The sequence below is a fragment of the Cololabis saira genome, unplaced genomic scaffold (assembly GCF_033807715.1).
Source record: "Cololabis saira isolate AMF1-May2022 unplaced genomic scaffold, fColSai1.1 scf072, whole genome shotgun sequence".
NCBI classification, from domain to species: Eukaryota; Metazoa; Chordata; class Actinopteri; order Beloniformes; family Belonidae; genus Cololabis; species Cololabis saira.
Window position 1 is genome coordinate 4,140 of NW_026906236.1, and position 72,089 is coordinate 76,228.

Sequence of the window (72,089 nt, forward strand, 5' to 3'; positions counted from 1 at the left end):
TAATATACATATATATCCCATGAACCTGTCCCCAGCAGGACTGGGGATCATGTAAGGTCAGGGTTCAGATTCCTCCATTATCCAAGGTAAAGTATTATGAAGTCTGCATTGAGTGGGTCATGTGACTAGTTCTGGGTCACATGACCCGGAAGTATGGTAGTGTATATTGTATTGGAATGACTCAGCTAGTTCTTCGGATTTGACAAGCCTCAAATAACTTCACCTTGTAATCAAACTGTAGCTCCTAGCAGAAAAACAAAGACATCGTGAGAGAGACAGAACCCGGAAGATTCTGACAATCTTAATTTTATTCAGATATTCCTTAAAATGTGTTAGTAACGGCAATTCGAAAACAAAAATGAGATTTTTTTGAAGAAAACGTTATTTATTATGGGAGTCAATGGAGAGAAAGACAGGATTTGGCATGGCTGTTAGTCTCCCCGTTCAAATTTTGTGCACACCACGCCTGTCAAAGTCACATTTTATGAATCACAAAACCTATGTCTATATTCTGACCAAAAATGATCTGTCTACCTTTTACGGTTTGGCCGTGAGGTCGAGTTACAAATAAAAATTATGATCATTTTTTTAAAGTCTCTCGCACTCTGATCAATTAGAACCGCACTGAAGATTTGACAAAAAAGTGATTTCCAGTCCTCGCTTGAGCGCTCATATCTTGAAAAGTGTACATTTTAGGAAAAAACAGTCCGGGGTTTAGAGAGAGAAGAGAAGTTTTCCTCCGTTTTGAAGTTTGAATGACCTTTCTACGTGCAAGTATGAGAAAGATAGGTGACTCAGAAAAAAGGTGATTTTTTTTTTTTAACCTCATCCCACACACAGTGTGAAATGCTGCCCCATACAAATACATGGTCCCCATTAGTTTGGAAATTTGGAAATGTTTTTGCACTTCGTGCAAAAACTATTCGTGCCATCGTTCTGAAAATCCACAGGAATGTAGTTAAATTCAGGGCCTACAACTTTCTAAATCGGTTCAGAATTTTTCGAGTAACGGTATGCGAGTGGTGAGGCCCCAAAGTTCACGCAATGCGTTCCGGATGGGGCAAAAAGCGCACGTTTGTGCACGTTGCGCAAAAACGTGCACGCCAATCGCTTATAAAAGTCATACCAATTGATTCCCGATTAAGGCGCACGTTTCTACGTTTTTACTTTTTGAGTTTTCTCAAAGCTGCGCAACTAGTTACGCGCCGAAGTTTATACGGAAGAATATGGAATAATAATAAATAAACTAGACCAAAATTCCCGGGAAATTTTGAAGTGCCACGGACTACTGCCGGATGATCGCGGGATGCACCCATGAAGGTCAAGGACTCGATACTTTGTCATTTGACACCACCCATGACTCTCTATGTCAAACCATTCAAAAGATATTGGACTATAACGTATCGGCCAATCAGAAGAAGGGGCGTGGCTAATTTGCACCAATGAGGGTCAGGGACTCGATACTTAGTCATTTGACACCACCCATGTCTCTGTATGTCAAACCATTCAAAAGATATTGGACTTTAACGTATCAGCCAATCAGAAGAAGGGGCGTGGCTAATTTGCACCAATGAGGGTCAGGGACTCGATACTTAGTCATTTGACACCACCCATGTCTCTGTATGTTAAACCATTCAAAAGATATTGGACTATAACGTATCGGCCAATCAGAAGAAGGGGCGTGGCTAATTTGCACCAATGAGGGTCAGGGACTCGATACTTAGTCATTTGACACCACCCATGTCTCTGTATGTCAAACCATTCAAAAGATATTGGACTTTAACGTATCAGCCAATCAGAAGAAGGGGCGGGGCTAATTTGCACCAATGAGGGTCAGGGACTCGATACTTAGTCATTTGACACCACCCATGTCTCTGTATGTCAAACCATTCAAAAGATATTGGACTTTAACGTATCAGCCAATCAGAAGAAGGGGCGTGGCTAATTTGCACCAATGAGGGTCAGGGACTCGATACTTAGTCATTTGACACCACCCATGTCTCTGTATGTCAAACCATTCAAAAGATATTGGACTATAACGTATCGGCCAATCAGAAGAAGGGGCGTGGCTAATTTGCACCAATGAGGGTCAGGGACTCGATACTTAGTCATTTGACACCACCCATGTCTCTGTATGTCAAACCATTCAAAAGATATTGGACTTTAACGTATCAGCCAATCAGAAGAAGGGGCGGGGCTAATTTGCACCAATGAGGGTCAGGGGCTCGATACTTAGTCATTTGATACCACCCGTGAGTCTCTATGTCAAACCATTCAAAAGATATTGGACTATAACGTATCGGCCAATCAGAAGAAGGGGCGGGGCTAATATGTATATATAATATACAAATGTAAATATTTATATGTATAATAATAATAATATACATATATATCCCATGAACCTGTCCCCAGCAGGACTGGGGATCATGTAAGGTCAAAAGGTCAGGGTTCAGATTCCTCCATTATCCAAGGTAAAGTATTATGAAGTCTGCATTGAGTGGGTCATGTGACTAGTTCTGGGTCACATGACCCGGAAGTATGGTAGTGTATATTGTATTGGAATGACTCAGCTAGTTCTTCGGATTTGACAAGCCTCAAATAACTTCACCTTGTAATCAAACTGTAGCTCCTAGCAGAAAAACAAAGACATCGTGAGAGAGACAGAACCCGGAAGATTCTGACAATCTTAATTTTATTCAGATATTCCTTAAAATGTGTTAGTAACGGCAATTCGAAAACAAAAATGAGATTTTTTTGAAGAAATTTTTTTTTAACATTGCAGTGAATGAAGAGAGAGACAGGAATTGGCATGGCTCTTAGTCTCCCCGTTTAAATTTTGTGCACACCACGCCTGTCAAAGTCACATTTTAAGAATACCAAAATGTATGTCTACATTCTGACCAAAAATTATCTGTCCAGCTTTTACGGTTCGGCCGTGAGGTCGAGTTACAAATAAAAATTATGGTCATTTTTTCAGGGTTCTGCTCACTCTGATCAATTAAAACCTCCACTCTAGATTTGAAAAAGGGGTTTTTTTAGTCCTCGCTTGAAGGCTCATATCTTGAAAAGTGTACATTTTAGGAAAAAACAGTCCGGGGTTTGGAGAGAGAAGAGAAGTTTTCCTCCGTTTTGAAGTTTGAATGACGTTTCTACGTCCAAGTATGAGAAAGATACGTGACTCGGAAAAAAGGTGAATTTTGTCTTTTTTTTCTCAACATTTTCCCATCCGCTTTGAATGGCGCCATTGAAATGCATGGGAAAACCGTTCCCCATTAGTTTGGAAATTTGGAAATGTTTTTGCACTTCGTGCAAAAACTATTCGTGCCATCGTTCTGAAAATCCAGAGGACTGTAGTTAAATTCAGGGCCTACAACTTTCTAAATCGGTTCAGAATTTTTCGAGTAACGGTATGCGAGTGGTGAGGCCCCAAAGTTCACGCAATGCGTTCCGGATGGGGCAAAAAGCGCACGTTTGTGCACGTTGCGCAAAAACGTGCACGCCAATCGCTTATAAAAGTCATACCAATTGATTCCCGATTAAGTCGCACGTTTCTACGTTTTTACTTTTTGAGTTTTCTCAAAGCTGTGCGACTAGTTACGCGCCAAAGTTTATACGGAAGAATATGGAATAAATAATAATAAATAATAAGCCTGAGCAATAGTATTAGTGCCTCGTGCTGCGCACGAGGCACTCCTCCTCCATTGAGCTTGCGCATCTCAATGGAGGAGGCGTGCCACGTGGCGCAGCCGTGGCACTAACTAGACCAAAATTCCCGGGAAATTTTGAAGTGCCACGGACTACTGCCGGATGATCGCGGGATGCACCCATGAAGGTCAAGGACTCGATACTTGGTCATTTGACACCACCCATGACTCTGTATGTCAAACCATTCAAAAGATATTGGACTATAACGTATCGGCCAATCAGAAGAAGGGGCGGGGCTAATTTGCACCAATGAGGGTCAGGGACTCGATACTTGGTCATTTGACACCACCCATGTCTCTGTATGTCAAACCATTCAAAAGATATTGGACTATAACGTATCGGCCAATCAGAAGAAGGGGCGTGGCTAATTTGCACCAATGAGGGTCAGGGACTCCATACTTAGTCATTTGACACCACCCATGTCTCTGTATGTCAAACCATTCAAAAGATATTGGACTTTAACGTATCAGCCAATCAGAAGAAGGGGCGGGGCTAATTTGCACCAATGAGGGTCAGGGACTCGATACTTAGTCATTTGACACCACCCATGTCTCTGTATGTCAAACCATTCAAAAGATATTGGACTATAACGTATCGGCCAATCAGAAGAAGGGGCGTGGCTAATTTGCACCAATGAGGGTCAGGGACTCGATACTTAGTCATTTGACACCACCCATGTCTCTGTATGTCAAACCATTCAAAAGATATTGGACTATAACGTATCAGCCAATCAGAAGAAGGGGCGGGGCTAATTTGCACCAATGAGGGTCAGGGACTCGATACTTAGTCATTTGATACCACCCGTGAGTCTCTTTGTCAAACCATTCAAAAGATATTGGACTATAACGTATCGGCCAATCAGAAGAAGGGGCGGGGCTAATTTGCACCAATGAGGGTCAGGAGCTTGATACTTAGTCATTTGATACCACCCGTGAGTCTCTATGTCAAACCATTCAAAAGATATTGGACTATAACGTATCGGCCAATCAGAAGAAGGGGCGGGGCTAATATGTATATATAATATACAAATGTAAATATTTATATGTATAATAATAATAATAATATACATATATATCCCATGAACCTGTCCCCAGCAGGACTGGGGATCATGTAAGGTCAAAAGGTCAGGGTTCAGATTCCTCCATTATCCAAGGTAAAGTATTATGAAGTCTGCATTGAGTGGGTCATGTGACTAGTTCTGGGTCACATGACCCGGAAGTATGGTAGTGTATATTGTATTGGAATGACTCAGCTAGTTCTTCGGATTTGACAAGCCTCAAATAACTTCACCTTGTAAACAAACTGTAGCTCCTAGCAGAAAAACAAAGACATTGTGAGAGAGACAGAACCCGGAAGATTCTGACAATCTTAATTTTATTCAGATATTCCTTAAAATGTGTTAGTAACGGCAATTCGAAAACAAAAATGAGATTTTTTTGAAGAAATTTTTATTTAACATTGCAGTGAATGGAGAGAGAGACAGGAATTGGCATGGCTCTTAGTCTCCCCGTTTAAATTTTGTGCACACCACGCCTGTCAAAGTCACATTTTAAGAATACCAAAATGTATGTCTACATTCTGACCAAAAATTATCTGTCCAGCTTTTACGGTTCGGCCGTGAGGTCGAGTTACAAATAAAAATTATGGTCATTTTTTCAGGGTTCTGCTCACTCTGATCAATTAAAACCTCCACTCTAGATTTGAAAAAGGGGGTTTTTTAGTCCTCGCTTGAAGGCTCATATCTTGAAAAGTGTACATTTTAGGAAAAAACAGTCCGGGGTTTGGAGAGAGAAGAGAAGTTTTCCTCCGTTTTGAAGTTTGAATGACGTTTCTACGTCCAAGTATGAGAAAGATACGTGACTCGGAAAAAAGGTGAATTTTGTCTTTTTTTTCTCAACATTTTCCCATCCGCTTATAATGGCGCCATTGAAATGCATGGGAAAATCTTCCCCATTAGTTTGGAAATTTGGAAATGTTTTTGCACTTCGTGCAAAAACTATTCTTGCCATCGTTCTGAAAATCCACAGGACTGTAGTTAAATTCAGGGCCTACAACTTTCTAAATCGGTTCAGAATTTTTCGAGTAACGGTGTGCGAGTGGTGAGGCCCCAAAGTTCACGCAATACGTTCCGGATGGGGCAAAAAGCGCACGTTTGTGCACGTTGCGCAAAAACGTGCACGCCAATCGCTAATAAAAGTCATACCAATCGATTCCCGATTAAGTCGCACGTTTCTACGTTTTTACTTTTCGCGTTTTCTCAAAGCTGTTGGACTAGTTACGCGCCGAAGTTTATACGGAAGAATATGGAATAATAAATAAATAACTAGACCAAAATTCCCTGGAAATTTTGAAGTGCCACGGACTACTGCCGGATGATCGCGGGATGCACCCATGAAGGTCAAGGACTCGATACTTGGTCATTTGACACCACCCATGACTCTCTATGTCAAACCATTCAAAAGATATTGGACTTTAACGTATCAGCCAATCAGAAGAAGGGGCGTGGCTAATTTGCACCAATGAGGGTCAGGGACTCGATACTTAGTCATTTGACACCACCCATGTCTCTGTATGTCAAACCATTCAAAAGATATTGGACTTTAACGTATCGGCCAATCAGAAGAAGGGGCGTGGCTAATTTGCACCAATGAGGGTCGGGGACTCGATACTTAGTCATTTGACACCACCCATGTCTCTGTATGTCAAACCATTCTAAAGATATTGGACTATAACGTATCGGCCAATCAGAAGAAGGGGCGTGGCTAATTTGCACCAATGAGGGTCAGGGACTCGATACTTAGTCATTTGACACCACCCATGTCTCTGTATGTCAAACCATTCAAAAGATATTGGACTATAACGTATCGGCCAATCAGAAGAAGGGGCGTGGCTAATTTGCACCAATGAGGGTCAGGGGCTCGATACTTAGTCATTTGACACCACCCATGTCTCTGTATGTCAAACCATTCAAAAGATATTGGACTTTAACGTATCAGCCAATCAGAAGAAGGGGCGTGGCTAATTTGCACCAATGAGGGTCAGGGACTCGATACTTAGTCATTTGACACCACCCATGTCTCTGTATGTCAAACCATTCAAAAGATATTGGACTATAACGTATCGGCCAATCAGAAGAAGGGGCGTGGCTAATTTGCACCAATGAGGGTCAGGGACTCGATACTTAGTCATTTGACACCACCCATGTCTCTGTATGTCAAACCATTCAAAAGATATTGGACTTTAACGTATCAGCCAATCAGAAGAAGGGGCGGGGCTAATTTGCACCAATGAGGGTCAGGGGCTCGATACTTAGTCATTTGATACCACCCGTGAGTCTCTATGTCAAACCATTCAAAAGATATTGGACTATAACGTATCGGCCAATCAGAAGAAGGGGCGGGGCTAATATGTATATATAATATACAAATGTAAATATTTATATGTATAATAATAATAATATACATATATATCCCATGAACCTGTCCCCAGCAGGACTGGGGATCATGTAAGGTCAAAAGGTCAGGGTTCAGATTCCTCCATTATCCAAGGTAAAGTATTATGAAGTCTGCATTGAGTGGGTCATGTGACTAGTTCTGGGTCACATGACCCGGAAGTATGGTAGTGTATATTGTATTGGAATGACTCAGCTAGTTCTTCGGATTTGACAAGCCTCAAATAACTTCACCTTGTAATCAAACTGTAGCTCCTAGCAGAAAAACAAAGACATCGTGAGAGAGACAGAACCCGGAAGATTCTGACAATCTTAATTTTATTCAGATATTCCTTAAAATGTGTTAGTAACGGCAATTCGAAAACAAAAATGAGATTTTTTTGAAGAAAACTTATTTTAACATTAGACTTAATGGAGACAGAGGCAGGATTTGGCGTGACTCTTGGCTCCCCCGTTCAAATTTTGTGCACACCACGCCTGTCAAAGTCACATTATTTGAATCTCAACATCTATGTCTACATTCTGACCAAAGATTATCTTTCTAGCTTTTACGGTTCGGCCGTGAGCTCAAGTTACAAATAAAAATTATGGTCATTTTTTCAAAGTCTCTCGCACTCTGATCAATTAGAACCGCACTGAAGATTTGACAAAAAAGTGATTTCCAGTCCTCGCTTGAGGGCTCATATCTTGAAAAGTGTACATTTTAGGAAAAAACAGTCTGGGGTTTAGAGAGAGAAGAGAAGTTTTCCTCCGTTTTGAAGTTTGAATGACGTTTCTACGTGCAAGTATGGGAAAGATAGGTGACTCAGAAAAAAGGTGATTTTTTTTTTTTTTAACCTTCACCGGACATTTTACACCCACAGTGTGAAATGCTGCCCCATACAAATACATGGGAAAATCTTCCCCATTAGTTTGGAAATTTGGAAATGTTTTTGCACTTCATGCAAAAACTATTCGTGCCATCGTTCTGAAAATCCAGAGGACTGTAGTTAAATTCAGGGCCTACAACTTTCTAAATCGGTTCAGAATTTTTCGAGTAACGGTATGCGAGTGGTGAGGCCCCAAAGTTCACGCAATGCGTTCCGGATGGGGCAAAAAGTGCACGTTTGTGCACGTTGCGCAAAAACGTGCACGCCAATCGCTTATAAAAGTCATACCAATTGATTCCCGATTAAGTCGCACGTTTCTACGTTTTTACTTTTTGAGTTTTCTCAAAGCTGCGCAACTAGTTACGCGCCGAAGTTTATACGGAAGAATATGGAATAATAATAAATAAATACTAGACCAAAATTCCCGGGAAATTTTGAAGTGCCACGGACTACTGCCGGATGATCGCGGGATGCACCCATGAAGGTCAAGGACTCGATACTTAGTCATTTGACACCACCCATGACTCTCTATGTCAAACCATTCAAAAGATATTGGACTATAACGTATCGGCCAATCAGAAGAAGGGGCGTGGCTAATTTGCACCAATGAGGGTCAGGGACTCCATACTTAGTCATTTGACACCACCCATGTCTCTGTATGTCAAACCATTCAAAAGATATTGGACTTTAACGTATCAGCCAATCAGAAGAAGGGGCGGGGCTAATTTGCACCAATGAGGGTCAGGGACTCGATACTTAGTCATTTGACACCACCCATGTCTCTGTATGTCAAACCATTCAAAAGATATTGGACTTTAACGTATCAGCCAATCAGAAGAAGGGGCGTGGCTAATTTGCACCAATGAGGGTCAGGGACTCGATACTTAGTCATTTGACACCACCCATGTCTCTGTATGTCAAACCATTCAAAAGATATTGGACTTTAACGTATCAGCCAATCAGAAGAAGGGGCGTGGCTAATTTGCACCAATGAGGGTCAGGGACTCGATACTTAGTCATTTGACACCACCCATGTCCCTGTACGTCAAACCATTAAAAAGATATTGGACTTTAACGTATCAGCCAATCAGAAGAAGGGGCGGGGCTAATTCGCACCAATGAGGGTCAGGGGCTCGATACTTAGTCATTTGATACCACCCGTGAGTCTCTATGTCAAACCATTCAAAAGATATTGGACTATAACGTATCGGCCAATCAGAAGAAGGGGCGGGGCTAATATGTATATATAATATACAAATGTAAATATTTATATGTATAATAATAATAATATACATATATATCCCATGAACCTGTCCCCAGCAGGACTGGGGATCATGTAAGGTCAGGGTTCAGATTCCTCCATTATCCAAGGTAAAGTATTATGAAGTCTGCATTGAGTGGGTCATGTGACTAGTTCTGGGTCACATGACCCGGAAGTATGGTAGTGTATATTGTATTGGAATGACTCAGCTAGTTCTTCGGATTTGACAAGCCTCAAATAACTTCACCTTGTAATCAAACTGTAGCTCCTAGCAGAAAAACAAAGACATCGTGAGAGAGACAGAACCCGGAAGATTCTGACAATCTTAATTTTATTCAGATATTCCTTAAAATGTGTTAGTAACGGCAATTCGAAAACAAAAATGAGATTTTTTTTAAGAAAACTTCATTTAACATGGGAGTCAATGGAGACAGAGGCAGGATTTGGCGTGACTCTTGGCTCCCCCGTTAAAATTTTGTGCACACCACGCCTGTCAAAGTCACATTTTAAGAATACCAAAATGTATGTCTACATTCTGACCAAAAATTATCTTTCTAGCTTTTACGGTTTGCCCGTGAGCTCGAGTTACAAATAAAAATTATGTTCATTTTTTGAAAGTCTCTCGCACTCTGATCAATTAGAACCGCACTGAAGATTTGACAAAAAAGTGATTTCCAGTCCTCGCTTGAGGGCTCATATCTTGAAAAGTGTACATTTTAGGAAAAAACAGTCCGGGGTTTGGAGAGAGAAGAGAAGTTTTCCTCCGTTTTGAAGTTTGAATGACGTTTCTACGTCCAAGTATGAGAAAGATACGTGACTCGGAAAAAAGGTGAATTTTGTCTTTTTTTTCTCAACATTTTCCCATCCGCTTATAATGGCGCCATTGAAATGCATGGGAAAATCTTCCCCATTAGTTTGGAAATTTGGAAATGTTTTTGCACTTCGTGCAAAAACTATTCTTGCCATCGTTCTGAAAATCCACAGAACTGTAGTTAAATTCAGGGCCTACAACTTTCTAAATCGGTTCAGAATTTTTCGAGTAACGGTATGCGAGTGGTGAGGCCCCAAAGTTCACGCAATGCGTTCCGGATGGGGCAAAAAGCGCACGTTTGTGCACGTTGCGCAAAAACGTGCACGCCAATCGCTTATAAAAGTCATACCAATTGATTCCCGATTAAGTCGCACGTTTCTACGTTTTTACTTTTTGAGTTTTCTCAAAGCTGTGCGACTAGTTACGCGCCGAAGTTTATACGGAAGAATATGGAATAAATAATAAATAATAACTAGACCAAAATTCCCGGGAAATTTTGAAGTGCCACGGACTACTGCCGGATGATCGCGGGATGCACCCATGAAGGTCAAGGACTCGATACTTTGTCATTTGACACCACCCATGACTCTCTATGTCAAACCATTCAAAAGATATTGGACTATAACGTATCGGCCAATCAGAAGAAGGGGCGGGGCTAATTTGCACCAATGAGGGTCAGGGACTCGATACTTAGTCATTTGACACCACCCATGTGTCTGTATGTCAAACCATTCAAAAGATATTGGACTTTAACGTATCGGCCAATCAGAAGAAGGGGCGGGGCTAATTTGCACCAATGAGGGTCAGGGACTCGATACTTAGTCATTTGACACCACCCATGTCTCTGTATGTCAAACCATTCAAAAGATATTGGACTATAACGTATCGGCCAATCAGAAGAAGGGGCGGGGCTAATTTGCACCAATGAGGGTCAGGGACTCGATACTTAGTCATTTGACACCACCCATGTCTCTGTATGTCAAACCATTCAAAAGATATTGGACTTTAACGTATCAGCCAATCAGAAGAAGGGGCGGGGCTAATTTGCACCAATGAGGGTCAGGGGCTCGATACTTAGTCATTTGACACCACCCATGTCTCTGTATGTCAAACCATTCAAAAGATATTGGACTTTAACGTATCAGCCAATCAGAAGAAGGGGCGGGGCTAATTTGCACCAATGAGGGTCAGGGGCTCGATACTTAGTCATTTGATACCACCCGTGACACTCTATGTCAAACCATTCAAAAGATATTGGACTATAACGTATCGGCCAATCAGAAGAAGGGGCGGGGCTAATTTGCACCAATGAGGGTCAGGGGCTCGATACTTAGTCATTTGACACCACCCATGTCTCTGTATGTCAAACCATTCAAAAGATATTGGACTTTAACGTATCAGCCAATCAGAAGAAGGGGCGGGGCTAATTTGCACCAATGAGGGTCAGGGGCTCGATACTTAGTCATTTGATACCACCCGTGACACTCTATGTCAAACCATTCAAAAGATATTGGACTATAACGTATCGGCCAATCAGAAGAAGGGGCGGGGCTAATTTGCACCAATGAGGGTCAGGGGCTCGATACTTAGTCATTTGATACCACCCGTGAGTCTCTATGTCAAACCATTCAAAAGATATTGGACTATAACGTATCGGCCAATCAGAAGAAGGGGCGGGGCTAATTTGCACCAATGAGGGTCAGGGGCTCGATACTTAGTCATTTGATACCACCCGTGAGTCTCTATGTCAAACCATTCAAAAGATATTGGACTATAACGTATCGGCCAATCAGAAGAAGGGGCGGGGCTAATATGTATATATAATATACAAATGTAAATATTTATATGTATAATAATAATAATATACATATATATCCCATGAACCTGTCCCCAGCAGGACTGGGGATCATGTAAGGTCAAAAGGTCAGGGTTCAGATTCCTCCATTATCCAAGGTAAAGTATTATGAAGTCTGCATTGAGTGGGTCATGTGACTAGTTCTGGGTCACATGACCCGGAAGTATGGTAGTGTATATTGTATTGGAATGACTCAGCTAGTTCTTCGGATTTGACAAGCCTCAAATAACTTCACCTTGTAATCAAACTGTAGCTCCTAGCAGAAAAACAAAGACATCGTGAGAGAGACAGAACCCGGAAGATTCTGACAATCTTAATTTTATTCAGATATTCCTTAAAATGTGTTAGTAACGGCAATTCGAAAACAAAAATGAGATTTTTTTGAAGAAAACTTATTTTAACATTAGACTTAATGGAGACAGAGGCAGGATTTGGCGTGACTCTTGGCTCCCCCGTTCAAATTTTGTGCACACCACGCCTGTCAAAGTCACATTATTTGAATCTCAACATCTATGTCTACATTCTGACCAAAGATTATCTTTCTAGCTTTTACGGTTCGGCCGTGAGCTCAAGTTACAAATAAAAATTATGGTCATTTTTTCAAAGTCTCTCGCACTCTGATCAATTAGAACCGCACTGAAGATTTGACAAAAAAGTGATTTCCAGTCCTCGCTTGAGGGCTCATATCTTGAAAAGTGTACATTTTAGGAAAAAACAGTCCGGGGTTTAGAGAGAGAAGAGAAGTTTTCCTCCGTTTTGAAGTTTGAATGACGTTTCTACGTGCAAGTATGAGAAAGATACGTGACTTGGAAAAAAGGTGAATTTTGTCTTTTTTTTCTCAACATTTTCCCATCCGCTTTGAATGGCGCCATTGAAATGCATGGGAAAACAGTTCCCCATTAGTTTGGAAATTTGGAAATGTTTTTGCACTTCGTGCAAAAACTATTCGTGCCATCGTTCTGAAAATCCAGAGGACTGTAGTTAAATTCAGGGCCTACAACTTTCTAAATCGGTTCAGAATTTTTCGAGTAACGGTATGCGAGTGGTGAGGCCCCAAAGTTCACGCAATGCGTTCCGGATGGGGCAAAAAGCGCACGTTTGTGCACGTTGCGCAAAAACGTGCACGCCAATCGCTTATAAAAGTCATACCAATTGATTCCCGATTAAGTCGCACGTTTCTACGTTTTTACTTTTTGAGTTTTCTCAAAGCTGTGCGACTAGTTACGCGCCGAAGTTTATACGGAAGAATATGGAATAAATAATAATAAATAATAAGCCTGAGCAATAGTATTAGTGCCTCGTGCTGCGCACGAGGCACTCCTCCTCCATTGAGCTTGCGCATCTCAATGGAGGAGGCGTGCCACGTGGCGCAGCCGTGGCACTAATAAGCCTGAGCAATAGTATTAGTGCCTCGTGCTGCGCACGAGGCACTCCTCCTCCATTGAGCTTGCGCATCTCAATGGAGGAGGAGTGCCACGTGGCGCAGCCGTGGCACTAAATAAGCCTGAGCAATAGTATTAGTGCCTCGTGCTGCGCACGAGGCACTCCTCCTCCATTGAGCTTGCGCATCTCAATGGAGGAGGAGTGCCACGTGGCGCAGCCGTGGCACTAATAATAATAAGCCTGAGCAATAGTATGAGTGCCTCGTGCTGCGCACGAGGCACTCCTCCTCCATTGAGCTTGCGCATCTCAATGGAGGAGGAGTGCCACGTGGCGCAGCCGTGGCACTAATAAGCCTGAGCAATAGTAAGAGTGCCTCGTGCTGCGCACGAGGCACTCCTCCTCCATTGCGAAGCTCAATGGAGGAGGAGTGCCACGTGGCGCAGCCGTGGCACTAACTAGACCAAAATTCCCGGGAAATTTTGAAGTGCCACGGACTACTGCCGGATGATCGCGGGATGCACCCATGAAGGTCAAGGACTCGATACTTAGTCATTTGACACCACCCATGACTCTCTATGTCAAACCATTCAAAAGATATTGGACTATAACGTATCGGCCAATCAGAAGAAGGGGCGTGGCTAATTTGCACCAATGAGGGTCAGGGACTCGATACTTGGTCATTTGACACCACCCATGTCTCTGTATGTCAAACCATTCAAAAGATATTGGACTATAACGTATCGGCCAATCAGAAGAAGGGGCGTGGCTAATTTGCACCAATGAGGGTCAGGGACTCCATACTTAGTCATTTGACACCACCCATGTCTCTGTATGTCAAACCATTCAAAAGATATTGGACTTTAACGTATCAGCCAATCAGAAGAAGGGGCGTGGCTAATTTGCACCAATGAGGGTGAGGGACTCCATACTTAGTCATTTGACACCACCCATGTCTCTGTATGTCAAACCATTCAAAAGATATTGGACTTTAACGTATCAGCCAATCAGAAGAAGGGGCGGGGCTAATTTGCACCAATGAGGGTCAGGGACTCGATAATTAGTCATTTGACACCACCCATGTCTCTGTATGTCAAACCATTCAAAAGATATTGGACTTTAACGTATCAGCCAATCAGAAGAAGGGGCGTGGCTAATTTGCACCAATGAGGGTCAGGGACTCGATACTTAGTCATTTGACACCACCCATGTCTCTGTATGTCAAACCATTCAAAAGATATTGGACTATAACGTATCGGCCAATCAGAAGAAGGGGCGTGGCTAATTTGCACCAATGAGGGTCAGGGACTCGATACTTAGTCATTTGACACCACCCATGTCTCTGTATGTCAAACCATTCAAAAGATATTGGACTTTAACGTATCAGCCAATCAGAAGAAGGGGCGGGGCTAATTTGCACCAATGAGTGTCAGGGGCTCGATACTTAGTCATTTGATACCACCCGTGAGTCTCTATGTCAAACCATTCAAAAGATATTGGACTATAACGTATCGGCCAATCAGAAGAAGGGGCGGGGCTAATATGTATATATAATATACAAATGTAAATATTTATATGTATAATAATAATAATATACATATATATCCCATGAACCTGTCCCCAGCAGGACTGGGGATCATGTAAGGTCAAAAGGTCAGGGTTCAGATTCCTCCATTATCCAAGGTAAAGTATTATGAAGTCTGCATTGAGTGGGTCATGTGACTAGTTCTGGGTCACATGACCCGGAAGTATGGTAGTGTATATTGTATTGGAATGACTCAGCTAGTTCTTCGGATTTGACAAGCCTCAAATAACTTCACCTTGTAATCAAACTGTAGCTCCTAGCAGAAAAACAAAGACATCGTGAGAGAGACAGAACCCGGAAGATTCTGACAATCTTAATTTTATTCAGATATTCCTTAAAATGTGTTAGTAACGGCAATTCGAAAACAAAAATGAGATTTTTTTGAAGAAATTTTTTTTTAACATTGCAGTGAATGGAGAGAGAGACAGGAATTGGCATGGCTCTTAGTCTCCCCGTTTAAATTTTGTGCACACCACGCCTGTCAAAGTCACATTTTAAGAATACCAAAATGTATGTCTACATTCTGACCAAAAATTATCTGTCCAGCTTTTACGGTTCGGCCGTGAGGTCGAGTTACAAATAAAAATTATGGTCATTTTTTCAGGGTTCTGCTCACTCTGATCAATTAAAACCTCCACTCTAGATTTGAAAAAGGGGGTTTTTTAGTCCTCGCTTGAAGGCTCATATCTTGAAAAGTGTACATTTTAGGAAAAAACAGTCCGGGGTTTAGAGAGAGAAGAGAAGTTTTCCTCCGTTTTGAAGTTTGAATGACGTTTCTACGTGCAAGTATGAGAAAGATAGGTGACTCAGAAAAAAGGTGATTTTTTTTTTTTTTTAACCTTCACCGGACATTTCACACCCACAGTGTGAAATGCTGCCCCATACAAATACATGGGAAAATCTTCCCCATTAGTTTGGAAATTTGGAAATGTTTTTGCACTTTGTGCAAAAACTATTTGTGCCATCGTTCTGAAAATCCACAGGACTGTAGTTAAATTCAGGGCCTACAACTTTCTAAATCGGTTCATAATTTTTCGAGTAACGGTGTGCGAGTGTTGAGGCCCCAAAGTTCACGCAATGCGTTCACGATGGGGCAAAAAGCGCACGTTTGTGCACGTTGCGCAAAAACGTGCACGCCAATCGCTAATAAAAGTCATTCCCATGAATTCCCGATTAAGTCGCACGTTTCTACGTTTTTACTTTTTGAGTTTTCTCAAAGCTGCGCAACTAGTTACGCGCCGAAGTTTATACGGAAGAATATGGAATAAATAATAATAATAAACTAGACCAAAATTCCCGGGAAATTTTGAAGTGCCACGGACTACTGCCGGATGATCGCGGGATGCACCCATGAAGGTCAAGGACTCGATACTTAGTCATTTGACACCACCCATGACTCTCTATGTCAAACCATTCAAAAGATATTGGACTATAACGTATCGGCCAATCAGAAGAAGGGGCGGGGCTAATTTGCACAAATGAGGGTCAGGGACTCGATACTTAGTCATTTGACACCACCCATGTCTCTGTATGTCAAACCATTCAAAAGATATTGGACTTTAACGTATCAGCCAATCAGAAGAAGGGGCGGGGCTAATTTGCACCAATGAGGGTCAGGGACTCGATACTTGGTCATTTGACACCACCCATGTCTCTGTATGTCAAACCATTCAAAAGATATTGGACTATAACGTATCGGCCAATCAGAAGAAGGGGCGTGGCTAATTTGCACCAATGAGGGTCAGGGACTCCATACTTAGTCATTTGACACCACCCATGTCTCTGTATGTCAAACCATTCAAAAGATATTGGACTTTAACGTATCAGCCAATCAGAAGAAGGGGCGGGGCTAATTTGCACCAATGAGGGTCAGGGACTCGATGCTTAGTCATTTGACACCACCCATGTCTCTGTATGTCAAACCATTCAAAAGATATTGGACTTTAACGTATCAGCCAATCAGAAGAAGGGGCGTGGCTAATTTGCACCAATGAGGGTCAGGGACTCGATACTTAGTCATTTGACACCACCCATGTCTCTGTATGTCAAACCATTCAAAAGATATTGGACTATAACGTATCGGCCAATCAGAAGAAAGGGCGTGGCTAATTTGCACCAATGAGGGTCAGGGACTCGATACTTAGTCATTTGACACCACCCATGTCTCTGTATGTCAAACCATTCAAAAGATATTGGACTTTAACGTATCAGCCAATCAGAAGAAGGGGCGGGGCTAATTTGCACCAATGAGGGTCAGGGGCTCGATACTTAGTCATTTGATACCACCCGTGAGTCTCTATGTCAAACCATTCAAAAGATATTGGACTATAACGTATCGGCCAATCAGAAGAAGGGGCGGGGCTAATTTGTACCAATGAGGGTCAGGGGCTCGATACTTAGTCATTTGATACCACCCGTGAGTCTCTATGTCAAACCATTCAAAAGATATTGGACTATAACGTATCGGCCAATCAGAAGAAGGGGCGGGGCTAATATGTATATATAATATACAAATGTAAATATTTATATGTATAATAATAATAATATACATATATATCCCATGAACCTGTCCCCAGCAGGACTGGGGATCATGTAAGGTCAAAAGGTCAGGGTTCAGATTCCTCCATTATCCAAGGTAAAGTATTATGAAGTCTGCATTGAGTGGGTCATGTGACTAGTTCTGGGTCACATGACCCGGAAGTATGGTACTGTATATTGTATTGGAATGACTCAGCTAGTTCTTCGGATTTGACAAGCCTCAAATAACTTCACCTTGTAAACAAACTGTAGCTCCTAGCAGAAAAACAAAGACATCGTGAGTGAGACAGAACCCGGAAGATTCTGACAATCTTAATTTTATTCAGATATTCCTTAAAATGTGTTAGTAACGGCAATTCGAAAACAAAAATGAGATTTTTTTGAAGAAATTTTTATTTAACATTGCAGTGAATGGAGAGAAAGACAGGAATTGGCATGGCTCTTAGTCTCCCCGTTTAAATTTTGTGCACACCACGCCTGTCAAAGTCACATTTTAAGAATACCAAAATGTATGTCTACATTCTGACCAAAAATTATCTGTCCAGCTTTTACGGTTCGGCCGTGAGGTCGAGTTACAAATAAAAATTATGGTCATTTTTTCAGGGTTCTGCTCACTCTGATCAATTAAAACCTCCACTCTAGATTTGAAAAAGGGGGTTTTTTAGTCCTCGCTTGAAGGCTCATATCTTGAAAAGTGTACATTTTAGGAAAAAACAGTCCGGGGTTTAGAGAGAGAAGAGAAGTTTTCCTCCGTTTTGAAGTTTGAATGACGTTTCTACGTGCAAGTATGAGAAAGATAGGTGACTCAGAAAAAAGGTGATTTTTTTTTTTTTTTAACCTTCACCGGACATTTTACACCCACAGTGTGAAATGCTGCCCCATACAAATACATGGGAAAATCTTCCCCATTAGTTTGGAAATTTGGAAATGTTTTTGCACTTCGTGCAAAAACTATTCGTGCCATCGTTCTGAAAATCCAGAGGACTGTAGTTAAATTCAGGGCCTACAACTTTCTAAATCGGTTCAGAATTTTTCGAGTAACGGTATGCGAGTGGTGAGGCCCCAAAGTTCACGCAATGCGTTCCGGATGGGGCAAAAAGTGCACGTTTGTGCACGTTGCGCAAAAACGTGCACGCCAATCGCTTATAAAAGTCATACCAATTGATTCCCGATTAAGTCGCACGTTTCTACGTTTTTACTTTTTGAGTTTTCTCAAAGCTGCGCAACTAGTTACGCGCCGAAGTTTATACGGAAGAATATGGAATAATAATAAATAAACTAGACCAAAATTCCCGGGAAATTTTGAAGTGCCACGGACTACTGCCGGATGATCGCGGGATGCACCCATGAAGGTCAAGGACTCGATACTTAGTCATTTGACACCACCCATGACTCTCTATGTCAAACCATTCAAAAGATATTGGACTATAACGTATCGGCCAATCAGAAGAAAGGGCGTGGCTAATTTGCACCAATGAGGGTCAGGGACTCGATACTTAGTCATTTGACACCACCCATGTCTCTGTATGTCAAACCATTCAAAAGATATTGGACTTTAACGTATCAGCCAATCAGAAGAAGGGGCGTGGCTAATTTGCATCAATGAGGGTCAGGGACTCGATACTTGGTCATTTGACACCACCCATGTCTCTGTATGTCAAACCATTCAAAAGATATTGGACTATAACGTATCGGCCAATCAGAAGAAGGGGCGTGGCTAATTTGCACCAATGAGGGTCAGGGACTCCATACTTAGTCATTTGACACCACCCATGTCTCTGTATGTCAAACCATTCAAAAGATATTGGACTTTAACGTATCAGCCAATCAGAAGAAGGGGCGGGGCTAATTTGCACCAATGAGGGTCAGGGACTCGATACTTAGTCATTTGACACCACCCATGTCTCTGTATGTCAAACCATTCAAAAGATATTGGACATTAACGTATCAGCCAATCAGAAGAAGGGGCGTGGCTAATTTGCACCAATGAGGGTCAGGGACTCGATACTTAGTCATTTGACACCACCCATGTCTCTGTATGTCAAACCATTCAAAAGATATTGGACTATAACGTATCGGCCAATCAGAAGAAGGGGCGTGGCTAATTTGCACCAATGAGGGTCAGGGACTCGATACTTAGTCATTTGACACCACCCATGTCTCTGTATGTCAAACCATTCAAAAGATATTGGACTTTAACGTATCAGCCAATCAGAAGAAGGGGCGGGGCTAATTTGCACCAATGAGGGTCAGGGGCTCAATACTTAGTCATTTGATACCACCCGTGAGTCTCTATGTCAAACCATTCAAAAGATATTGGACTATAACGTATCGGCCAATCAGAAGAAGGGGCGGGGCTAATATGTATATATAATATGCAAATGTAAATATTTATATGTATAATAATAATAATATACATATATATCCCATGAACCTGTCCCCAGCAGGACTGGGGATCATGTAAGGTCAAAAGGTCAGGGTTCAGATTCCTCCATTATCCAGGTTATATTACATGAAGTCTGTAATGACTGTGTCATGTGACAAGGTCTGGGTCAGTCTAATCAGCACAGCTGTTCTCTGGTTGTTAGGGGCAACAAGAACCTGATACAGAGGGAGCGGGAATGACAGCTAGATTTTCGGTTGTGACAAACCTCAAATCACTCCACTTTGCGGTCAAACCGTAGCTCTTAGCAGAAAAATGAAAACATCGTGAGAGACGGAGAACCCAGAACATTCTGTCAATCTTATTTTCATTCAGATATTCCTTAAAATGTGTTAGTAACGGCAATTCGAAAACAAAAATGAGATTTTTTTGAAGAAAACGTTATTTATTATGGGAGTCAATGGAGAGAAAGACAGGATTTGGCATGGCTGTTAGTCTCCCCGTTCAAATTTTGTGCACACCACGCCTGTCAAAGTCACATTTTATGAATCACAAAACCTATGTCTATATTCTGACCAAAAATGATCTGTCTACCTTTTACGGTTTGGCCGTGAGGTCGAGTTACAAATAAAAATTATGATCATTTTTTTAAAGTCTCTCGCACTCTGATCAATTAGAACCGCACTGAAGATTTGACAAAAAAGTGATTTCCAGTCCTCGCTTGAGCGCTCATATCTTGAAAAGTGTACATTTTAGGAAAAAACAGTCCGGGGTTTAGAGAGAGAAGAGAAGTTTTCCTCCGTTTTGAAGTTTGAATGACCTTTCTACGTGCAAGTATGAGAAAGATAGGTGACTCAGAAAAAAGGTGATTTTTTTTTTTTTAACCTCATCCCACACACAGTGTGAAATGCTGCCCCATACAAATACATGGTCCCCATTAGTTTGGAAATTTGGAAATGTTTTTGCACTTCGTGCAAAAACTATTCGTGCCATCGTTCTGAAAATCCACAGGAATGTAGTTAAATTCAGGGCCTACAACTTTCTAAATCGGTTCAGAATTTTTCGAGTAACGGTATGCGAGTGGTGAGGCCCCAAAGTTCACGCAATGCGTTCCGGATGGGGCAAAAAGCGCACGTTTGTGCACGTTGCGCAAAAACGTGCACGCCAATCGCTTATAAAAGTCATACCAATTGATTCCCGATTAAGGCGCACGTTTCTACGTTTTTACTTTTTGAGTTTTCTCAAAGCTGCGCAACTAGTTACGCGCCGAAGTTTATACGGAAGAATATGGAATAATAATAAATAAATAAATAAGCCTGAGCAATAGTATTAGTGCCTCGTGCTGCGCACGAGGCACTCCTCCTCCATTGAGCTTGCGCATCTCAATGGAGGAGGCGTGCCACGTGGCGCAGCCGTGGCACTAACTAGACCAAAATTCCCAGGAAATTTTGAAGTGCCACGGACTACTGCCGGATGATCGCGGGATGCACCCATGAAGGTCAAGGACTTGATACTTAGTCATTTGACACCACCCATGTCTCTGTATGTCAAACCATTCAAAAGATATTGGACTTTAACGTATCAGCCAATCAGAAGAAGGGGCGTGGCTAATTTGCACCAATGAGGGTCAGGGACTCGATACTTGGTCATTTGACACCACCCATGTCTCTGTATGTCAAACCATTCAAAAGATATTGGACTATAACGTATCGGCCAATCAGAAGAAGGGGCGTGGCTAATTTGCACCAATGAGGGTCAGGGACTCCATACTTAGTCATTTGACACCACCCATGTCTCTGTATGTCAAACCATTCAAAAGATATTGGACTTTAACGTATCGGCCAATCAGAAGAAGGGGCGTGGCTAATTTGCACCAATGAGGGTCGGGGACTCGATACTTAGTCATTTGACACCACCCATGTCTCTGTATGTCAAACCATTCAAAAGATATTGGACTATAACGTATCGGCCAATCAGAAGAAGGGGCGTGGCTAATTTGCACCAATGAGGGTCAGGGACTCGATACTTAGTCATTTGACACCACCCATGTCTCTGTATGTCAAACCATTCAAAAGATATTGGATTATAACGTATCGGCCAATCAGAAGAAGGGGCGGGGCTAATTTGCACCAATGAGGGTCAGGGGCTCGATACTTAGTCATTTGATACCACCCGTGAGTCTCTATGTCAAACCATTCAAAAGATATTGGACTATAACGTATCGGCCAATCAGAAGAAGGGGCGGGGCTAATATGTATATATAATATACAAATGTAAATATTTATATGTATAATAATAATAATATACATATATATCCCATGAACCTGTCCCCAGCAGGACTGGGGATCATGTAAGGTCAAAAGGTCAGGGTTCAGATTCCTCCATTATCCAAGGTAAAGTATTATGAAGTCTGCATTTAGTGGGTCATGTGACCAGTTCTGGGTCACATGACCCGGAAGTATGGTAGTGTATATTGTATTGGAATGACTCAGCTAGTTCTTCGGATTTGACAAGCCTCAAATTACTTCACCTTGTAATCAAACTGTAGCTCCTAGCAGAAAGACAAAGACATCGTGAGAGAGACAGAACCCGGAAGATTCTGACAATCTTAATTTTATTCAGATATTCCTTAAAATGTGTTAGTAACGGCAATTCGAAAACAAAAATGAGATTTTTTTGAAGAAAACTTCATTTAACATTAGAGTCAATGGAGACAGAGGCAGGATTTGGCGTGACTCTTGGCTCCCCCGTTAAAATTTTGTGCACACCACGCCTGTCAAAGTCACATTTTAAGAATACCAAAATGTATGTCTACATTCTGACCAAAAATGATCTTTCTAGCTTTTACGGTTTGCCCGTGAGCTCGAGTTACAAATAAAAATTATGTTCATTTTTTGAAAGTCTCTCGCACTCTGATCAATTAGAACCGCACTGAAGATTTGACAAAAAAGTGATTTCCAGTCCTCGCTTGAGGGCTCATATCTTGAAAAGTGTACATTTTAGGAAAAAACAGTCTGGGGTTTGGAGAGAGAAGAGAAGTTTTCCTCCGTTTTGAAGTTTGAATGACGTTTCTACGTCCAAGTATGAGAAAGATACGTGACTCGGAAAAAAGGTGAATTTTGTCTTTTTTTTCTCAACATTTTCCCATCCGCTTTGAATGGCGCCATTGAAATGCATGGGAAAACAGTTCCCCATTAGTTTGGAAATTTGGAAATGTTTTTGCACTTCGTGCAAAAACTATTCGTGCCATCGTTCTGAAAATCCAGAGGACTGTAGTTAAATTCAGGGCCTACAACTTTCTAAATCGGTTCAGAATTTTTCGAGTAACGGTATGCGAGTGGTGAGGCCCCAAAGTTCACGCAATGCGTTCCGGATGGGGCAAAAAGCGCACGTTTGTGCACGTTGCGCAAAAACGTGCACGCCAATCGCTTATAAAAGTCATACCAATTGATTCCCGATTAAGTCGCACGTTTCTACGTTTTTACTTTTTGAGTTTTCTCAAAGCTGCGCAACTAGTTACGCGCCGAAGTTTATACGGAAGAATATGGAATAATAATAAATAACTAGACAAAATTCCCGGGAAATTTTGAAGTGCCACGGACTACTGCCGGATGATCGCGGGATGCACCCATGAAGGTCAAGGACTCGATACTTGGTCATTTGACACCACCCATGACTCTCTATGTCAAACCATTCAAAAGATATTGGACTATAACGTATCGGCCAATCAGAAGAAGGGGCGTGGCTAATTTGCACCAATGAGGGTCAGGGACTCGATACTTAGTCATTTGACACCACCCATGTCTCTGTATGTCAAACCATTCAAAAGATATTGGACTATAACGTATCGGCCAATCAGAAGAAGGGGCGTGGCTAATTTGCACCAATGAGGGTGAGGGACTCCATACTTAGTCATTTGACACCACCCATGTCTCTGTATGTCTAACCATTCAAAAGATATTGGACTTTAACGTATCAGCCAATCAGAAGAAGGGGCGTGGCTAATTTGCACCAATGAGGGTCAGGGACTCGATACTTAGTCACTTGACACCACCCATGTCTCTGTATGTCAAACCATTCAAAAGATATTGGACTATAACGTATCGGCCAATCAGAAGAAGGGGCGGGGCTAATTTGCACCAATGAAGGTCAGGGACTCGATACTTAGTCATTTGACACCACCCATGTCTCTGTATGTCAAACCATTCAAAAGATATTGGACTTTAACGTATCGGCCAATCAGAAGAAGGGGCGGGGCTAATTTGCACCAATGAGGGTCAGGGGCTCGATACTTAGTCATTTGACACCACCCGTGAGTCTCTATGTCAAACCATTCAAAAGATATTGGACTATAACGTATCGGCCAATCAGAAGAAGGGGCGGGGCTAATTTGCACCAATGAGGGTCAGGGACTCGATACTTAGTCATTTGACACCACCCATGTCTCTGTATGTCAAACCATTCAAAAGATATTGGACTATAACGTATCGGCCAATCAGAAGAAGGGGCGGGGCTAATTTGCACCAATGAGGGTCAGGGACTCGATACTTAGTCATTTGACACCACCCATGTCTCTGTATGTCAAACCATTCAAAAGATATTGGACTTTAACGTATCAGCCAATCAGAAGAAGGGGCGTGGCTAATTTGCACCAATGAGGGTCAGGGGCTCGATACTTAGTCATTTGATACCACCCGTGACTCTCTATGTCAAACCATTCAAAAGATATTGGACTATAACGTATCGGCCAATCAGAAGAAGGGGCGGGGCTAATATGTATATATAATATACAAATGTAAATATTTATATGTATAATAATAATAATATACATATATATCCCATGAACCTGTCCCCAGCAGGACTGGGGATCATGTAAGGTCAGGGTTCAGATTCCTCCATTATCCAAGGTAAAGTATTATGAAGTCTGCATTGAGTGGGTCATGTGACTAGTTCTGGGTCACATGACCCGGAAGTATGGTAGTGTATATTGTATTGGAATGACTCAGCTAGTTCTTCGGATTTGACAAGCCTCAAATAACTTCACCTTGTAATCAAACTGTAGCTCCTAGCAGAAAAACAAAGACATCGTGAGAGAGACAGAACCCGGAAGATTCTGACAATCTTAATTTTATTCAGATATTCCTTAAAATGTGTTAGTAACGGCAATTCGAAAACAAAAATGAGATTTTTTTGAAGAAATTTTTTTTTAACATTGCAGTGAATGGAGAAGGAGACAGGAATTGGCATGGCTCTTAGTCTCCCCGTTTAAATTTTGTGCACACCACGCATGTCAAAGTCACATTTTAAGAATACCAAAATGTATGTCTACATTCTGACCAAAAATTATCTGTCCAGCTTTTACGGTTCGGCCGTGAGGTCGAGTTACAAATAAAAATTATGGTCATTTTTTCAGGGTTCTGCTCACTCTGATCAATTAAAACCTCCACTCTAGATTTGAAAAAGGGGGTTTTTTAGTCCTCGCTTGAAGGCTCATATCTTGAAAAGTGTACATTTTAGGAAAAAACAGTCCGGGGTTTAGAGAGAGAAGAGAAGTTTTCCTCCGTTTTGAAGTTTGAATGACGTTTCTACGTGCAAGTATGAGAAAGATAGGTGACTCAGAAAAAAGGTGATTTTTTTTTTTTTTTTAACCTTCACCGGACATTTCACACCCACAGTGTGAAATGCTGCCCCATACAAATACATGGGAAAATCTTCCCCATTAGTTTGGAAATTTGGAAATGTTTTTGCACTTCGTGCAAAAACTATTCGTGCCATCGTTCTGAAAATCCAGAGGACTGTAGTTAAATTCAGGGCCTACAACTTTCTAAATCGGTTCAGAATTTTTCGAGTAACGGTATGCGAGTGGTGAGGCCCCAAAGTTCACACAATGCGTTCCGGATGGGGCAAAAAGCGCACGTTTGTGCACGTTGCGCAAAAACGTGCACGCCAATCGCTAATAAAAGTCATACCAATTGATTCCCGATTAAGTCGCACGTTTCTACGTTTTTACTTTTTGAGTTTTCTCAAAGCTGCGCAACTAGTTACGCGCCGAAGTTTATACGGAAGAATATGGAATAATAATAATAAACTAGACAAAATTCCCGGGAAATTTTGAAGTGCCACGGACTACTGCCGGATGATCGCGGGATGCACCCATGAAGGTCAAGGACTCGATACTTGGTCATTTGACACCACCCATGTCTCTGTATGTCAAACCATTCAAAAGATATTGGACTTTAACGTATCAGCCAATCAGAAGAAGGGGTGGGGATAATTTGCACCAATGAGGGTCAGGGACTCCATACTTAGTCATTTGACACCACCCATGTCTCTGTATGTCAAACCATTCAAAAGATATTGGACTTTAACGTATCAGCCAATCAGAAGAAGGGGCGGGGCTAATTTGCACCAATGAGGGTCAGGGACTCCATACTTAGTCATTTGACACCACCCATGTCTCTGTATGTCAAACCGTTCAAAAGATATTGGACTTTAACGTATCAGCCAATCAGAAGAAGGGGCGTGGCTAATTTGCACCAATGAGGGTCAGGGACTCCATACTTAGTCATTTGACACCACCCATGTCTCTGTATGTCAAACCATTCAAAAGATATTGGACTTTAACGTATCAGCCAATCAGAAGAAGGGGCGGGGCTAATTTGCACCAATGAGGGTCAGGGACTCGATACTTAGTCATTTGACACCACCCATGTCTCTGTATGTCAAACCATTCAAAAGATATTGGACTTTAACGTATCAGCCAATCAGAAGAAGGGGCGTGGCTAATTTGCACCAATGAGGGTCAGGGACTTCATACTTAGTCATTTGACACCACCCATAAATCTGTATGTCAAACCATTCAAAAGATATTGGACTTTAACGTATCAGCCAATCAGAAGAAGGGGTGGGGCTAATGTGCATTCCCTGGGTCATGTGACCAGTTCTGGGTCACATGACCCGGAAGTGTATACTGTATTATGCTGTATATACTGTGGATGGATGGATGGATGATGGATGGATGATGGATGGATGATGGATGGATGATGGATGGATGGATGATGGATGGATGATGGATGGATGGATGGATGATGGATGGATGATTGATGGATGGAGGGATGGATGGATGATGGATGGATGGATGGATGGATGATGGATGGATGATGGATGGATGGATGATGGATGGATGATGGATGGATGGATGGAGGGATGGATGGATGATGGATGGATGATGGATGGATGGATGATGGAGGGATGATGGATGGATGGATGATGGATGGATGATGGATGGATGGAGGGATGGATGGATGATGGATGGATGATGGATGGATGATGGATGGATGGATGGATGATTGATGGATGATGGATGGATGGATGATGGATGGATGGATGATGGATGGATGGATGATGGATGGATGGATGGATGATGGATGGATGATGGATGGATGATGGATGGATGGATGGATGATGGATGGATGGATGGATGGATGGATGGATGGATGGATGGATGGATGATGGATGGATGATGGATGGATGATGGATGGATGGATGGATGATGGATGGATGATGGATGGATGGAGGATGGATGGATGGATGATAGATGGATGATGGATGGATGGATGATGGATGGATGGATGATGGATGGATGGATGATGGATGGATGGATGGATGATGGATGGATGATGGATGGATGATGGATGGATGGATGGATGATGGATGGATGGATGGATGGATGATGGATGGATGATGGATGGATGATGGATGGATGGATGGATGATGGATGGATGATGGATGGATGGAGGATGGATGGATGGATGATAGATGGATGATGGATGGATGGATGATGGATGGATGGATGATGGATGGATGGATGATGGATGGATGGATGGATGATGGATGGATGATGGATGGATGGATGATGGATGGATGGATGATGGATGGATGATGGATGGATGGATGGATGATTGATGGATGATGGATGGATGGATGATGGATGGATGATGGATGGATGGATGGATGATGGATGGATGGATGATGGATGAATGGATGATGGATGGATGATGGATGGATGGATGGATGATTGATGGATGGATGGATGATGGAGGGATGGATGGAGGGATGATGGATGGATGGATGGATGGATGATTGATGGATGGATGGATGATGGATGGATGATGGATGGATGGATGATGGATGGATGGATGATTGATGGATGGATGGATGATGGATGGATGATGGATGGATGGATGATGGATGGATGGATGATGGATGGATGATGGATGGATGGATGGATGGATGATTGATGGATGTATGGATGATGTATGGATGATGGATGGATGATGGATGGATGGATGGTGGATGGATGATGGATGGATGGAGGGATGGATGGAGGGATGGATGGATGATGGATGGATGATGGATGGATGGAGGGATGGATGGATGATGGATGGATGATGGATGGATGGATGGTGGATGGATGATGGATGGATGGAGGGATGGATGGAGGGATGGATGGATGATGGATGGATGATGGATGGATGGAGGGATGGATGGATGATGGATGGATGATGGATGGATGATGGATGATGGATGGATGGATGGAGGGATGATGGATGGATGGAGGGATGATGGATGGATGGATGGATGGATGGATGGATGGATGGATGGATGGATGGATGGATGAAGGTAGAGGATGATGAAGGTAGAGGATGATGAAGGTAGAGGAGGATGATGAAGGTAGAGGATGATGAAGGTATAGGATGATGAAGGTCAGGGTCCAGATTTCTCCATTTTCCAGCTTATACTATTTGAAGTCTGTACTGAATGGGTCATGTGACCAGTTCTGGGTCAGCCTAATCAGTCAACAGCTGAGCTCCGGTTGCCGGGCAACAAAACCTTAAAAAAAAAAGGTTCAGAACCTTACTACTGTATACAGAGAATGAGTCAGCAAGATTTTCGGTTTTGACAAGCCTCAAATAACTTCACCTTGTAATCAAACTGTAGCTCCTAGCAGAAAAACAAAGACATCGTGAGAGAGACAGAACCCGGAAGATTCTGACAATCTTAATTTTATTCAGATATTCCTTAAAATGTGTTAGTAACGGCAATTCGAAAACAAAAATGAGATTTTTTTGAAGAAAACGTTATTTATTATGGGAGTCAATGGAGAGAAAGACAGGATTTGGCATGGCTGTTAGTCTCCCCGTTCAAATTTTGTGCACACCACGCCTGTCAAAGTCACATTTTATGAATCACAAAACCTATGTCTATATTCTGACCAAAAATGATCTGTCTACCTTTTACGGTTTGGCCGTGAGGTCGAGTTACAAATAAAAATTATGATCATTTTTTTAAAGTCTCTCGCACTCTGATCAATTAGAACCGCACTGAAGATTTGACAAAAAAGTGATTTCCAGTCCTCGCTTGAGCGCTCATATCTTGAAAAGTGTACATTTTAGGAAAAAACAGTCCGGGGTTTAGAGAGAGAAGAGAAGTTTTCCTCCGTTTTGAAGTTTGAATGACGTTTCTACGTGCAAGTATGAGAAAGATAGGTGACTCAGAAAAAAGGTGATTTTTTTTTTTCTTTTAACCTTCACCGGACATTTCACACCCACAGTGTGAAATGCTGCCCCATACAAATACATGGGAAAATCTTCCCCATTAGTTTGGAAATTTGGAAATGTTTTTGCACTTCGTGCAAAAACTATTCGTGCCATCGTTCTGAAAATCCAGAGGACTGTAGTTAAATTCAGGGCCTACAACTTTCTAAATCGGTTCAGAATTTTTCGAGTAACGGTATGCGAGTGGTGAGGCCCCAAAGTTCACACAATGCGTTCCGGATGGGGCAAAAAGCGCACGTTTGTGCACGTTGCGCAAAAACGTGCACGCCAATCGCTAATAAAAGTCATACCAATTGATTCCCGATTAAGTCGCACGTTTCTACGTTTTTACTTTTTGAGTTTTCTCAAAGCTGCGCAACTAGTTACGCGCCGAAGTTTATACGGAAGAATATGGAATAATAATAATAAATAATAATAAGCCTGAGCAATAGTATGAGTGCCTCGTGCTGCGCACGAGGCACTCCTCCTCCATTGAGCTTGCGCATCTCAATGGAGGAGGCGTGCCACGTGGCGCAGCCGTGGCACTAATAATAATAAGCCTGAGCAATAGTATGAGTGCCTCGTGCTGCGCACGAGGCACTCCTCCTCCATTGAGCTTGCGCATCTCAATGGAGGAGGCGTGCCACGTGGCGCAGCCGTGGCACTAACTAGACCAAAATTCCCGGGAAATTTTGAAGTGCCACGGACTACTGCCGGATGATCGCGGGATGCACCCATGAAGGTCAAGGACTCGATACTTAGTCATTTGACACCACCCATGACTCTCTATGTCAAACCATTCAAAAGATATTGGACTATAACGTATCGGCCAATCAGAAGAAGGGGCGTGGCTAATTTGCACCAATGAGGGTCAGGGACTCGATACTTGGTCATTTGACACCACCCATGTCTCTGTATGTCAAACCATTCAAAAGATATTGGACTATAACGTATCGGCCAATCAGAAGAAGGGGCGTGGCTAATTTGCACCAATGAGGGTCAGGGACTCCATACTTAGTCATTTGACACCACCCATGGCTCTGTATGTCAAACCATTCAAAAGATATTGGACTTTAACGTATCAGCCAATCAGAAGAAGGGGCGGGGCTAATTTGCACCAATGAGGGTCAGGGACTCGATACTTAGTCATTTGACACCACCCATGTCTCTGTATGTCAAACCATTCAAAAGATATTGGACTTTAACGTATCAGCCAATCAGAAGAAGGGGCGTGGCTAATTTGCACCAATGAGGGTCAGGGACTCGATACTTAGTCATTTGACACCACCCATGTCTCTGTATGTCAAACCATTCAAAAGATATTGGACTATAACGTATCGGCCAATCAGAAGAAGGGGCGTGGCTAATTTGCACCAATGAGGGTCAGGGACTCGATACTTAGTCATTTGACACCACCCATGTCTCTGTATGTCAAACCATTCAAAAGATATTGGACTATAACGTATCAGCCAATCAGAAGAAGGGGCGTGGCTAATTTGCACCAATGAGGGTCAGGGACTCGATACTTAGTCATTTGATACCACCCGTGAGTCTCTATGTCAAACCATTCAAAAGATATTGGACTATAACGTATCGGCCAATCAGAAGAAGGGGCGGGGCTAATTTGCACCAATGAGGGTCAGGGGCTCGATACTTAGTCATTTGATACCACCCGTGAGTCTCTATGTCAAACCATTCAAAAGATATTGGACTATAACGTATCGGCCAATCAGAAGAAGGGGCGGGGCTAATATGTATATATAATATACAAATGTAAATATTTATATGTATAATAATAATAATATACATATATATCCCATGAACCTGTCCCCAGCAGGACTGGGGATCATGTAAGGTCAAAAGGTCAGGGTTCAGATTCCTCCATTATCCAAGGTAAAGTATTATGAAGTCTGCATTGAGTGGGTCATGTGACTAGTTCTGGGTCACATGACCCGGAAGTATGGTAGTGTATATTGTATTGGAATGACTCAGCTAGTTCTTCGGATTTGACAAGCCTCAAATAACTTCACCTTGTAAACAAACTGTAGCTCCTAGCAGAAAAACAAAGACATCGTGAGAGAGACAGAACCCGGAAGATTCTGACAATCTTAATTTTATTCAGATATTCCTTAAAATGTGTTAGTAACGGCAATTCGAAAACAAAAATGAGATTTTTTTGAAGAAATTTTTATTTAACATTGCAGTGAATGGAGAGAGAGACAGGAATTGGCATGGCTCTTAGTCTCCCCGTTTAAATTTTGTGCACACCACGCCTGTCAAAGTCACATTTTAAGAATACCAAAATGTATGTCTACATTCTGACCAAAAATTATCTGTCCAGCTTTTACGGTTCGGCCGTGAGGTCGAGTTACAAATAAAAATTATGGTCATTTTTTCAGGGTTCTGCTCACTCTGATCAATTAAAACCTCCACTCTAGATTTGAAAAAGGGGGTTTTTTAGTCCTCGCTTGAAGGCTCATATCTTGAAAAGTGTACATTTTAGGAAAAAACAGTCCGGGGTTTGGAGAGAGAAGAGAAGTTTTCCTCCGTTTTGAAGTTTGAATGACGTTTCTACGTGCAAGTATGAGAAAGATACGTGACTTGGAAAAAAGGTGAATTTTGTCTTTTTTTTCTCAACATTTTCCCATCCGCTTTGAATGGCGCCATTGAAATGCATGGGAAAACAGTTCCCCATTAGTTTGGAAATTTGGAAATGTTTTTGCACTTCGTGCAAAAACTATTCGTGCCATCGTTCTGAAAATCCACAGGACTGTAGTTAAATTCAGGGCCTACAACTTTCTAAATCGGTTCAGAATTTTTCGAGTAACGGTATGCGAGTGGTGAGGCCCCAAAGTTCACGCAATGCGTTCCGGATGGGGCAAAAAGCGCACGTTTGTGCACGTTGCGCAAAAACGTGCACGCCAATCGCTGATAAAAGTCATACCAATTGATTCCCGATTAAGTCGCACGTTTCTACGTTTTTACTTTTTGAGTTTTCTCAAAGCTGTGCGACTAGTTACGCGCCGAAGTTTATACGGAAGAATATGGAATAAATAATAATAAATAATAAGCCTGAGCAATAGTATTAGTGCCTCGTGCTGCGCACGAGGCACTCCTCCTCCATTGAGCTTGCGCATCTCAATGGAGGAGGCGTGCCACGTGGCGCAGCCGTGGCACTAACTAGACCAAAATTCCCGGGAAATTTTGAAGTGCCACGGACTACTGCCGGATGATCGCGGGATGCACCCATGAAGGTCAAGGACTCGATACTTAGTCATTTGACACCACCCATGACTCTCTATGTCAAACCATTCAAAAGATATTGGACTATAACGTATCGGCCAATCAGAAGAAGGGGCGGGGCTAATTTGCACCAATGAGGGTCAGGGACTCGATACTTTGTCATTTGACACCACCCATGTCTCTGTATGTCAAACCATTCAAAAGATATTGGACTATAACGTATCGGCCAATCAGAAGAAGGGGCGGGGCTAATTTGCACCAATGAGGGTCAGGGACTCGATACTTTGTCATTTGACACCACCCATGTCTCTGTATGTCAAACCATTCAAAAGATATTGGACTATAACGTATCGGCCAATCAGAAGAAGGGGCGGGGCTAATTTGCACCAATGAGGGTCAGGGACTCGATACTTAGTCATTTGACACCACCCATGTCTCTGTATGTCAAACCATTCAAAAGATATTGGACTATAACGTATCGGCCAATCAGAAGAAGGGGCGTGGCTAATTTGCACCAATGAGGGTCAGGGACTCGATACTTAGTCATTTGACACCACCCATGTCTCTGTATGTCAAACCATTCAAAAGATATTGGACTTTAACGTATCAGCCAATCAGAAGAAGGGGCGTGGCTAATTTGCACCAATGAGGGTCAGGGACTCGATACTTAGTCATTTGACACCACCCATGTCTCTCTATGTCAAACCATTCAAAAGATATTGGACTATAAGGTATCGGCCAATCAGAAGAAGGGGCGGGGCTAATTTGCACCAATGAGGGTCAGGGGCTCGATACTTAGTCATTTGACACCACCCGTGACTCTTTATGTCAAACCATTCAAAAGATATTGGACTATAACGTATCGGCCAATCAGAAGAAGGGGCGGGGCTAATTTGCACCAATGAGGGTCAGGGGCTCGATACTTAGTCATTTGACACCACCCGTGACTCTTTATGTCAAACCATTCAAAAGATATTGGACTATAACGTATCGGCCAATCAGAAGAAGGGGCGGGGCTAATATGTATATATAATATACAAATGTAAATATTTATATGTATAATAATAATAATATACATATATATCCCATGAACCTGTCCCCAGCAGGACTGGGGATCATGTAAGGTCAGGGTTCAGATTCCTCCATTATCCAAGGTAAAGTATTATGAAGTCTGCATTGAGTGGGTCATGTGACTAGTTCTGGGTCACATGACCCGGAAGTATGGTAGTGTATATTGTATTGGAATGACTCAGCTAGTTCTTCGGATTTGACAAGCCTCAAATAACTTCACCTTGTAATCAAACTGTAGCTCCTAGCAGAAAAACAAAGACATCGTGAGAGAGACAGAACCCGGAAGATTCTGACAATCTTAATTTTATTCAGATATTCCTTAAAATGTGTTAGTAACGGCAATTCGAAAACAAAAATGAGATTTTTTTGAAGAAAACGTTATTTATTATGGGAGTCAATGGAGAGAAAGACAGGATTTGGCATGGCTGTTAGTCTCCCCGTTCAAATTTTGTGCACACCACGCCTGTCAAAGTCACATTTTATGAATCACAAAACCTATGTCTATATTCTGACCAAAAATGATCTGTCTACCTTTTACGGTTTGGCCGTGAGGTCGAGTTACAAATAAAAATTATGATCATTTTTTTAAAGTCTCTCGCACTCTGATCAATTAGAACCGCACTGAAGATTTGACAAAAAAGTGATTTCCAGTCCTCGCTTGAGCGCTCATATCTTGAAAAGTGTACATTTTAGGAAAAAACAGTCCGGGGTTTAGAGAGAGAAGAGAAGTTTTCCTCCGTTTTGAAGTTTGAATGACCTTTCTACGTGCAAGTATGAGAAAGATAGGTGACTCAGAAAAAAGGTGATTTTTTTTTTTTTAACCTCATCCCACACACAGTGTGAAATGCTGCCCCATACAAATACATGGTCCCCATTAGTTTGGAAATTTGGAAATGTTTTTGCACTTCGTGCAAAAACTATTCGTGCCATCGTTCTGAAAATCCACAGGAATGTAGTTAAATTCAGGGCCTACAACTTTCTAAATCGGTTCATAATTTTTCGAGTAACGGTGTGCGAGTGGTGAGGCCCCAAAGTTGACGCAATGCGTTCCGGATGGGGCAAAAAGTGCACGTTTGTGCACGTTGCGCAAAAACGTGCACGCCAATCGCTAATAAAAGTCATACCAATCGATTCCCGATTAAGGCGCACGTTTCTACGTTTTTACTTTTTGAGTTTTCTCAAAGCTGCGCAACTAGTTACGCGCCGAAGTTCATACGGAAGAATATGGAATAATAATAATAAACTAGACCAAAATTCCCGGGAAATTTTGAAGTGCCACGGACTACTGCCGGATGATCGCGGGATGCACCCATGAAGGTCAAGGACTTGATACTTAGTCATTTGACACCACCCATGACTCTCTATGTCAAACCATTCAAAAGATATTGGACTATTACGTATCGGCCAATCAGAAGGAGGGGCGGGGCTAATTTGCACCAATGAGGGTCAGGGACTCGATATTTAGTCATTTGACACCACCCATGTCTCTGTATGTCAAACCATTCAAAAGATATTGGACTTTAACGTATCAGCCAATCAGAAGAAGGGGCGTGGCTAATTTGCACCAATGAGGGTCAGGGACTCGATACTTAGTCATTTGACACCACCCATGTCTCTGTATGTCAAACCATTCAAAAGATATTGGACTATAACGTATCGGCCAATCAGAAGAAGGGGCGGGGCTAATTTGCACCAATGAGGGTCAGGGACTCCATACTTAGTCATTTGACACCACCCATGTCTCTGTATGTCAAACCATTCAAAAGATATTGGACTTTAACGTATCAGCCAATCAGAAGAAGGGGCGGGGCTAATTTGCACCAATGAGGGTCAGGGACTCGATACTTAGTCATTTGACACCACCCATGTCTCTGTATGTCAAACCATTCAAAAGATATTGGACTTTAACGTATCAGCCAATCAAAAGAAGGGGCGTGGCTAATTTGCACCAATGAGGGTCAGGGACTCGATACTTAGTCATTTGACACCACCCATGTCTCTGTATGTCAAACCATTCAAAAGATATTGGACTAAAACGTATCGGCCAATCACAAGAAGGGGCGGGGCTAATTTGCACCAATGAGGGTCAAGGACTCGATACAGATTCCAATGACACCACCCATGACTCTCTATGTCAAACTATTCAAAAGTTATTACAGAAAATATGTAATAGGCTAATAGAACCGCTAACAAGACCGCTAACGGGACCGCTAACGGGATAGCTAACAGAACCGCTAACGGAACCTCTAACAGTATCGCTAACTGAACCGCTAACGGGATCGCTAAAGGGATCGCTAACGGGACCGCTAACGGGACTGCTAACCGAGCCGCTAACGGAATCGCTAACCGAGCCGCTAACAACCGCTAACGGAACCGCTAACGGGACCGCTAATGGGACCGCTAATGGGATCGCTAACGGAACCGCTAACGTGACCGCTAACGGGACCGCTAACAGGATCGCTAACGGGATCGCTAACCGAGCCGCTAACGGAATCGCTAACCGAGCCGCTAACAACCGCTAACGGAACCGCTGACGGGACCGCTAATGGGACCGCTAATGGGATCGCTAACGGAACCGCTAACGGGACCGCTAACGGGACCGCTAACGGGACCGCTAACAGGATCGCTAACGGGATCGCTAACCGAGCCGCTAACGGAATCGCTAACCGAGCCGCTAACAACCACTAACGGAACCGCTAACGAGACCGCTAATGGGACCGCTAATGGGATCGCTAACGGGATCGCTAACGGGATCGCTAACGGGATCGCTAACGGGATCGCTAATGGGACCGCTAACCGAGCCGCTAATGGGGTCGCTAACGGGACCGCTAACAACCGCTAACGGAACCGCTAACGGGACCGCTAACAGAACCGCTAACAGAACCGCTAACAGGACCGCTAACGGGATCGCTAACAACCGCTAGCGGAACCGCTAACGGGACCGCTAATGGGATTGCTAACGGGACCGCTAACGGGGTCGCTAACTGGACCGCTAACGGGATCGCTAACGGGACCGCTAACGGGATCGCTAACGGAATCGCTAACTGAACCGCTAACGGGACCGCTAACCGAACCGCTAACGGGATCGCTAACTGAGCCGCTAACGGGATCGCTAACGGGATCGCTAACAACCGCTAATGGGACCGCTAACGGGATTGCTAACGGGACCGCTAACGGGGTCGCTAACTGGACCGCTAACGGGATCGCTAACTGGACCGCTAACGGGACCGCTAACGGGATCGCTAACAGGACCGCTAACAGAACCGCTAACGGGACCGCTAACACCAATAACACTACCATCCCATAATAAACACCTACCATCCCGTAATAACACTAACATCCCATAATAACACTAACATCCTATAAAAACACCTGACATCCCATAATAACACTAACATCCTATAAAAACACCTGACATCCCATAATAACACTAACATCCTATAAAAACACCTGACATCCCATAATAGCACTAACATCCTATAAAAACACCTGACATCCCATAATAACACTAACATCCTATAAAAACACCTGACATCCCATAATAACACTAATATCCTATAAAAACACCTGCCATCCCATAATAACACCTATCGTGTGTGTGTGTGTGTGTATGTGTGTGTGTGTGTGTGTGTGTGTGTGTGTGTGTGTGTGTGTGTGTGTGTGTGTGTGTGTGTGTTCATCTAAGGTTAAAAGGTCAGGGTTCAGATTTCTCCATTTTCCAGGTTATACTATGAATTCTGTACTGAGTGAGTCATGTGACCATTTCTGGGACAGTCTAATCAGTACAGCTGAGCTCTGGTTGCTAGGGGCAACAAGAACCTGATACAGAGGGAGCGGGAACTACTCAGCTGGATTTTCGGTTGTGACAAACCTGAAATCACTCCACTTTGCGCTCAAACCGTAGCTCTTAGCAGAAAAACGAAAACATTTTGAGAAACGGAGAACCTACCAGATTATCTAAATGTTATTTTCATACAGATATTCCTTAAAATGTGTTAGTAACGGCAATTCGAAAACAAAAATGAGATTTTTTTTAAGAAAACTTAATTTAACATGGGAGTCAATGAAGAGAGAGACAGGAACTGGCGTGTCTGTTGGCTCCCCCGTTAAAATTTTGTGCACACCACGCCTGTCAAAGTCACATTTTATGAATCACAAAACCTATGTCTATATTCTGACCAAAAATTATCTGTCTACCTTTTACGGTTTGGCCGTGACCTCGAGTTACAAATAAGAAATCATGTTTTTTTTTCAGTGTAACTACACTCTAGCAAACTGACTCCCGTGCTCTAGATTTGAAAAAAAGTGATTTCCAGTCCTCGCTTGAGGGCTCATATCTTGAAAAGTGTACATTTTAGGAAAAAACAGTTTCGGGTTTGGAGAGAGAAGAGAAGTTTTCCTCCGTTTTGAAGTTTGAATGACGTTTCTACGTGCAAGTATGAGAAAGATACGTGACTCGGAAAAAAGGTGAATTTTGTCTTTTTTTTCTCAACATTTTCCCATCCACTTATAATGGCGCCATTGAAATGCATGGGAAAATCTTCCCCATTAGTTTGGAAATTTGGAAATGTTTTTGCACTTCGTGCAAAAACTATTCGTGCCATCGTTTTGAAAATCCACAGGACCGTAGTTAAATTCAGGGCCTACAACTTTCTAAATCGGTTCAGAATTTTTCGACTAACGGTGTGCGAGTGGTGAGGCCCCAAACTTCTCGCAATGCGTTCCGGATGGGGCAAAAAGCGCACGTTTGTGCACGTTGCGCAAAAACGTGCACGCCAATCGCTAATAAAAGTCATACCACTCGATTCCCGATTAAGGCGCACGTTTCTACGTTTTTACTTTTCGCGTTTTCTCAAAGCTGTGGGACTAGTTACGCGCCAAAGTTTTTACGGAAGAATAAAGAATAATAATAAGCCTGAGCAATAGTATGAGTGCCTCGTGCTGCGCACGAGGCACTCCTCCTCCATTGAGCTTGCGCAGCTCAATGGAGGAGGCGTGCCACGTGGCGCAGCCGTGGCACTAACTAGACCAAAATTCCCGGGAAATTTTGAAGTGCCACGGACTACTGCCGGATGATCGCGGGATGCACCCATGAAGGTCAAGGACTCGATACTTTGTCATTTGACACCACCCATGACTCTCTATGTCAAACCATTCAAAAGATATTGGACTATAACGTATCGGCCAATCAGAAGAAGGGGCGTGGCTAATTTGCACCAATGAGGGTCAGGGACTCGATACTTAGTCATTTGACACCACCCATGTCTCTGTATGTCAAACCATTCAAAAGATATTGGACTTTAACGTATCAGCCAATCAGAAGAAGGGGCGTGGCTAATTTGCACCAATGAGGGTCAGGGACTCGATACTTGGTCATTTGACACCACCCATGTCTCTGTATGTCAAACCATTCAAAAGATATTGGACTATAACGTATCGGCCAATCAGAAGAAGGGGCGTGGCTAATTTGCACCAATGAGGGTCAGGGACTCGATACTTGGTCATTTGACACCACCCATGTCTCTGTATGTCAAACCATTCAAAAGATATTGGACTATAACGTATCGGCCAATCAGAAGAAGGGGCGTGGCTAATTTGCACCAATGAGGGTCAGGGACTCCATACTTAGTCATTTGACACCACCCATGTCTCTGTATGTCAAACCATTCAAAAGATATTGGACTTTAACGTATCAGCCAATCAGAAGAAGGGGCGTGGCTAATTTGCACCAATGAGGGTCAGGGACTCGATACTTAGTCATTTGACACCACCCATGTCTCTGTATGTCAAACCATTCAAAAGATATTGGACTATAACGTATCGGCCAATCAGAAGAAGGGGCGTGGCTAATTTGCACCAATGAGGGTCAGGGACTCGATACTTAGTCATTTGACACCACCCATGTCTCTGTATGTCAAACCATTCAAAAGATATTGGACTTTAACGTATCAGCCAATCAGAAGAAGGGGCGGGGCTAATTTGCACCAATGAGTGTCAGGGGCTCGATACTTAGTCATTTGATACCACCCGTGAGTCTCTATGTCAAACCATTCAAAAGATATTGGACTATAACGTATCGGCCAATCAGAAGAAGGGGCGGGGCTAATATGTATATATAATATACAAATGTAAATATTTATATGTATAATAATAATAATATACATATATATCCCATGAACCTGTCCCCAGCAGGACTGGGGATCATGTAAGGTCAAAAGGTCAGGGTTCAGATTCCTCCATTATCCAAGGTAAAGTATTATGAAGTCTGCATTGAGTGGGTCATGTGACTAGTTCTGGGTCACATGACCCGGAAGTATGGTAGTGTATATTGTATTGGAATGACTCAGCTAGTTCTTCGGATTTGACAAGCCTCAAATAACTTCACCTTGTAATCAAACTGTAGCTCCTAGCAGAAAAACAAAGACATCGTGAGAGAGACAGAACCCGGAAGATTCTGACAATCTTAATTTTATTCAGATATTCCTTAAAATGTGTTAGTAACGGCAATTCGAAAACAAAAATGAGATTTTTTTGAAGAAAACGTTATTTATTATGGGAGTCAATGGAGAGAAAGACAGGATTTGGCATGGCTGTTAGTCTCCCCGTTCAAATTTTGTGCACACCACGCCTGTCAAAGTCACATTTTATGAATCACAAAACCTATGTCTATATTCTGACCAAAAATGATCTGTCTACCTTTTACGGTTTGGCCGTGAGGTCGAGTTACAAATAAAAATTATGATCATTTTTTTAAAGTCTCTCGCACTCTGATCAATTAGAACCGCACTGAAGATTTGACAAAAAAGTGATTTCCAGTCCTCGCTTGAGCGCTCATATCTTGAAAAGTGTACATTTTAGGAAAAAACAGTCCGGGGTTTAGAGAGAGAAGAGAAGTTTTCCTCCGTTTTGAAGTTTGAATGACCTTTCTACGTGCAAGTATGAGAAAGATAGGTGACTCAGAAAAAAGGTGATTTTTTTTTTTTTAACCTCATCCCACACACAGTGTGAAATGCTGCCCCATACAAATACATGGTCCCCATTAGTTTGGAAATTTGGAAATGTTTTTGCACTTCGTGCAAAAACTATTCGTGCCATCGTTCTGAAAATCCACAGGAATGTAGTTAAATTCAGGGCCTACAACTTTCTAAATCGGTTCATAATTTTTCGAGTAACGGTGTGCGAGTGGTGAGGCCCCAAAGTTGACGCAATGCGTTCCGGATGGGGCAAAAAGTGCACGTTTGTGCACGTTGCGCAAAAACGTGCACGCCAATCGCTTATAAAAGTCATACCAATTGATTCCCGATTAAGTTGCACGTTTCTACGTTTTTACTTTTTGAGTTTTCTCAAAGCTGTGCGACTAGTTACGCGCCGAAGTTTATACGGAAGAATATGGAATAATAATAAATAACTAGACAAAATTCCCGGGAAATTTTGAAGTGCCACGGACTACTGCCGGATGATCGCGGGATGCACCCATGAAGGTCAAGGACTCGATACTTGGTCATTTGACACCACCCATGACTCTCTATGTCAAACCATTCAAAAGATATTGGACTATAACGTATCGGCCAATCAGAAGAAGGGGCGTGGCTAATTTGCACCAATGAGGGTCAGGGACTCGATACTTAGTCATTTGACACCACCCATGTCTCTGTATGTCAAACCATTCAAAAGATATTGGACTTTAACGTATCAGCCAATCAGAAGAAGGGGCGTGGCTAATTTGCACCAATGAGGGTCAGGGACTCGATACTTGGTCATTTGACACCACCCATGTCTCTGTATGTCAAACCATTCAAAAGATATTGGACTATAACGTATCGGCCAATCAGAAGAAGGGGCGGGGCTAATTTGCACCAATGAGGGTCAGGGACTCGATACTTAGTCATTTGACACCACCCATGTCTCTGTATGTCAAACCATTCAAAAGATATTGGACTATAACGTATCGGCCAATCAGAAGAAGGGGCGTGGCTAATTTGCACCAATGAGGGTCAGGGACTCGATACTTAGTCATTTGACACCACCCATGTCTCTGTATGTCAAACCATTCAAAAGATATTGGACTTTAACGTATCAGCCAATCAGAAGAAGGGGCGGGGCTAATTTGCACCAATGAGGGTCAGGGGCTCGATACTTAGTCATTTGACACCACCCATGTCTCTGTATGTCAAACCATTCAAAAGATATTGGACTTTAACGTATCAGCCAATCAGAAGAAGGGGCGGGGCTAATTTGCACCAATGAGGGTCAGGGGCTCGATACTTAGTCATTTGATACCACCCGTGACACTCTATGTCAAACCATTCAAAAGATATTGGACTATAACGTATCGGCCAATCAGAAGAAGGGGCGGGGCTAATTTGCACCAATGAGGGTCAGGGGCTCGATACTTAGTCATTTGACACCACCCGTGACTCTTTATGTCAAACCATTCAAAAGATATTGGACTATAACGTATCGGCCAATCAGAAGAAGGGGCGGGGCTAATATGTATATATAATATACAAATGTAAATATTTATATGTATAATAATAATAATATACATATATATCCCATGAACCTGTCCCCAGCAGGACTGGGGATCATGTAAGGTCAGGGTTCAGATTCCTCCATTATCCAAGGTAAAGTATTATGAAGTCTGCATTGAGTGGGTCATGTGACTAGTTCTGGGTCACATGACCCGGAAGTATGGTAGTGTATATTGTATTGGAATGACTCAGCTAGTTCTTCGGATTTGACAAGCCTCAAATAACTTCACCTTGTAATCAAACTGTAGCTCCTAGCAGAAAAACAAAGACATCGTGAGAGAGACAGAACCCGGAAGATTCTGACAATCTTAATTTTATTCAGATATTCCTTAAAATGTGTTAGTAACGGCAATTCGAAAACAAAAATGAGATTTTTTTGAAGAAAACGTTATTTATTATGGGAGTCAATGGAGAGAAAGACAGGATTTGGCATGGCTGTTAGTCTCCCCGTTCAAATTTTGTGCACACCACGCCTGTCAAAGTCACATTTTATGAATCACAAAACCTATGTCTATATTCTGACCAAAAATGATCTGTCTACCTTTTACGGTTTGGCCGTGAGGTCGAGTTACAAATAAAAATTATGATCATTTTTTTAAAGTCTCTCGCACTCTGATCAATTAGAACCGCACTGAAGATTTGACAAAAAAGTGATTTCCAGTCCTCGCTTGAGCGCTCATATCTTGAAAAGTGTACATTTTAGGAAAAAACAGTCCGGGGTTTAGAGAGAGAAGAGAAGTTTTCCTCCGTTTTGAAGTTTGAATGACCTTTCTACGTGCAAGTATGAGAAAGATAGGTGACTCAGAAAAAAGGTGATTTTTTTTTTTTTAACCTCATCCCACACACAGTGTGAAATGCTGCCCCATACAAATACATGGTCCCCATTAGTTTGGAAATTTGGAAATGTTTTTGCACTTCGTGCAAAAACTATTCGTGCCATCGTTCTGAAAATCCACAGGAATGTAGTTAAATTCAGGGCCTACAACTTTCTAAATCGGTTCATAATTTTTCGAGTAACGGTGTGCGAGTGGTGAGGCCCCAAAGTTGACGCAATGCGTTCCGGATGGGGCAAAAAGTGCACGTTTGTGCACGTTGCGCAAAAACGTGCACGCCAATCGCTAATAAAAGTCATACCAATCGATTCCCGATTAAGGCGCACGTTTCTACGTTTTTACTTTTTGAGTTTTCTCAAAGCTGCGCAACTAGTTACGCGCCGAAGTTCATACGGAAGAATATGGAATAATAATAATAAACTAGACCAAAATTCCCGGGAAATTTTGAAGTGCCACGGACTACTGCCGGATGATCGCGGGATGCACCCATGAAGGTCAAGGACTCGATACTTTGTCATTTGACACCACCCATGACTCTCTATGTCAAACCATTCAAAAGATATTGGACTATAACGTATCGGCCAATCAGAAGAAGGGGCGTGGCTAATTTGCACCAATGAGGGTCAGGGACTCGATACTTAGTCATTTGACACCACCCATGTCTCTGTATGTCAAACCATTCAAAAGATATTGGACTTTAACGTATCAGCCAATCAGAAGAAGGGGCGTGGCTAATTTGCACCAATGAGGGTCAGGGACTCGATACTTGGTCATTTGACACCACCCATGTCTCTGTATGTCAAACCATTCAAAAGATATTGGACTATAACGTATCGGCCAATCAGAAGAAGGGGCGTGGCTAATTTGCACCAATGAGGGTCAGGGACTCGATACTTGGTCATTTGACACCACCCATGTCTCTGTATGTCAAACCATTCAAAAGATATTGGACTATAACGTATCGGCCAATCAGAAGAAGGGGCGTGGCTAATTTGCACCAATGAGGGTCAGGGACTCCATACTTAGTCATTTGACACCACCCATGTCTCTGTATGTCAAACCATTCAAAAGATATTGGACTTTAACGTATCAGCCAATCAGAAGAAGGGGCGTGGCTAATTTGCACCAATGAGGGTCAGGGACTCGATACTTAGTCATTTGACACCACCCATGTCTCTGTATGTCAAACCATTCAAAAGATATTGGACTATAACGTATCGGCCAATCAGAAGAAGGGGCGTGGCTAATTTGCACCAATGAGGGTCAGGGACTCGATACTTAGTCATTTGACACCACCCATGTCTCTGTATGTCAAACCATTCAAAAGATATTGGACTTTAACGTATCAGCCAATCAGAAGAAGGGGCGGGGCTAATTTGCACCAATGAGTGTCAGGGGCTCGATACTTAGTCATTTGATACCACCCGTGAGTCTCTATGTCAAACCATTCAAAAGATATTGGACTATAACGTATCGGCCAATCAGAAGAAGGGGCGGGGCTAATATGTATATATAATATACAAATGTAAATATTTATATGTATAATAATAATAATATACATATATATCCCATGAACCTGTCCCCAGCAGGACTGGGGATCATGTAAGGTCAAAAGGTCAGGGTTCAGATTCCTCCATTATCCAAGGTAAAGTATTATGAAGTCTGCATTGAGTGGGTCATGTGACTAGTTCTGGGTCACATGACCCGGAAGTATGGTAGTGTATATTGTATTGGAATGACTCAGCTAGTTCTTCGGATTTGACAAGCCTCAAATAACTTCACCTTGTAATCAAACTGTAGCTCCTAGCAGAAAAACAAAGACATCGTGAGAGAGACAGAACCCGGAAGATTCTGACAATCTTAATTTTATTCAGATATTCCTTAAAATGTGTTAGTAACGGCAATTCGAAAACAAAAATGAGATTTTTTTGAAGAAAACGTTATTTATTATGGGAGTCAATGGAGAGAAAGACAGGATTTGGCATGGCTGTTAGTCTCCCCGTTCAAATTTTGTGCACACCACGCCTGTCAAAGTCACATTTTATGAATCACAAAACCTATGTCTATATTCTGACCAAAAATGATCTGTCTACCTTTTACGGTTTGGCCGTGAGGTCGAGTTACAAATAAAAATTATGATCATTTTTTTAAAGTCTCTCGCACTCTGATCAATTAGAACCGCACTGAAGATTTGACAAAAAAGTGATTTCCAGTCCTCGCTTGAGCGCTCATATCTTGAAAAGTGTACATTTTAGGAAAAAACAGTCCGGGGTTTAGAGAGAGAAGAGAAGTTTTCCTCCGTTTTGAAGTTTGAATGACCTTTCTACGTGCAAGTATGAGAAAGATAGGTGACTCAGAAAAAAGGTGATTTTTTTTTTTTTAACCTCATCCCACACACAGTGTGAAATGCTGCCCCATACAAATACATGGTCCCCATTAGTTTGGAAATTTGGAAATGTTTTTGCACTTCGTGCAAAAACTATTCGTGCCATCGTTCTGAAAATCCACAGGAATGTAGTTAAATTCAGGGCCTACAACTTTCTAAATCGGTTCATAATTTTTCGAGTAACGGTGTGCGAGTGGTGAGGCCCCAAAGTTGACGCAATGCGTTCCGGATGGGGCAAAAAGTGCACGTTTGTGCACGTTGCGCAAAAACGTGCACGCCAATCGCTTATAAAAGTCATACCAATTGATTCCCGATTAAGTTGCACGTTTCTACGTTTTTACTTTTTGAGTTTTCTCAAAGCTGTGCGACTAGTTACGCGCCGAAGTTTATACGGAAGAATATGGAATAATAATAAATAACTAGACAAAATTCCCGGGAAATTTTGAAGTGCCACGGACTACTGCCGGATGATCGCGGGATGCACCCATGAAGGTCAAGGACTCGATACTTGGTCATTTGACACCACCCATGACTCTCTATGTCAAACCATTCAAAAGATATTGGACTATAACGTATCGGCCAATCAGAAGAAGGGGCGTGGCTAATTTGCACCAATGAGGGTCAGGGACTCGATACTTAGTCATTTGACACCACCCATGTCTCTGTATGTCAAACCATTCAAAAGATATTGGACTTTAACGTATCAGCCAATCAGAAGAAGGGGCGTGGCTAATTTGCACCAATGAGGGTCAGGGACTCGATACTTGGTCATTTGACACCACCCATGTCTCTGTATGTCAAACCATTCAAAAGATATTGGACTATAACGTATCGGCCAATCAGAAGAAGGGGCGGGGCTAATTTGCACCAATGAGGGTCAGGGACTCGATACTTAGTCATTTGACACCACCCATGTCTCTGTATGTCAAACCATTCAAAAGATATTGGACTATAACGTATCGGCCAATCAGAAGAAGGGGCGTGGCTAATTTGCACCAATGAGGGTCAGGGACTCGATACTTAGTCATTTGACACCACCCATGTCTCTGTATGTCAAACCATTCAAAAGATATTGGACTTTAACGTATCAGCCAATCAGAAGAAGGGGCGGGGCTAATTTGCACCAATGAGGGTCAGGGGCTCGATACTTAGTCATTTGACACCACCCATGTCTCTGTATGTCAAACCATTCAAAAGATATTGGACTTTAACGTATCAGCCAATCAGAAGAAGGGGCGGGGCTAATTTGCACCAATGAGGGTCAGGGGCTCGATACTTAGTCATTTGATACCACCCGTGACACTCTATGTCAAACCATTCAAAAGATATTGGACTATAACGTATCGGCCAATCAGAAGAAGGGGCGGGGCTAATTTGCACCAATGAGGGTCAGGGGCTCGATACTTAGTCATTTGACACCACCCATGTCTCTGTATGTCAAACCATTCAAAAGATATTGGACTTTAACGTATCAGCCAATCAGAAGAAGGGGCGGGGCTAATTTGCAGCAATGAGGGTCAGGGGCTCGATACTTAGTCATTTGATACCACCCGTGACACTCTATGTCAAACCATTCAAAAGATATTGGACTATAACGTATCGGCCAATCAGAAGAAGGGGCGGGGCTAATTTGCACCAATGAGGGTCAGGGGCTCGATACTTAGTCATTTGACACCACCCATGTCTCTGTATGTCAAACCATTCAAAAGATATTGGACTATAACGTATCGGCCAATCAGAAGAAGGGGCGGGGCTAATTTGTATATATAATATTCAAATGTAAATATTTATATGTATAATAATAATAATATACATATATATCCAATGAACCTGTTCCCAGCAGGACTGGGGATCATGTAAGGTCAAAAGGTCAGGGTTCAGATTCCTCCATTTTCCAGGTTATATTACATGAAGTCTGTAATGACTGTGTCATGTGACCAGGTCTGGGTCAGTCTAATCAGCACAGCTGTGGTCTGGTTGTTAGGGGCAACAAGAACCTGATACAGAGGGAGCGGGAATGACAGCTAGATTTCGGTTGTGACAAACCTCAAATCACTCCACTTTGCGGTCAAACCGTAGCTCTTAGCAGAAAAATGAAAACATCGTGAGAGACGGAGAACCCAGAACATTCTGTCAATCTTATTTTCATTCAGATATTCCTTAAAATGTGTTAGTAACGGCAATTCGAAAACAAAAATGAGATTTTTTTGAAGAAAACGTTATTTAACATGGGAGTCAATGGAGAGAAAGACAGGATTTGGCGTGTCTGTTGGGCCCCCCGGTCAAATTGTGTGCACACCACGCCTGTCAAAGTCACATTTTATGAATCACAACACCTATGTCTATATTCTGACCAAAAATGATCTGTCTACCTTTTACGGTTTGGCCGTGAGGTCGAGTTACAAATAAAAATTATGATCATTTTTTTAAAGTCTCTCGCACTCTGATCAATTAGAACCGCACTGTAGATTTGACAAAAAAGTGATTTCCAGTCCTCGCTTGAGCGCTCATATCTTGAAAAGTGTACATTTTAGGAAAAAACAGTCCGGGGTTTGGAGAGAGAAGAGAAGTTTTCCTCCGTTTTGAAGTTTGAATGACGTTTCTACGTCCAAGTATGAGAAAGATACGTGACTCGGAAAAAAGGTGAATTTTGTCTTTTTTTTCTCAACATTTTCCCATCCGCTTATAATGGCGCCATTGAAATGCATGGGAAAATCTTCCCCATTAGTTTGGAAATTTGGAAATGTTTTTGCACTTCGTGCAAAAACTATTCTTGCCATCGTTCTGAAAATCCACAGGACTGTAGTTAAATTCAGGGCCTACAACTTTCTAAATCGGTTCAGAATTTTTCGAGTAACGGTGTGCGAGTGGTGAGGCCCCAAAGTTCACGCAATGCGTTCCGGATGGGGCAAAAAGCGCACGTTTGTGCACGTTGCGCAAAAACGTGAACGCCAATCGCTAATAAAAGTCATACCAATCGATTCCCGATTAAGTCGCACGTTTCTACGTTTTTACTTTTCGCGTTTTCTCAAAGCTGCGCAACTAGTTACGCGCCGAAGTTTATACGGAAGAATATGGAATAATAAATAAATAATAATAAGCCTGAGCAATAGTATGAGTGCCTCGTGCTGCGCACGAGGCACTCCTCCTCCATTGAGCTTGCGCATCTCAATGGAGGAGGAGTGCCACGTGGCGCAGCCGTGGCACTAACTAGACCAAAATTCCCGGGAAATTTTGAAGTGCCACGGACTACTGCCGGATGATCGCGGGATGCACCCATGAAGGTCAAGGACTCGATACTTGGTCATTTGACACCACCCATGACTCTCTATGTCAAACCATTCAAAAGATATTGGACTATAACGTATCGGCCAATCAGAAGAAGGGGCGTGGCTAATTTGCACCAATGAGGGTCAGGGACTCGATACTTGGTCATTTAACACCACCCATGTCTCTGTATGTCAAACCATTCAAAAGATATTGGACTATAACGTATCGGCCAATCAGAAGAAGGGGCGTGGCTAATTTGCACCAATGAGGGTCAGGGACTCCATACTTAGTCATTTGACACCACCCATGTCTCTGTATGTCAAACCATTCAAAAGATATTGGACTTTAACGTATCAGCCAATCAGAAGAAGGGGCGGGGCAAATTTGCACCAATGAGGGTCAGGGACTCGATACTTAGTCATTTGACACCACCCATGTCTCTGTATGTCAAACCATTCAAAAGATATTGGACTTTAACGTATCAGCCAATCAGAAGAAGGGGCGGGGCTAATTTGCACCAATGAGGGTCAGGGACTCGATACTTAGTCATTTGACACCACCCATGTCTCTGTATGTCAAACCATTCAAAAGATATTGGACTTTAACGTATCAGCCAATCAGAAGAAGGGGCGTGGCTAATTTGCACCAATGAGGGTCAGGGACTCGATACTTAGTCATTTGACACCACCCATGTCTCTGTATGTCAAACCATTCAAAAGATATTGGACTTTAACGTATCAGCCAATCAGAAGAAGGGGCGTGGCTAATTTGCACCAATGAGGGTCAGGGGCTCGATACTTAGTCATTTGATACCACCCGTGAGTCTCTATGTCAAACCATTCAAAAGATATTGGACTTTAACGTATCAGCCAATCAGAAGAAGGGGCGTGGCTAATTTGCACCAATGAGGGTCAGGGGCTCGATACTTAGTCATTTGATACCACCCGTGAGTCTCTATGTCAAACCATTCAAAAGATATTGGACTATAACGTATCGGCCAATCAGAAGAAGGGGCGGGGCTAATATGTATATATAATATACAAATGTAAATATTTATATGTATAATAATAATAATATACATATATATCCCATGAACCTGTCCCCAGCAGGACTGGGGATCATGTAAGGTCAAAAGGTCAGGGTTCAGATTCCTCCATTATCCAAGGTAAAGTATTATGAAGTCTGCATTGAGTGGGTCATGTGACTAGTTCTGGGTCACATGACCCGGAAGTATGGTAGTGTATATTGTATTGGAATGACTCAGCTAGTTCTTCGGATTTGACAAGCCTCAAATAACTTCACCTTGTAATCAAACTGTAGCTCCTAGCAGAAAAACAAAGACATCGTGAGAGAGACAGAACCCGGAAGATTCTGACAATCTTAATTTTATTCAGATATTCCTTAAAATGTGTTAGTAACGGCAATTCGAAAACAAAAATGAGATTTTTTTGAAGAAAACTTATTTTAACATTAGACTTAATGGAGACAGAGGCAGGATTTGGCGTGACTCTTGGCTCCCCCGTTCAAATTTTGTGCACACCACGCCTGTCAAAGTCACATTATTTGAATCTCAACATCTATGTCTACATTCTGACCAAAGATTATCTTTCTAGCTTTTACGGTTCGGCCGTGAGCTCAAGTTACAAATAAAAATTATGGTCATTTTTTCAAAGTCTCTCGCACTCTGATCAATTAGAACCGCACTGAAGATTTGACAAAAAAGTGATTTCCAGTCCTCGCTTGAGGGCTCATATCTTGAAAAGTGTACATTTTAGGAAAAAACAGTCTGGGGTTTAGAGAGAGAAGAGAAGTTTTCCTCCGTTTTGAAGTTTGAATGACGTTTCTACGTGCAAGTATGAGAAAGATAGGTGACTCAGAAAAAAGGTGATTTTTTTTTTTTTTAACCTTCACCGGACATTTTACACCCACAGTGTGAAATGCTGCCCCATACAAATACATGGGAAAATCTTCCCCATTAGTTTGGAAATTTGGAAATGTTTTTGCACTTCGTGCAAAAACTATTCGTGCCATCGTTCTGAAAATCCAGAGGACTGTAGTTAAATTCAGGGCCTACAACTTTCTAAATCGGTTCAGAATTTTTCGAGTAACGGTATGCGAGTGGTGAGGCCCCAAAGTTCACGCAATGCGTTCCGGATGGGGCAAAAAGTGCACGTTTGTGCACGTTGCGCAAAAACGTGCACGCCAATCGCTTATAAAAGTCATACCAATTGATTCCCGATTAAGTCGCACGTTTCTACGTTTTTACTTTTTGAGTTTTCTCAAAGCTGCGCAACTAGTTACGCGCCGAAGTTTATACGGAAGAATATGGAATAATAATAAATAAATAATAAGCCTGAGCAATAGTATTAGTGCCTCGTGCTGCGCACGAGGCACTCCTCCTCCATTGAGCTTGCGCATCTCAATGGAGGAGGAGTGCCACGTGGCGCAGCCGTGGCACTAACTAGACAAAATTCCCGGGAAATTTTGAAGTGCCACGGACTACTGCCGGATGATCGCGGGGCTTATTTGCACCCATGAAGGTCAAGGACTCGATACAGATTCCAATGACACCACCCATGACTCTCTATGTCAAACCATTCAAAAGTTATTACAGAAAATATAGAACCGCTAACTGAACCGCTAACGGGATCGCTAACGGGATTGCTAACGGGACCGCTAACGGGACCGCTAACCGAGCCGCTAACGGGATCGCTAACTGAGCCGCTAACAACCGCTAACGGAACCGCTAACGGGACCGCTAATGGGATCGCTAACGGGACCGCTAACGGGACCGCTAACGGGATCGCTAACGGGATCGCTAACGGGATCGCTAACGGGATCGCTAACGGGATCGCTAACGGGATCGCTAACGGGACCGCTAACCGAGCCGCTAATGGGATCGCTAACGGGACCGCTAACAACCGCTAACAGAACCGCTAACAGAACCGCTAACAGGATCGCTAACAACCGCTAGCGGAACCGCTAACGGGACCGCTAATGGGATTGCTAACGGGACCGCTAACGGGGTCGCTAACTGGACCGCTAACGGGATCGCTAACTGGACCGCTAACGGTACCGCTAACGGGATCGCTAACGGAATCGCTAACTGAACCGCTAACGGGACCGCTAACCGAGCCGCTAACGGGATTGCTAACCGAGCCGCTAATGGGATCGCTAACGGGACCGCTAACAACCGCTAACGGAACCGCTAACAGGACCGCTAACAGAACCGCTAACAGAACCGCTAACGGGACCGCTAACGGGATCGCTAACAACCGCTAGCGGAACCGCTAACGGGACCGCTAACGGGACCGCTAACGGGGTCGCTAACTGGACCGCTAACGGGATCGCTAACTGGACCGCTAACGGGACCGCTAACGGGATCGCTAACGGAATCGCTAACTGAACCGCTAATGGGACCGCTAACGGGATCGCTAACAACCGCTAGCGGAACCGCTAACGGGACCGCTAACGGGGTCGCTAACTGGACCGCTAACGGGACCGCTAACGGGATCGCTAACGGAATCGCTAACTGAACCGCTAACGGGACCGCTAACGGGATCGCTAACAACCGCTAGCGGAACCGCTAACTGGACCGCTAACGGGATCGCTAACTGGACCGCTAACGGGACAGCTAACGGGACCGCTAACGGGATCGCTAACGGAATCGCTAACTGAACCGCTAACGGGACCGCTAACCGAGCCGCTAACGGGATCGCTAACCAAGCCGCTAACGGGATCGCTAACGGGATCGCTAACAACCGCTAACGGGACCGCTAACGGGACCGCTAACGGGATTGCTAACGGGACCGCTAACGGGGTCGCTAACGGGGTCGCTAACTGGACCGCTAACGGGATCGCTAACTGGACCGCTAACGGGACCGCTAACGGGATCGCTAACAGGACCGCTAACAGAACCGCTAACGGGACCGCTAACACCAATAACACTACCATCCCATAATAAACACCTACCATCCCATAATAACACTAACATCCCATAATAACACTAACATCCTATAAAAACACCTGCCATCCCATAATAACACTAACATCCTATAAAAACACCTGCCATCCCATAATAACACTAACATCCTATAAAAACACCTGACATCCCATAATAACACTAACATCCTATAAAAACACCTGTCATCCCATAATAACACTAACATCCTATAAAAACACCTGACATCCCATAATAACACTAACATCCTATAAAAACACCTTACATCCCATAATAACACCTATCGTGTGTGTGTGTGTGTGTGTGTGTGTGTGTGTGTGTGTGTTCATCTAAGGTTAAAAGGTCAGGGTTCAGATTTCTCCATTTTCCAGGTTATACTATGAATTCTGTACTGAGTGAGTCATGTGACCAGTTCTGGGTCAGTCTAATCAGTCAACAGCTGAGCTCTGGTTGCTAGGGGCAACAAGAACCTGATACAGAGGGAGCGGGAATGACTCAGCTGGATTTTTGGTTGTGACAAACCTGAAATCCCTCCACTTTGCGCTCAAACCGTAGCTCTTAGCAGAAAAACGAAAACATTTTGAGAAACAGAGAACCTACCAGATTATCTAAATGTTATTTTCATACAGATATTCCTTAAAATGTGTTAGTAACGGCAATTCGAAAACAAAAATGAGATTTTTTTTAAGAAAACTTCATTTAACATGGGAGTCAATGAAGAGAGAGACAGGAATTGGCGTGTCTGTTGGCTCCTCCGTTAAAATTTTGTGCACACCACGCCTGTCAAAGTCACATTTTATGAATCACAACACCTATGTCTATATTCTGACCAAAAATTATCTGTCTACCTTTTACGGTTTGCCCGTGAGCTCGAGTTACAAATAAGAAATCATGTTTTTTTTTCAGTGTAACTACACTCTAGCAAACTGACTCCCGTGCTCTAGATTTGAAAAAAAGTGATTTCCAGTCCTCGCTTGAGGGCTCATATCTTGAAAAGTGTACATTTTAGGAAAAAACAGTCCGGGGTTTGGAGAGAGAAGAGAAGTTTTCCTCCGTTTTGAAGTTTGAATGACGTTTCTACGTCCAAGTATGAGAAAGATACGTGACTCGGAAAAAAGGTGAATTTTGTCTTTTTTTTCTCAACATTTTCCCATCCGCTTATAATGGCACCATTGAAATGCATGGGAAAATCTTCCCCATTAGTTTGGAAATTTGGAAATGTTTTTGCACTTCGTGCAAAAACTATTCGTGCCATCGTTCTGAAAATCCACAGGACTGTAGTTAAATTCAGGGCCTACAACTTTCTAAATCGGTTCAGAATTTTTCGAGTAACGGTGTGCGAGTGGTGAGGCCCCAAACTTCACGCAATGCGTTCCGGATGGGGCAAAAAGCGCACGTTTGTGCACGTTGCGCAAAAACGTGCACGCCAATCGCTAATAAAAGTCATACCCATCGATTCCCGATTAAGGCGCACGTTTCTACGTTTTTACTTTTCGCGTTTTCTCAAAGCTGTAGGAGGAGTAGCCGGACAAAGTTTTTACGGAAGAATATATAAATAATAATAAGCCTGAGCAATAGTATGAGTGCCTCGTGCTGCGCACGAGGCACTCCTCCTCCATTGAGCTTGCGCAGCTCAATGGAGGAGGCGTGCCACGTGGCGCAGCCGTGGCACTAACTAGACCAAAATTCCCGGGAAATTTTGAAGTGCCACGGACTACTGCCGGATGATCGCGGGATGCACCCATGAAGGTCAAGGACTCGATACTTGGTCATTTGACACCACCCATGACTCTCTATGTCAAACCATTCAAAAGATATTGGACTATAACGTATCGGCCAATCAGAAGAAGGGGCGGGGCTAATTTGCACCAATGAGGGTCAGGGACTCGATACTTTGTCATTTGACACCACCCATGTATCTGTATGTCAAACCATTCAAAAGATATTGGACTTTAACGTATCAGCCAATCAGAAGAAGGGGCGGGGCTAATTTGCACCAATGATGGTCAGGGACTCGATACTTAGTCATTTGACACCACCCATGTCTCTGTATGTCAAACCATTCAAAAGATATTGGACTTTAACGTATCAGCCAATCAGAAGAAGGGGCGGGGCTAATTTGCACCAATGAGGGTCAGGGACTCCATACTTAGTTATTTGACACCCCCCATGTCTCTGTATGTCAAACCATTCAAAAGATATTGGACATTAACGTATCAGCCAATCAGAAGAAGGGGCGTGGCTAATTTGCACCAATGAGGGTCAGGGACTCGATACATAGTCATTTGACACCACCCATGTCTCTGTATGTCAAACCATTCAAAAGATATTGGACTTTAACGTATCAGCCAATCAGAAGAAGGGGCGGGGCTAATTTGCACCAATGAGGGTCAGGGACTCCATACTTAGTCGTTTGACACCACCCATGTCTCTGTATGTCAAACCATTCAAAAGATATTGGACTTTAACGTATCAGCCAATCAGAAGAAGGGGCGTGGCTAATTTGCACCAATGAGGGTCAGGGACTCGATACTTAGTCATTTGACACCACCCATGTCTCTCTATGTCAAACCATTCAAAAGATATTGGACTATAACGTATCGGCCAATCAGAAGAAGGGGCGTGGCTAATTTGCACCAATGAGGGTCAGGGACTCGATACTTAGTCATTTGACACCACCCATGTCTCTGTATGTCAAACCATTCAAAAGATATAGGACTTTAACGTATCAGCCAATCAGAAGAAGGGGCGTGGCTAATTTGCACCAATAAAGGTCAAGGACCTGATACTGAGTAATATGACACCACCCATGTCTCTGTATGTCAAACCATTTAAAAGATATTGGACTTTAACGTATCAGCCAATCAGAAGAAGGGGCGGGGCTAATGTGCATTGACTGATCACATGACCCGGAAGTGTATACTGTATTATGCTGTATATACTGTATTGGAATGAGTCAGCTAGATTTTCGTTCTAGTCTGGTTCTAGTCTGGTTCTGGTTCTGGTTCTGGTTCTAGTCTGGTTCTAGTCTGGTTCTAGTCTGGTTCTGGTTCTGGTTCTAGTCTGGTTCTGGTTCTGATCTGGTTCTGGTTCTAGTCTGGTTCATGTTCTGGTTCTGGTTCTAGTCTGGTTCTAGTCTGGTTCTAGTCTGGTTCTGGTTCTGGTTCTAGTCTGGTTCTGGTTCTAGTCTGGTTCTGGTCCTGGTTCTGGTTCTGGTCCTGGTTCTGATCTGGTTCTGGTTCTAGTCTGGTTCTAGTTCTAGTCTGGTTCTGGTTCTAGTCTGGTTCTAGTCTGGTTCTGGTTCTAGTCTGGTTCTGGTTCTAGTCTGGTTCGGGTTCTAGTCTGGTTCTAGTCTGGTTCTGGTTCTAGTCTGGTTCTGGTTCTAGTCTGGTTCTGGTTCTAGTCTGGTTCTAGTCTGGTTCTGGTTCTAGTCTGGTTCTGGTTCTAGTCTGGTTCTGGTTCTAGTCTGGTTCTAGTCTGGTTCTAGTCTGGTTCTGGTTCTGGTTCTAGTCTGGTTCTAGTCTGGTTCTAGTCTGGTTCTGGTCTGGTTCTGGTTCTAGTCTGGTTCTAGTCTGGTTCTGGTTCTAGTCTGGTTCTAGTCTGGTTCTGGTCTGGTTCTAGTCTGGTTCTGGTTCTAGTCTGGTTGTCGTCTGGTTGTGGTTCTAGTCTGGTTCTGGTCTGGTTCTAGTCTGGTTCTGGTTCTAGTCTGGTTGTCGTCTGGTTCTGGTTCTAGTCTGGTTCTGGTCTGGTTCTAGTCTGGTTCTGGTTCTAGTCTGGTTCTGGTTCTAGTCTGGTTCTAGTCTGGTCTGGTTCTAGTCTGGTTCTATAAAAACACCTTCCATCCCATAATAACACTAACATCCTATAATAAACACCTGCCATTCCAGAGTAATATGTCATCACCCATTACTCTGTATGTCAAACCATTCAAAAGATATTGGACTATAACGTATCGGCCAATCAGAAGAAGGGGCGTGGCTAATTTGGACCAATAAAGGTCAAGGACCTGATACTGAGTAATATGACATCACCCGTGTCTCTGTATGTCAAACCATTCAAAAGATATTGGACTATAACGTATCAGCCAATCAGAAGAAGGGGCGGGGCTAATGTGCATTGACTGGGTCATGTGACCCGGAAGTGTATACTGTATTATGCTGTATACTGTATTGGAATGAGTCAGCTAGATTTTCGGTTTTGACAAGCCTGAAATAACTTCACCCTGTGATGAAACCGTAGCTCTTAGCAGAAAAACGAAAACATTTTGAGAAACAGATAACCTAGCAGATTCTCTAAATGTTATTTTCATACAGATATTCCTTAAAATGTGTTAGTAACGGCAATTCGAAAACAAAAATTAGATTTTTTTGAAGAAAACGTTTTTTATAATGGGAGTCAATGAAGGGCGAGACAGGATTTGGCGCGTCTGTTGGGCCCCCCGTTAAAATTTTGTGCACACCACGCCTGTCAAAGTCACATTTTATAAATCACAACACCTATGTCTATATTCTGACCAAAAATTATCTTTCTACCTTTTACGGTTTGGCCGTGACCTCGAGTTACAAATAAGAAATCATGTTTTTTTTTCAGTCTAACTACACTCTAGCGAACTGACTCCCGTGCTCTAGATTTGAAAAAAAGTGATTTCCAGTCCTCGCTTGAGCGCTCATATCTTGAAAAGTGTACATTTTAGGAAAAAACAGTCCGGGGTTTAGAGAGAGAAGAGAAGTTTTCCTCCGTTTTGAAGTTTGAATGACGTTTCTACGTGCAAGTATGAGAAAGATACGTGACTTGGAAAAAAGGTGAATTTTGTCTTTTTTTTCTCAACATTTTCCCATCCGCTTTGAATGGCGCCATTGAAATGCATGGGAAAACAGTTCCCCATTAGTTTGGAAATTTGGAAATGTTTTTGCACTTCGTGCAAAAACTATTCGTGCCATCGTTCTGAAAATCCAGAGGACTGTAGTTAAATTCAGGGCCTACAACTTTCTAAATCGGTTCAGAATTTTTCGAGTAACGGTATGCGAGTGGTGAGGCCCCAAAGTTCACGCAATGCGTTCCGGATGGGGCAAAAAGCGCACGTTTGTGCACGTTGCGCAAAAACGTGCACGCCAATCGCTTATAAAAGTCATACCAATTGATTCCCGATTAAGTCGCACGTTTCTACGTTTTTACTTTTTGAGTTTTCTCAAAGCTGCGCAACTAGTTACGCGCCGAAGTTTATACGGAAGAATATGGAATAATAATAAATAAACTAGACCAAAATTCCCGGGAAATTTTGAAGTGCCACGGACTACTGCCGGATGATCGCGGGATGCACCCATGAAGGTCAAGGACTCGATACTTAGTCATTTGACACCACCCATGTCTCTGTATGTCAAACCATTCAAAAGATATTGGACTTTAACGTATCAGCCAATCAGAAGAAGGGGCGTGGCTAATTTGCACCAATGAGGGTCAGGGACTCGATACTTGGTCATTTGACACCACCCATGTCTCTGTATGTCAAACCATTCAAAAGATATTGGACTATAACGTATCGGCCAATCAGAAGAAGGGGCGTGGCTAATTTGCACCAATGAGGGTCAGGGACTCCATACTTAGTCATTTGACACCACCCATGTCTCTGTATGTCAAACCATTCAAAAGATATTGGACTTTAACGTATCAGCCAATCAGAAGAAGGGGCGGGGCTAATTTGCACCAATGAGGGTCAGGGACTCCATACTTAGTCATTTGACACCACCCATGTCTCTGTATGTCAAACCATTCAAAAGATATTGGACTTTAACGTATCAGCCAATCAGAAGAAGGGGCGTGGCTAATTTGCACCAATGAGGGTCAGGGACTCGATACTTAGTCATTTGACACCACCCATGTCTCTGTATGTCAAACCATTCAAAAGATATTGGACTTTAACGTATCAGCCAATCAGAAGAAGGGGCGGGGCTAATTTGCACCAATGAGGGTCAGGGGCTCGATACTTAGTCATTTGACACCACCCATGTCTCTGTATGTCAAACCATTCAAAAGATATTGGACTTTAACGTATCAGCCAATCAGAAGAAGGGGCGGGGCTAATTTGCACCAATGAGGGTCAGGGGCTCGATACTTAGTCATTTGATACCACCCGTGAGTCTCTATGTCAAACCATTCAAAAGATATTGGACTATAACGTATCGGCCAATCAGAAGAAGGGGCGGGGCTAATATGTATATATAATATACAAATGTAAATATTTATATGTATAATAATAATAATATACATATATATCCCATGAACCTGTCCCCAGCAGGACTGGGGATCATGTAAGGTCAAAAGGTCAGGGTTCAGATTCCTCCATTATCCAAGGTAAAGTATTATGAAGTCTGCATTGAGTGGGTCATGTGACTAGTTCTGGGTCACATGACCCGGAAGTATGGTAGTGTATATTGTATTGGAATGACTCAGCTAGTTCTTCGGATTTGACAAGCCTCAAATAACTTCACCTTGTAATCAAACTGTAGCTCCTAGCAGAAAAACAAAGACATCGTGAGAGAGACAGAACCCGGAAGATTCTGACAATCTTAATTTTATTCAGATATTCCTTAAAATGTGTTAGTAACGGCAATTCGAAAACAAAAATGAGATTTTTTTGAAGAAAACGTTATTTATTATGGGAGTCAATGGAGAGAAAGACAGGATTTGGCATGGCTGTTAGTCTCCCCGTTCAAATTTTGTGCACACCACGCCTGTCAAAGTCACATTTTATGAATCACAAAACCTATGTCTATATTCTGACCAAAAATGATCTGTCTACCTTTTACGGTTTGGCCGTGAGGTCGAGTTACAAATAAAAATTATGATCATTTTTTTAAAGTCTCTCGCACTCTGATCAATTAGAACCGCACTGAAGATTTGACAAAAAAGTGATTTCCAGTCCTCGCTTGAGCGCTCATATCTTGAAAAGTGTACATTTTAGGAAAAAACAGTCCGGGGTTTAGAGAGAGAAGAGAAGTTTTCCTCCGTTTTGAAGTTTGAATGACCTTTCTACGTGCAAGTATGAGAAAGATAGGTGACTCAGAAAAAAGGTGATTTTTTTTTTTTTAACCTCATCCCACACACAGTGTGAAATGCTGCCCCATACAAATACATGGTCCCCATTAGTTTGGAAATTTGGAAATGTTTTTGCACTTCGTGCAAAAACTATTCGTGCCATCGTTCTGAAAATCCACAGGAATGTAGTTAAATTCAGGGCCTACAACTTTCTAAATCGGTTCAGAATTTTTCGAGTAACGGTATGCGAGTGGTGAGGCCCCAAAGTTCACGCAATGCGTTCCGGATGGGGCAAAAAGCGCACGTTTGTGCACGTTGCGCAAAAACGTGCACGCCAATCGCTTATAAAAGTCATACCAATTGATTCCCGATTAAGGCGCACGTTTCTACGTTTTTACTTTTTGAGTTTTCTCAAAGCTGCGCAACTAGTTACGCGCCGAAGTTTATACGGAAGAATATGGAATAATAAATAAATAAGCCTGAGCAATAGTATTAGTGCCTCGTGCTGCGCACGAGGCACTCCTCCTCCATTGAGCTTGCGCATCTCAATGGAGGAGGCGTGCCACGTGGCGCAGCCGTGGCACTAACTAGACAAAATTCCCGGGAAATTTTGAAGTGCCACGGACTACTGCCGGATGATCGCGGGATGCACCCATGAAGGTCAAGGACTCGATACTTGGTCATTTGACACCACCCATGACTCTCTATGTCAAACCATTCAAAAGATATTGGACTATAACGTATCGGCCAATCAGAAGAAGGGGCGTGGCTAATTTGCACCAATGAGGGTCAGGGACTCGATACTTAGTCATTTGACACCACCCATGTCTCTGTATGTCAAACCATTCAAAAGATATTGGACTATAACGTATCAGCCAATCAGAAGAAGGGGCGTGGCTAATTTGCACCAATGAGGGTGAGGGACTCCATACTTAGTCATTTGACACCACCCATGTCTCTGTATGTCAAACCATTCAAAATATATTGGACTTTAACGTATCAGCCAATCAGAAGAAGGGGCGGGGCTAATTTGCACCAATGAGGGTCAGGGACTCGATACTTAGTCATTTGACACCACCCATGTCTCTGTATGTCAAACCATTCAAAAGATATTGGACTTTAACGTATCAGCCAATCAGAAGAAGGGGCGTGGCTAATTTGCACCAATGAGGGTCAGGGACTCGATACTTAGTCACTTGACACCACCCATGTCTCTGTATGTCAAACCATTCAAAAGATATTGGACTATAACGTATCGGCCAATCAGAAGAAGGGGCGTGGCTAATTTGCACCAATGAGGGTCAGGGACTCGATACTTAGTCATTTGACACCACCCATGTCTCTGTATGTCAAACCATTCAAAAGATATTGGACTTTAACGTATCAGCCAATCAGAAGAAGGGGCGGGGCTAATTTGCACCAATGAGGGTCAGGGGCTCGATACTTAGTCATTTGATACCACCCGTGAGTCTCTATGTCAAACCATTCAAAAGATATTGGACTATAACGTATCGGCCAATCAGAAGAAGGGGCGGGGCTAATATGTATATATAATATACAAATGTAAATATTTATATGTATAATAATAATAATATACATATATATCCCATGAACCTGTCCCCAGCAGGACTGGGGATCATGTAAGGTCAAAAGGTCAGGGTTCAGATTCCTCCATTATCCAAGGTAAAGTATTATGAAGTCTGCATTGAGTGGGTCATGTGACTAGTTCTGGGTCACATGACCCGGAAGTATGGTAGTGTATATTGTATTGGAATGACTCAGCTAGTTCTTCGGATTTGACAAGCCTCAAATAACTTCACCTTGTAATCAAACTGTAGCTCCTAGCAGAAAAACAAAGACATCGTGAGAGAGACAGAACCCGGAAGATTCTGACAATCTTAATTTTATTCAGATATTCCTTAAAATGTGTTAGTAACGGCAATTCGAAAACAAAAATGAGATTTTTTTGAAGAAAACGTTATTTAACATGGGAGTCAATGGAGAGAAAGACAGGATTTGGCGTGTCTGTTGGGCCCCCCGGTCAAATTTTGTGCACACCACGCCTGTCAAAGTCACATTTTATAAATCACAACACCTATGTCTATATTCTGACCAAAGATTATCTTTCTAGCTTTTACGGTTCGGCCGTGAGCTCAAGTTACAAATAAAAATTATGGTCATTTTTTCAAAGTCTCTCCCACTCTGATCAATTAGAACCGCACTGTAGATTTGACAAAAAAGTGATTTCCAGTCCTCGCTTGAGCGCTCATATCTTGAAAAGTGTACATTTTAGGAAAAAACAGTCCGGGGTTTGGAGAGAGAAGAGAAGTTTTCCTCCGTTTTGAAGTCTGAATGACGTTTCTACGTCCAAGTATGAGAAAGATACGTGACTCGGAAAAAAGGTGAATTTTGTCTTTTTTTTCTCAACATTTTCCCATCCGCTTATAATGGCGCCATTGAAATGCATGGGAAAATCTTCCCCATTAGTTTGGAAATTTGGAAATGTTTTTGCACTTCGTGCAAAAACTATTCTTGCCATCGTTCTGAAAATCCACAGGACTGTAGTTAAATTCAGGGCCTACAACTTTCTAAATTGGTTCAGAATTTTTCGAGTAACGGTGTGCGAGTGGTGAGGCCCCAAAGTTCACGCAATGCGTTCCGGATGGGGCAAAAAGCGCACGTTTGTGCACGTTGCGCAAAAACGTGCACGCCAATCGCTAATAAAAGTCATACCAATCGATTCCCGATTAAGTCGCACGTTTCTACGTTTTTACTTTTCGCGTTTTCTCAAAGCTGTGGGACTAGTTACGCGCCGAAGTTTATACGGAAGAATATGGAATAAATAATAAGCCTGAGCAATAGTAAGAGTGCCTCGTGCTGCGCACGAGGCACTCCTCCTCCATTGAGCTTGCGCATCTCAATGGAGGAGGAGTGCCACGTGGCGCAGCCGTGGCACTAACTAGACCAAAATTCCCGGGAAATTTTGAAGTGCCACGGACTACTGCCGGATGATCGCGGGATGCACCCATGAAGGTCAAGGACTCGATACTTGGTCATTTGACACCACCCATGTCTCTGTATGTCAAACCATTCAAAAGATATTGGACTTTAACGTATCAGCCAATCAGAAGAAGGGGTGGGGATAATTTGCACCAATGAGGGTCAGGGACTCCATACTTAGTCATTTGACACCACCCATGTCTCTGTATGTCAAACCATTCAAAAGATATTGGACTTTAACGTATCAGCCAATCAGAAGAAGGGGCGGGGCTAATTTGCACCAATGAGGGTCAGGGACTCCATACTTAGTCATTTGACACCACCCATGTCTCTGTATGTCAAACCGTTCAAAAGATATTGGACTTTAACGTATCAGCCAATCAGAAGAAGGGGCGTGGCTAATTTGCACCAATGAGGGTCAGGGACTCCATACTTAGTCATTTGACACCACCCATGTCTCTGTATGTCAAACCATTCAAAAGATATTGGACTTTAACGTATCAGCCAATCAGAAGAAGGGGCGGGGCTAATTTGCACCAATGAGGGTCAGGGACTCGATACTTAGTCATTTGATACCACCCGTGAGTCTCTATGTCAAACCATTCAAAAGATATTGGACTATAACGTATCGGCCAATCAGAAGAAGGGGCGGGGCTAATTTGCACCAATGAGGGTCAGGGGCTCGATACTTAGTCATTTGACACCACCCATAAATCTGTATGTCAAACCATTCAAAAGATATTGGACTTTAACGTATCAGCCAATCAGAAGAAGGGGTGGGGCTAATGTGCATTCCCTGGGTCATGTGACCAGTTCTGGGTCACATGACCCGGAAGTGTATACTGTATTATGCTGTATATACTGTGGATGGATGGATGGATGGATGATGGATGGATGATGGATGGATGATGGATGGATGATGGATGGATGGATGATGGATGGATGATGGATGGATGATGGATGGATGGATGATGGATGGATGATTGATGGATGGAGGGATGGATGGATGATGGATGGATGATGGATGGATGGATGGATGATGGATGGATGATGGATGGATGGATGATGGATGGATGATGGATGGATGGATGGAGGGATGGATGGATGATGGATGGATGATGGATGGATGGATGATGGAGGGATGATGGATGGATGGATGGTGGATGGATGATGGATGGATGGAGGGATGGATGGATGATGGATGGATGATGGATGGATGATGGATGGATGGATGGATGGATGATTGATGGATGATGGATGGATGGATGATGGATGGATGGATGATGGATGGATGGATGATGGATGGATGGATGGATGATGGATGGATGATGGATGGATGATGGATGGATGGATGGATGATGGATGGATGGATGGATGGATGGATGGATGGATGGATGGATGGATGATGGATGGATGATGGATGGATGATGGATGGATGGATGGATGGATGATGGATGGATGATGGATGGATGGAGGATGGATGGATGGATGATAGATGGATGATGGATGGATGGATGATGGATGGATGGATGATGGATGGATGGATGATGGATGGATGGATGGATGATGGATGGATGATGGATGGATGGATGATGGATGGATGGATGATGGATGGATGATGGATGGATGGATGGATGATGGATGGATGGATGATGGATGGATGATGGATGGATGGATGGATGATGGATGGATGGATGATGGATGAATGGATGATGGATGGATGATGGATGGATGGATGGATGATTGATGGATGGATGGATGATGGAGGGATGGATGGAGGGATGATGGATGGATGATGGATGGATGATGGATGGATGGATGATGGAGGGATGATGGATGGAGGGATGATGGATGGATGGATGGATGGATGATTGATGGATGGATGGATGATGGATGGATGATGGATGGATGGATGATGGATGGATGGATGATTGATGGATGGATGGATGATGGATGGATGATGGATGGATGGATGATGGATGGATGGATGATGGATGGATGGATGATGGATGGATGATGGATGGATGGATGGATGGATGGATGATTGATGGATGTATGGATGATGGATGGATGATGGATGGATGATGGATGGATGGATGGTGGATGGATGATGGATGGATGGAGGGATGGATGGAGGGATGGATGGATGATGGATGGATGATGGATGGATGGAGGGATGGATGGATGGATGATGGATGGATGATGGATGGATGATGGATGATGGATGGATGGATGGAGGGATGATGGATGGATGGAGGGATGATGGATGGATGGATGGATGGATGGATGGATGGATGGATGGATGGATGGATGGATGGATGAAGGTAGAGGATGATGAAGGTAGAGGATGATGAAGGTAGAGGAGGATGATGAAGGTAGAGGATGATGAAGGTATAGGATGATGAAGGTCAGGGTCCAGATTTCTCCATTTTCCAGCTTATACTATTTGAAGTCTGTACTGAATGGGTCATGTGACCAGTTCTGGGTCAGCCTAATCAGTCAACAGCTGAGCTCCGGTTGCCGGGCAACAAAACCTTAAAAAAAAAAGGTTCAGAACCTTACTACTGTATACAGAGAATGAGTCAGCAAGATTTTCGGTTTTGACAAGCCTCAAATAACTTCACCTTGTAATCAAACTGTAGCTCCTAGCAGAAAAACAAAGACATCGTGAGAGAGACAGAACCCGGAAGATTCTGACAATCTTAATTTTATTCAGATATTCCTTAAAATGTGTTAGTAACGGCAATTCGAAAACAAAAATGAGATTTTTTTGAAGAAAACGTTATTTATTATGGGAGTCAATGGAGAGAAAGACAGGATTTGGCATGGCTGTTAGTCTCCCCGTTCAAATTTTGTGCACACCACGCCTGTCAAAGTCACATTTTATGAATCACAAAACCTATGTCTATATTCTGACCAAAAATGATCTGTCTACCTTTTACGGTTTGGCCGTGAGGTCGAGTTACAAATAAAAATTATGATCATTTTTTTAAAGTCTCTCGCACTCTGATCAATTAGAACCGCACTGAAGATTTGACAAAAAAGTGATTTCCAGTCCTCGCTTGAGCGCTCATATCTTGAAAAGTGTACATTTTAGGAAAAAACAGTCCGGGGTTTAGAGAGAGAAGAGAAGTTTTCCTCCGTTTTGAAGTTTGAATGACCTTTCTACGTGCAAGTATGAGAAAGATAGGTGACTCAGAAAAAAGGTGATTTTTTTTTTTTTAACCTCATCCCACACACAGTGTGAAATGCTGCCCCATACAAATACATGGTCCCCATTAGTTTGGAAATTTGGAAATGTTTTTGCACTTCGTGCAAAAACTATTCGTGCCATCGTTCTGAAAATCCACAGGAATGTAGTTAAATTCAGGGCCTACAACTTTCTAAATCGGTTCAGAATTTTTCGAGTAACGGTATGCGAGTGGTGAGGCCCCAAAGTTCACGCAATGCGTTCCGGATGGGGCAAAAAGCGCACGTTTGTGCACGTTGCGCAAAAACGTGCACGCCAATCGCTTATAAAAGTCATACCAATTGATTCCCGATTAAGGCGCACGTTTCTACGTTTTTACTTTTTGAGTTTTCTCAAAGCTGCGCAACTAGTTACGCGCCGAAGTTTATACGGAAGAATATGGAATAATAATAAATAAACTAGACCAAAATTCCCGGGAAATTTTGAAGTGCCACGGACTACTGCCGGATGATCGCGGGATGCACCCATGAAGGTCAAGGACTCGATACTTAGTCATTTGACACCACCCATGTCTCTGTATGTCAAACCATTCAAAAGATATTGGACTATAACGTATCGGCCAATCAGAAGAAGGGGCGGGGCTAATTTGCACCAATGAGGGTCAGGGACTCCATACTTGGTCATTTGACACCACCCATGTCTCTGTATGTCAAACCATTCAAAAGATATTGGACTATAACGTATTGGCCAATCAGAAGAAGGGGCGTGGCTAATTTGCACCAATGAGGGTCAGGGACTCCATACTTAGTCATTTGACACCACCCATGTCTCTGTATGTCAAACCATTCAAAAGATATTGGACTATAACGTATCGGCCAATCAGAAGAAGGGGCGGGGCTAATTTGCACCAATGAGGGTCAGGGACTCGATACTTAGTAATTTGACACCACCCATGTCTCTGTATGTCAAACCATTCAAAAGGTATTGGACTTTAACGTATCAGCCAATCAGAAGAAGGGGCGTGGCTAATTTGCACCAATGAGGGTCAGGGACTCGATACTTAGTCATTTGACACCACCCATGTCTCTGTATGTCAAACCATTCAAAAGATATTGGACTATAACGTATCGGCCAATCAGAAGAAGGGGCGTGGCTAATTTGCACCAATGAGGGTCAGGGACTCGATACTTAGTCATTTGACACCACCCATGTCTCTGTATGTCAAACCATTCAAAAGATATTGGACTATAACGTATCGGCCAATCAGAAGAAGGGGCGTGGCTAATTTGCACCAATGAGGGTCAGGGACTCGATACTTAGTCATTTGACACCACCCATGTCTCTGTATGTCAAACCATTCAAAAGATATTGGACTTTAACGTATCAGCCAATCAGAAGAAGGGGCGGGGCTAATTTGCACCAATGAGGGTCAGGGGCTCGATACTTAGTCATTTGACACCACCCATTACTCTGTATGTCAAACCATTCAAAAGATATTGGACTATAACGTATCGGCCAATCAGAAGAAGGGGCGGGGCTAATATGTATATATAATATACAAATGTAAATATTTATATGTATAATAATAATAATATACATATATATCCCATGAACCTGTCCCCAGCAGGACTGGGGATCATGTAAGGTCAGGGTTCAGATTCCTCCATTATCCAAGGTAAAGTATTATGAAGTCTGCATTGAGTGGGTCATGTGACTAGTTCTGGGTCACATGACCCGGAAGTATGGTAGTGTATATTGTATTGGAATGACTCAGCTAGTTCTTCGGATTTGACAAGCCTCAAATAACTTCACCTTGTAATCAAACTGTAGCTCCTAGCAGAAAAACAAAGACATCGTGAGAGAGACAGAACCCGGAAGATTCTGACAATCTTAATTTTATTCAGATATTCCTTAAAATGTGTTAGTAACGGCAATTCGAAAACAAAAATGAGATTTTTTTGAAGAAATTTTTTTTTAACATTGCAGTGAATGGAGAGAAAGACAGGAATTGGCATGGCTCTTAGTCTCCCCGTTTTAATTTGGTTCACACAACACCTGTCAAAGTCACATTTTATGAATACCAAAATGTATGTCTACATTCTGACCAAAAATTATCTGTCCAGCTTTTACGGTTCGGCCGTGAGGTCGAGTTACAAATAAAAATTATGGTCATTTTTTCAGGGTTCTGCTCACTCTGATCAATTAGAACGTCCACTCTAGATTTGAAAAAGGGGGTTTTTTAGTCCTCGCTTGAAGGCTCATATCTTGAAAAGTGTACATTTTAGGAAAAAACAGTCCGGGGTTTAGAGAGAGAAGAGAAGTTTTCCTCCGTTTTGAAGTTTGAATGACGTTTCTACGTGCAAGTATGAGAAAGATAGGTGACTCAGAAAAAAGGTGATTTTTTTTTTTTTTTTAACCTTCACCGGACATTTCACACCCACAGTGTGAAATGCTGCCCCATACAAATACATGGGAAAATCTTCCCCATTAGTTTGGAAATTTGGAAATGTTTTTGCACTTCGTGCAAAAACTATTCGTGCCATCGTTCTGAAAATCCAGAGGACTGTAGTTAAATTCAGGGCCTACAACTTTCTAAATCGGTTCAGAATTTTTCGAGTAACGGTATGCGAGTGGTGAGGCCCCAAAGTTCACACAATGCGTTCCGGATGGGGCAAAAAGCGCACGTTTGTGCACGTTGCGCAAAAACGTGCACGCCAATCGCTAATAAAAGTCATACCAATTGATTCCCGATTAAGTCGCACGTTTCTACGTTTTTACTTTTTGAGTTTTCTCAAAGCTGCGCAACTAGTTACGCGCCGAAGTTTATACGGAAGAATATGGAATAATAATAATAAACTAGACAAAATTCCCGGGAAATTTTGAAGTGCCACGGACTACTGCCGGATGATCGCGGGGCTTATTTGCACCCATGAAGGTCAAGGACTCGATACTTAGTCATTTGACACCACCCATGACTCTCTATGTCAAACCATTCAAAAGTTATTACAGAAAATATGTAATAGGCTAATAGAACCGCTAACAAGACCGCTAACGGGACCGCTAACGGGATAGCTAACAGAACCGCTAACGGAACCTCTAACGGGATCGCTAACTGAACCGCTAACGGGATCGCTAAAGGGATCGCTAACGGGACCGCTAACGGGACCGCTAACCGAGCCGCTAACGGAATCGCTAACCGAGCCTCTAACAACCGCTAACGGAACAGCTAACGGGACCGCTAACGGGACCGCTAACGGGACCGCTAATGGGATCGCTAACGGAACCGCTAACGGGACCGCTAACGGGACCACTAACGGGACCGCTAACGGGACCGCTAACGGGATTGCTAACGGAGCCGCTAATGGGGTCGCTAACGGGACCGCTAACAACCGCTAACGAAACCGCTAACAGTACCGCTAACAGAACCGCTAACTGAACCGCTAACGGGATCGCTAACGGGATCGCTAACGGGACCGCTAACCGAGCCGTTAACGGAATCGCTAACCGAGCCGCTAACAACCGCTAACGGGACCGCTAACGGGACCGCTAATGGGACCGCTAATGGGATCGCTAACGGAACCGCTAACGGGACCGCTAACGGGACCGCTAACGGGACTGCTAACGGGACCGCTAACGGGATCGCTAACGGGATCGCTAACGGAGCCGCTAATGGGGTCGCTAACGGTACCGCTAACAACCGCTAACGGAACCGCTAACAGGACCGCTAACAGAACCGCTAACTGAACCGCTAACGGGATCGCTAACGGGATCGCTAACGGGACCGCTAACCGAGACGCTAACGGAATCGCTAACCGAGCCGCTAACAACCGCTAACGGAACCGCTAACGGGACCGCTAACGGGACCGCTAACGGGACCGCTAACGGGATCGCTAACGGAACCGCTAACGGGACCGCTAACGGGACCGCTAACGGGATCGCTAACGGGATCGCTAACGGGACCGCTAACCGAGCCGCTAACGGGATTGCTAACGGGATCGCTAACAACCGCTAACGGGACCGCTAACGGGATTGCTAACGGGGTCGCTAACTGGACCGCTAACGGGATCGCTAACTGGACCGCTAACGGGATCGCTAACAGGACCGCTAACAGAACCGCTAACGGGACCGCTAACACCAATAACACTACCATCCCATAATAAACACCTACCATACCATAATAACACTAACATCCTATAAAAACACCTGCCATCCCATAATAACGCTAAAAACCTTAAAAAAACACCTGCCATCCCATAATAACACTAACATCCTATAAAAACACCTGCCATCCCATAATAACACTAACATCCTATAAAAATAAAATGGGGATCATGTAAGGTCAGGGTTCAGATTCCTCCATTATCCAAGGTAAAGTATTATGAAGTCTGCATTGAGTGGGTCATGTGACTAGTTCTGGGTCACATGACCCGGAAGTATGGTAGTGTATATTGTATTGGAATGACTCAGCTAGTTCTTCGGATTTGACAAGCCTCAAATAACTTCACCTTGTAATCAAACTGTAGCTCCTAGCAGAAAAACAAAGACATCGTGAGAGAGACAGAACCCGGAAGATTCTGACAATCTTAATTTTATTCAGATATTCCTTAAAATGTGTTAGTAACGGCAATTCGAAAACAAAAATGAGATTTTTTTGAAGAAAACTTATTTTAACATTAGACTTAATGGAGACAGAGGCAGGATTTGGCGTGACTCTTGGCTCCCCCGTTCAAATTTTGTGCACACCACGCCTGTCAAAGTCACATTATTTGAATCTCAACATCTATGTCTACATTCTGACCAAAGATTATCTTTCTAGCTTTTACGGTTCGGCCGTGAGCTCAAGTTACAAATAAAAATTATGGTCATTTTTTCAAAGTCTCTCGCACTCTGATCAATTAGAACCGCACTGAAGATTTGACAAAAAAGTGATTTCCAGTCCTCGCTTGAGGGCTAATATCTTGAAAAGTGTACATTTTAGGAAAAAACAGGCTGGGGTTTAGAGAGAGAAGAGAAGTTTTCCTCCGTTTTGAAGTTTGAATGACGTTTCTACGTGCAAGTATGAGAAAGATAGGTGACTCAGAAAAAAGGTGATTTTGTTTTTTTTTAACCTCATCCCACACACAGTGTGAAATGCTGCCCCATACAAATACATGGTCCCCATTAGTTTGGAAATTTGGAAATGTTTTTGCACTTCGTGCAAAAACTATTCGTGCCATCGTTCTGAAAATCCACAGGAATGTAGTTAAATTCAGGGCCTACAACTTTCTAAATCGGTTCATAGTTTTTCGAGTAACGGTGTGCGAGTGGTGAGGCCCCAAAGTTGACGCAATGCGTTCCGGATGGGGCAAAAAGCGCACGTTTGTGCACGTTGCGCAAAAACGTGCACGCCAATCGCTTATAAAAGTCATACCAATTGATTCCCGATTAAGTCGCACGTTTCTACGTTTTTACTTTTTGAGTTTTCTCAAAGCTGTGCGACTAGTTACGCGCCGAAGTTTATACGGAAGAATATGGAATAAATAATAAATAATAAGCCTGAGCAATAGTATTAGTGCCTCGTGCTGCGCACGAGGCACTCCTCCTCCATTGAGCTTGCGCATCTCAATGGAGGAGGCGTGCCACGTGGCGCAGCCGTGGCACTAATAATAATAAGCCTGAGCAATAGTATGAGTGCCTCGTGCTGCGCACGAGGCACTCCTCCTCCATTGAGCTTGCGCATCTCAATGGAGGAGGCGTGCCACGTGGCGCAGCCGTGGCACTAACTAGACCAAAATTCCCGGGAAATTTTGAAGTGCCACGGACTACTGCCGGATGATCGCGGGGCTCGATACTGATTAATATACTGATTAATATACTGATTAATATACTGATTAATATGACATCATCCATGACTCTGTATGTCAAACCATTCAAAAGATATTGGACTATAACGTATCGGCCAATCAGAAGAAGGGGCGGGGCTAATTTGCACCAATGAGGGTCAGGGACTCGATACTTAGTCATTTGACACCACCCATGTCTCTGTATGTCAAACCATTCAAAAGATATTGGACATTAACGTATCAGCCAATCAGAAGAAGGGGCGGGGCTAATTTGCACCAATGAGGGTCAGGGACTCGATACTTAGTCATTTGA